Genomic DNA, 72,089 nt, shown 5'->3' with positions numbered 1-72,089 from the left:
GGAACTCATTTCCCTATCAAAATAATCATATATTATTATTTACATGAGTTTTACTGTATTGAGTCAGCTGAGATTCAAACTGCTATTTATAACATCGTAACATTCTGTGGGAAATGTATTTTTAGTTGCCCACAACCAGTTTACAAATAATCTTTTAGAACAAAAGATGCTTGTAAATTGGGTATTGCTTCTGTGAAGCAAAAGTGAAAAGAGCGATTAAAGAAGCGTGGGACAAAAGAAGGGTAACGAACTGAGGCACACTGTCTTGGAAGAAAACTGCAAGGTTGGGTTTTTTAAATTTACAATGAAAATGCAAGGCTTCTGGCCTCCAGCTCTTTCTGACAGTTGCATTTTGTTGTGAGGATTTCTACCTCCTCTTCTACACTTGACTCGTAACATTTTAAGATCTCGTAAAATTTATTTTTTTGGTTAAGTCAGCACCAGGAAGGTTATTCTGTTAAACAGTAACACTTAATAGAAAAATGGGAGCTAGTAACATGGGTACCAGCCTCCCCATAAAACAAGTGATGACCTTGCCTCAGAAGACAGTGGTCTGATCGAACGTGACCCCCTTCTTCTGGTTTCCCGAGCTTCTCTCGTAGGACTATTGGGGTAACACAGAGACTGTTCAGCAACAATTATGAAAGTGTCCTGCCACCACCTGCCAGATCTGCTCTCTATCAGAAATGCTCTTTTGCTCCCGCCTTTTGCTTGGAAGCATGTCTTCTATTGTTGCCTGTAACTGAGCCTAGCCCCTACCATGAACATTCCTTAATTCCTGATGCTTAGCTGAGAGTATGAATCAAACTGGAATGAGTTGGGGCTGTTCTCTGTGCTTGGAATAAATACTGGACTCACATTAGTTGCATGTTTACTAAGGTTTTTATTAAAATATCACATTCTGTCATATATTTAGCTTATACAAGGCCAATTTTTCCCTCAAAACACAGTACGCAGTTGCGTTTCAATGTGAAAGAGGCGTCACTTCCAATTGTTTAAACGGAACAGCTACACTTGCAATTTAATGGACTTGTTTTATGGAGTGAAACCAAGTACTCCTGATTTGAATTAAGAAACACACGGAAGCAGGTCATTTGTGGCCCAGCCTTGAGATCAGGGTGGGCTCCAGCTGCCCTTGGCAAAGCCTGTGGTAGCTCAAAAGTAAACATGAAGGATCAGCACTTTAATGTGAGCCTCTTCTTCATGAGTTAGTACCAGGCCCCTGTTCTTTCTAATAACAGCAAACCACTCCGATGGACTTTGCTAAGCCAGGCTTTCAGCTAAGGTTAATATAGCTCCTCCTCCACCCAGATATATAACTTTGAACAAGGTACTTAACTTTTCTAATCCTTGGTTTCCTCATCTGTGAAATGGCCACAGTGGTGATATTTGCATTGTAAGACTTTTATGAGGATCGAATTAGGTTGTGCCTGTAAGATAGGGTCACTGGTAGGAAGGGAGCGTTGTGTAGTACTGGCTAGTTGTTGAGTGTATTGTTGGCCTTAAACACAGAGAAAATGAGTCATGTACCTTGTTCTATTCGCCAAGTCACACAGCTTTTAATCCCACTCCTCACCCTAAATGCTAACAAAATATGGGGAGAAGCACCATCATTTATTATAGTTTCAGGCTCACTCTTCTATTTCCTTTATGCTTTGAGTGTGCTCACATATACTGCAGAACAAGTCTCAAATAAGTGTGAACAGGACACTGTCCAAATTGATGACTATCTTAGCTAATTGGTTTTCTCTGGCTTTTTCACTAGCTGCCAGAAGAATAAAAACAAGGAGGGAGGACAGAAAGAAGTGGGGGGAGAGCAGGTGCAGAGAGACAGAAGGGCACGAGAGAGAGAAGAATGGATGGCGGAGGAGGAGGAGACCTAAAGGTAGGTCCTTGGACTTCTCAGGGAGGTTCTTAAAACAAACCATCAGAGGGTCTTTCGTCTTACGGCTGGAAAAGTCAGTAGTCGCATTTTCATACATTTGTCTCCAAGCAGCACTACACCTAACCCTAACCCTTCTAAGCCAATGGTTGGTCTGTGCCAGACCTTAAGGATCCCTGGGAAGAGCCTAAGCTAGCAATCCCATTTCCCCTTCTAATTAAAGCTTCACTCTAACCCAGAAGCTCCAAGTCTCCATGCAATGACCTGCCTTTATTTCCAATTTCCATGATACACTGCAAGATATCTGTCATATGGGAAGAAAACAGAGAGAAAACAGGAAAGCTCGTCCCTTTGATTTGACAGAAAATATACAGACCTATGGGCCCTGGACTATGGAAATTTGAAAAAAAAGAGAGGAAGTGACCTAAAGATTGATGTTTCCCACAGGAGGCCCCAGGCAACAGAAAAGCAACTATCAAGGAGGGAAAAGTAGCCCTACCCAACCAGAAAGGAGGTCATGATAGAGCCATGCATTCCCCTTTATTAACTCAAACATTTTCAAACACAAGGAAAAATGAGGACAAATCTGTAACTTTCACTCTTTTATTTTGTCCCTAGCAGGCCGTGAAAATAGCATTGAGATCCTCTGCAGTTTTGGTGAGAGCAGATGTTAAGTCTGTGAGTGGCTCTGTGAGTTGGAAATAGGAAGCTTAACTCCAGGTGAAGAGCAGTCAGTGGTGATGACCAGCTTCCAGAGGCCTTTGCTTCTGACTCTACCCATAGCACAATCCCAACCCTCATTTTGCCAGAATGTGTGTGGTAGATCCTCTACTGATCACAATCCGTCCAAATCAGCCCTCACCAGCTCCAGAAAACATTGGCTTTAGCCCAAAGGTAAACAACTCTCTGACTCATTTCAAATCTGAAAACATCTGTCTGACAAGGTCTCTTTGAAAACATTGCCAGATTCTCCAGATTGCCTTATTTGCCCCCCACAACAGCCCACTGAGCACTCATCCTCAAGATTATACACAATTTGCATGAGATCTCAGAAAGGACAGATCTGTTTCATGCTATTAAAGATTTGTTCTTAAATAAAAAATACAATTCCTGGAAGGCCAACTGGTCTTATCTTCTAAAGTTAAACCATTTTTACACCCTACAGCTCAGCATCCCGTTCCTAGATATATACTCAAAAGAAATACTTACACTATATTCCGGGAAAGAAATAGGAGAATGCTTGTAGCACTGAAAAATGTAATACCAAAAACCTAGAAACAACCAAGTACCTACCAACATTACGGTGAATAAGTAAATGGTAATATAGCAATGTAATGAAGTGTTGTGCAGCAGTAAAAATAAGTGAACTACAACCATGTTCAAAAACACACAAAAATGTTTGTACCATAATGTTGAGTGAAAAAGGCAAGTTCCAAAAGATTTCATATAGTATGATACCCTTTATATAAAGTTTTAAAATGAATAATACTAAATAATACATTGTCATAAACCAAGAAAGAAAAAAAATCAAGTGTGTAATGAATGCCTTGGAGTGAGAGAAGACTGGATAAAGAGGAGCACTTGGGTCCTGGTACAAGTTGCTGACTAGTTTCTAGCTCTGGCATGAGTAATGTTTTCACAGGGGCTCGTGGTATCCCTTAATTTTTAAAAGGGTCATGCATAGACAAATGATGATGTATGAAATAAATAAATAAACAAGCAATTGCTTCACAAGTATTCACTGAGCCATTGTGTTGGATATAAATCTAACAATGACATCTTTGTAGCAGAAGGAGAGAAGGTTAAAAACCTCTGTCGGTAGCTTTCCCATTGTTCCTCTCCCTGGCGTGCTCAGAATTCATTCTTCACAATAAAATCAAGCTACTATTCAGGATCATATTTCATATAGAGAAAAAAAAAGTTCCAATAGCTCACGATCTCTTATTTGGTGTAATTTTGTCAATGACAGTTTTGTCAGCCTCCAACATAGCAGAGTGGAAAATTGGTCACTCTTGGTCATTATCATGTTTATTTTGCTGGTCTTGGGCGATGCTTACGCAAGTGTGACAGAACCTGATCATTGTTTAAGAAATCCCAGCCTTCTTGCTCATTGCAGCAAATAAAATTAGCTTCTGTATCTGTCTTCTGAGCCACCGTGGCTACCTGAGATCCAAGGAGGTCTGTTTGTGGTTGTCCTGGTTGACAAAACCCAGCAGAGGAAGGGCAGGGTGAGCCAACCCAGCATGGTTCAGGCAGTGGATGTGAAGTTCCCCCTCTGAGGAAGGCCTGCCTGGCCTCCAGGACACTCAGCCCTGGTGAGGACATTCTTTATCCTCACCAGGGCCTCCCCTTCTGCTCTTCCACCTCCCAGAAGTGGATAGATGAGCAGCTGAACGGAGAGAACCTGTTAGGAAGAAATAATTCTCTGTTCCATTATGTAGCTTTCAAATCACCCAAGGAAACTGAAATTATCGTTGCTAAAACAATTGCATTATTTAGGACTGTTTAGTCTGTTGTCTGTTGTATGAAAAATGACCAACTGAACTGACTATTTCTTGTACCATGTTAGTGCCAAAAATAGAAATTCTTGCACTCTTTCCCCCGTATGCTGAATATAATTAGTCTCTGCCATTTAGGAGCTGACTCTCTCTTCAGAAACGTTAGATCTTCTCTCAATTAACCCCCACATAAATAACATGAGCACCATAAGCAATCCATGTGACCAGTGGCGATACCTGCTATTTTGGAGCAAATGGGCCTTGTCAGAAAAGTGAGCTTTCAGGAAGTCTGGAGCAAATGGGCCTTGTCAGAAAAGTGAGCTTTCAGGAAGTCTGTAACTAGCAAGAATGGGCACAGATCCAGGCTACCTAGTCCCAAGCACTCTGTCTTCATCTTCATTTCATCTGCAAAATAAGGCCATTCCTGTGTGCTACCTGCTCATCATGATGCTATGAGCATAATGAGCTATTGGGGCTGTGAAGTTCTTGGACAAAAGCAACTATAATGCAGTGACAACTGCCTCCTAGAATTCCATTTGCAAACTCAGATGACACAGTAACCTCAGCATGAACTATATTAGTGCTTGTTTACTACACATAAAACACATTTCAAGCCACTTCTCTGAGGAAGCTTCACTTGGGGCCAAATGCAGCATATCAGACTGTGTTCCCCCCACCCAACCCTGAGACATGAAAAGTTCATACCAGTCATCCTGAGTTCTCTTCTAAGGGATCCATTCACCAGCACAGTGGCCCCAAGGCTCAGGTCCTACTTGGGGTTGCTACCCTGTTATATACACCCAGCTGAGGCTGAGACATTTCCAGATATTTCCTACTGTCCCTCTTCCAGGAAAGGAGGTGAATGCTGGATGGTCCCTAACCATGCAGATGACTCCTCTGGATCTTATGGCGTACTGCAGAAAGAAAAAAGAGCACACACGAGGGATTTCTAACAAGATGATTATTCCCAAACAAGGGAATTTACCAGAACAGAAGCAGCCTCAGAAACTGGCCGAATGCAACACTTCCAGATGAGCCGTCCTCATTCTGCCTGGGCCTTGCATCCGTCTAATGGCGAGGCCCAGCCACGGCAGCAATGCCCTGGGCATGAAGGGTGAGGCCATGGGATGACTGTGCCCGGGTGAGAGGTCTTGGCAGAAGCTCAGGTGCCTTGGGACAAGCCAGACCCTGGTGTGTGACCATGCTGTGGCCCCTTCGCCCTCTCTCAGGGGATGGGATGAGGAGGGCAGCCTGCCCATCAGCCCTGTCCTCTCCATCTTAGCATTCTTTATCCTCATCACAGTTCTCTATATTCTCACCTGGCTCCACAAGACTCCCTTTCTCCCCAAGGGACACCCACTCACCCACCATACAGAAACCTCATCTTTGCTTAGCCACAACCGGTAGCCCTGCTCAAAGGAGAAAAGGCCAGAGCGATATTTGGTTGTCTTGGTAGGGGACATTAGATTTTACACCAGGGGTCATTTTCATTTGTTCTGCCACTGCATAAACCATTATTTTGTGCCAGGAAAAGAATCACTCTAGCTACCCTTTGGACATGAGAGATCACAAAGCTCCAGACCCATAAATGGAGTCCTGTGTTTTGATGCCATATTCCAAAGCAGCTCTTGAGAAACAAGACCCTGGTGAGCTCTACACAGGTTTGCTTTGTCATGCTACCCCCCACACCCTGTTCTGCAAGGATGCCGAAATCAGCTCCCGATGACACCAGTATGAGCTTCCTCAGGCTTATCTCCCCTCAAATCTGGCAGTTAAGAAAATAATCTGAGGGTATGTGCAGCCCTCTGAAAGTAAGAGATAGATGGCTTGGAGTTTTGATCATTTACCACCCACCGAATGTGCTTTCCACAAGCTCACTAAGCAAGCCACAGTAGAATGTGGCTGGAAACGAACGAATGCATCAAGGCTAGCAGGGACCTGCGTGAGTAATGAATGGATCGACAAGTTGCACTGAAAGACAGCAGACTGGTACAATCAATGCAGTAGCCGAAACAGAAACCCACTGCAGTACTGGTTATTTTTTCTGAGACAGGGAGTCTGACAGCTAACTTTTTTTGATCCTTGCTGACTTGCCTCAGGATTACCACAGTTTTTGCTCCATTTAAACATAAATTAGTCCCACTGGGTGCCAGTCACAATTCAGCCTGTGTTCTCCATTTCACAAGTGTGCTGCCTGCCAATGCTGGTGTGTGAATAAAACAACACCGAGACCCGCTCTCTTCACCTATCTGAGTGTGGAGAAAATCAGGATCTCATGCTTTTGCTTGATGTCTCCCTTAAGCAATTCCATATATTCCCTTAAGCCCTAAATGTAGGAAAGCAAATGGAATTGCTTCTGAAATTGCTTCTGAATTTCTCAACTCTCTGTTAAAATCAAGCTTCTGATGATGGGAATGTAACCCCAAATTGGGTCTGTTGGCCTTGAGATTAGCAGATGAGAATCTCTCTTGCTACATTAACTGCCTGGGGTGAGTGGAGTATTTACCCAGTTTTAGAGGGTTGAAAGGCATTTCACCTTAAGTTTTGAACAATGGTATAGTTTTAAAGGGAATGGACAGCCTTTCCTCTGTGCATGTTAAGACAGTAAGAAATACACATTGAAATGGATTATTTTATTTTACAAATGTACAGTCTCCCAGTCTGGCACAACATAGACAAAGGGAAATGTGGTTTATTTATTTCTGCCCCCTGTAAATCCTTTATTTCCTTTCTTGAAAATACCACAGTGGCATACCAGCTGCGACCCAGCATCTGATGTGTGTGTGTATTTCAATTGCTTGTTGATAGTATTAAGAATCGAAGCATCCCTAAATCCATTTCACAGGAAGCCAGGCCATAGCTGCTAATATTAGATTACATTCTAATTATTTATTCTGTGTCCCTTTTCACTCCATTATTCCAAGACCAACAGATCAAGGTTTCCCACTGAATACTAACACGACTATTCATCAGGATTCTAGAGCTGCAATTGTGTGTCTCCCTGGACAGAGAGACCAACCACAGGACAAAACAGAAATCCAGACTCTGCTCAATATCACATTAGCAAGTCTCTTCTTATCGTGGTCACAAAAAGTCATCTCCCAGTTGTCCCACATGAATAGCTCCTTTACCATTTATCAATATGGATGAAGACCAGACTACCTACTTCATGCAAAATTGTAAAAGTGAATTGATCTTTCTTAAAAAACTAAAAGCAGGCAAGCAGACCACTTTTGTCCCTTTTCTTTGTAGAAGTAGCTGCTTCTGTAGATTTACCCTGTCTCCTAGAATTTACTGCCAGCCTACCCACAACAGGACCAGACAAGAGACCTCCCATGGATATAAGAAACTGAACTTTAAGATGCAAGGGAAATGCCTCTACAGAAAGACAACTAAACAGCAAATGACCCAGGAAGGGAGAAACCCTCTACCCTCCCTCTCACTGGAAGAGTGTTGCAGTTCGTCAGATAGGTGAAACTCCTGATGGAAGGGCAGCCCCTCAAGCTGGCATTAGAAGGCAAGCAGGCAACCAAGACAATCTGTGGGAAAGAAGGGTGGCTAAGGCACCACAGTCAATATTTATGTGAGTATTTTTAAAATTACCTGCCATCAAAGATCCAACTTCAGTTTTTGGATGGGCTGGATGATAGGCTATTAAATTATTGGTTTTACTGCCTGTAATGTAAACACGCTGGCAGATCAGTGAAGACACCTGGCAAACATTTTATCTCTAACTGTGAGACCGAGTTCCCAATCACCCATCAGGCTTCATTCAGTTAGGTGCTCAACGAGTATTAATTGAAGGTGACAGCTATTTATTGAGCTCCTATTATCCTAGACCCTCTCCTAAGCTCTTATAACATTATTTCTAATAGTTGTTGAACATCCCCATAAGGTAGGTGGAACCTATTATGAAGAAAACTGGCTCAGAGCAATTACAGAACCTGCCCGGAGTTACAGCATAAATACATGGCAGAGGCAGGATTGGAGCCAGGCCTGTGTGACGCAAAGCCCATCTAAGCTCTTTCCAAGACACCAGCAAGTTCTGTAACAATAAAGAGTGCTGAATTCACTGGAATTACAGACTAATGAAAATGAACCAAGCCAAAAGTGAAAGTTGGGGTAAAATGTAAAGGTTATTCCTTTCAGTAAAATGGAAAGTCAGACTCAGAATCACCAACTGTAAAAACATTTGTCATTAAGCATGGGTACCCTTGCCTCAGCTCTGAAGATCAACAAAACCAACAATCCGGAAGTTAAAGCGCAAGTACCTTTATCTCCAGAATTTAACATAGAAGACAGGAGAATAATCTACCAAATGTTTTAAGCCCAGGAATCAGAAGACCCAGGTTCAACTCCTAGATCTGTGATTAAGAACAGTGTGTTCCTAAACAAGTTTCTCAGCTGCCCTAGCCTCAGTTTCTTGCCTGTAAAAGGAAGGGATTTGGATGTAAAAGATTTGTAAGTTTCCATCTTGATCTAAGACTAAGATTTCTCAGAACTAAATGCTTATTCACTTCATGATATCCTGGAGAGGCATGACCCATTTTGCAAATGAAAAGTACAGATTCAGAAAAGTCAGGTGCCTTACTGAACACTTCATCGCAGAGCCAAAGACTAATGTCTCTTTCTCCTGCAGTACCAGACTCTCCCTCTCACTCATCCTGCCTTGGGATGCTTCACTGACATCAGCTGAGGTAGGACAGAAGGGAACTAGAATGCCTGCCTCCACCCTTCCCAAATGCTGACCATCATCCCTCACTATCTACTGCCATGAGTCTTCCCGGAGAAGCCACCATGGCCCTGACTCACCCCAAATGCTGGCAACCATCCCATGATGAAGAACAGGGGGCTGTGATTTTGTTCCCACCCATTTGTGTGGACGTGATTAACAGTGAACTTGTCCAGTCGTGTGGATCCCAAAAAGGGCCTTTTGTTGAGGGCCAGCACTTCTCCTGCCTGTTTACTGACACCTCAACACAACCCCACAGTCTCCGTTTTGGCCACCTGCCTTCCACTCATTCCAGTCACCTGGGCACAAAACCAAACGCTGTTCTGTACAAAGATGTCCTTGAGTGAAAATTCAAAATACAAGCTTACCATGTTACACGAGGACTATTAAGCTTTTTAAGCCAGGCTACGCTAATCACTTGGGTTTGGCTGTCTCTCTCTACATATCACACATTCATCCTTCCCTGCCAATCTAAAGAAACCTAGTTTTCTCCTCATCCAAATTTTCAGCAGTGTACATTTTAAGAGGCCCTTACCCCTTGTTTATTTCTTCTTTCACCACCTCAAGGTATTTCATTCCTAAGTATCTTGTTTTTCCATTCCATATTTTCTCGCTGTTACTTGACAGTTATGTTCATTCCTTCCTCTGACTTTATTCTTTTCCTTTCCTCTGGCAAAACAAAACAAAACACATACACACACACACACACACACACACATACACACACACACACACACATATACACACTCACATGCACATATCCTCTGTTTTTTAGCATTATAAAGAGTGCTATGTTGTCTTTTCTCTTTATCTGCATTATATGTCATTTTGCCCTGGATACCAAACTCTTCCCTCTTGGGATTTACCAAGTACCTATTAAGCACCTGCTTACACATTTGCATGTACTAGATGCTCTGTGCATGTTTTCTCATTAAATCCTCACAACCACCTTATGAAATAGTTCTTTCCAAAAACAGTGCTTTTCAGACTTAATGTGCATATAAATCACCCAGGGACCTTGTTAACAAACAGATTCTGATTCAAACGGTCTTGGGTGGGACCTGAGAATCTGCATTTCTTGCAAGCTACCAGGTGATGCTGAAGGTGTATGTCCATGAACCATTTGCAAATTTGACCTGTGTTTGGAACAGTGGCAGTACTTTTATGTGACTGAGAGGCCGATGTGAAAATTCCACCTACCACGAGCATTTTGGTCCACAGTTTTGAGCACTGTCCTCTTCCCACCATCCTCTCCTAAAATGAAAACACTCCTTGAAAGGTCAATAAGTTCATTATGGACATCTCAGCATGCAATTGGTGACAGTTGCAGAATGTGCAGTCTGAGAGCAGTAAAAGTACAGAAAGAGAATATCACCAAAAAGGGAAGAGGAACAGGAAGCAACAGCTGTTAAAGTGAAAGCAATTCAGTAAGAGACTAACTCTATAGGTTAAGTCCTCAAGAAAGGTGACTTTAAGGAAGACGTCAGCCACCTTACCACAGGAGTCAATGCAGAGGATGAGTCACAGACTCTGCCATCTTGGAAATTACTGAATTTTCTCTCAAAGAGCATTTATTGAGTACCCACTGACATTAGTGCATGTTCCAGACACACACCCCCTGCCCTGACTCTATCTTCTTGTTGAATGTTCATGACCACCTTTTGAAGTAGCTACTACCCTGTTTTACAGATGAACAGAACTAAGGCTCAGGTAAATTGGCTAACTTTTCCTCAAATAATTACCAATTCAAGTAAATGGGATTCAACCTTCTCTCCCTATGGTGAGCTCAGGTTTCTATTATGATAAAAGCTGAAAAAACACTGGGGAAAAAATGGAGGAGCCCACTAGAGTTCCAGAGATGGAGAGGAACTTCTGCCTTTGAAAAAGCATTTTTTCAAGCATATGGGACTCAGAAGAGAATGACTGTTTTGTTTTGGGGACTTTTTAAATGCTACTCATGGCTCTGATGTGGGAGAAAAAAAAAATTCAGGAATACAGAGTAGAGGAGGGTCTGTGTGGTGTGCAGAGGAAACGCTGGGCGTCAATGTTATTTGGTGCACCTCTGATCTCTTTTACTAGCTTGGAATCCTTGAAAGCAGGAAGTGACTGCCCCTGAGATTAGCCAGTCTCTGAAAGAGAAATAGCTCCGCCTTGTGTTTCATTACATCCTCTCCCACCTCCTCCTGACCTCCTGAGACCTGCATTCCATAAATTACCCCAGGCATGATTATATCCATTTTCCCCCCACCATTGGGTTTATCTTCTCTGTCTTCTAATAAACTCTAGTCATCCCATTAAAAAAAAAAAAAAAAAAAAAAACTTTGGTCAATTCTGTAGTTCTTCTCCTTTCCTTCCATTTTCTTCTCCTTTCTTCTCCTCCTGCTTTCCTTCACAACTAGTTCTTCAGAGAGGGGTCTTTGCTCCCTGCCTTCACAACCGCAGTCCTCACCCACTCTTTGCAATGGTTGTGTTTCAGCTTCAGTTCCCATTGTTTTCCTGAAACTGTTGCCCTCCATGGTCACCGGTAGCCACTTCCTTACTTGCCTTTTCTTTCTGACGGCCTTTTCTCATGATTAATCCTTCTCCATTTTCCTGTGCTATTTATCTCTGTTGTTCGCCTGCTCTGTCTTGAAAGGCTCCATCTGACCTTTGAAGCAGACCAGTGCCTCGTTCTCTTCCCACCTTTCTGGTCTTTGTCTGATTTCCTTGAAGATTCTTTCTCTGCCTCATCTACCCCTAAATGTAGATGGCCCCTAACTTTCATCCTTGCTGCATTTCTACATCCCCTAACACTCACTCCTTGGGTGTTGTACTAGGTCATTTTCTGTTGTTGATAACAGAACACCTAAAATTGGGTAATTTATTAAGAAACAAAACTTATTTCTCCCAGTTTGGGAGGCCAAAAGTCCACAGTCCAGGGGGTGCATCTGGTGAGGGCTTTGCCTTCTTGGTGGGAACACCGTACAGGGTCCTGTGGTGACACAGGCAATCACATGGCAATAAATGGCATGAACTCTCTCATATGCTCCCCTTACAAAGACATCTATCTATGCCAATGATAACCTATTAAGCAATTAACACATTATTCCGTGAATGGATTAACTCATTCACAAGGGCATAGTCCTCACAATCCAATCACCTCTTAAAGGCCTCACCTTTAAAATACCATAATCAGATTTCCCACTCTCTTAACACTGTTAGAATGGGGACCAAGTTTCCAACACATGGATTTCTGGGGGGGACACATTCAACCCATAGCAGATGAGTTCCTCCCCTGCTGTGGCTTCAGTTATCATATTTTGGGCAGATAACTTCTAGGCTCTAATCTCACATTTCCATCTGGCAACTAAACATTTCCACCTACCATATTCTAATAATGCCACCTCACACTAATAAAGTCTTTCTCTGATTTTACAATTTCTCTTAATGGTATCGCTCTTCTCCTATTCATCCAGAGTTATTTGTGTCACCTCACAATCCTTAGCCTTTAAGATTTAAGAGATTGTCAAGTCCTAGGTTTAACCTCCCCAATACTTTTCACCTTCTCCCCCTTCTTTTTATTCCTACCACCACCAAAATAGTTCAAATCCTTGGTGGATCTTTAATCCATTTCCTCTTTTCCATTTCCACTGCCACTGCCTCAATAATCTCCCAGTGTCTTCCTTCCTCCATTTCCCCCCACCTCCCATACATCCATAGTCCTCTTGCCAGATAAATCTTCCAAACACAGAGATCTGGTCATGTGGCTCCCTAAAAGTTTCAGTTCCTAATTGCCCACATAATGAAGTCCAAATTTTTCATCCTATTTAATACTCTCCAAACAATGGCTTTAACTTACTTTCCAAGCCTTAAACCCCACATTGACTTTATTTATACTTTATTATGCAACCACCAAACTAGACTGCTCCTTATTCCATGAAGATCCACCATGCTTATCCTCTTCTGAGTCTCTACTCATGGTTTTTCTGTCTGAAATATCCACCCCAACATCAAACTTAGTTCCCTGTTTTTACACACTAATTTCAAATATCAATAAAGTCATTCCTGACATACACACATCTAGTGCAATCTCTCTTCTCCTGGCTTTGAATCTTTAGAATTCATGCTAAGTATCTTTAATAGTTTGTTCCTCAAGTTACTTATTATAACTTGCATAATAACTTATCAAAATTTGTTTCTCTATCTTAGAAACTAGAAGCAAAGATAATACATGTAACCAAATAGCTATGATGAAAGAAGTTTCATGGTGGTCAAAACAACCCAATATTTTTTCGTTAGTGACCACAGTGTCAGAAACCTATGAATGTGTGTGTGTGGAGAATAGAGTGGAGTCATGTGAGTTTTTAATGAAAACACTAGTAAAATATTACTTGATAACTATTTGAAAACATATAATCTTGTCAGTAACATAAAAACAGCTCCATCAACTTTACCTACCTACATAAAAGCATACAGGGATCTAGGGCTAATCATTAATGATGTTTAATCAAATCAGTGAGAATCCACATTTAAGAGACTAACTGGAGGTTCTAGTATGAATGGTCAAATCAGTCAATTCAGCAGAATCCTCTGGGGCTTTCTGAAGAGATCAGAATCCCAGTCTCTCAGAGACTCTAATTCAGAAAGTCTGGGGCAGAACAGAAAAATTTGGTTTTAATCATCATCCCAGGTGTCTGTTACAGAAGAAAAAAAAAACATATGCCAATGTTTCTCAAACCTCAATGTGCACTGGAATTACTTGGGGATATGGTTAAAATGCAAATTCTGAATCTGTAGGTCTGGGAGAAGGGAGGACTGCCCATGATTCCACATTTCTGACAAACTCTCTGGTTATGCCTATAGGTCTCATGGACCACACTTTGAGTAACAAGGGGTCTTAGACCATGTTTGAAAATTACTCAATATTTTCAGTGTGGGCCCAGCTCAAATTGAATATCAGGTTTCCAATGCTATTGGAACAGTGCAAATTCAAATTCATAACTTCCAGTTTGCATCACAAAGCCAGGTTAATGCAAACATTTCCTAAAGTTTGGCCACACTCACATACTCATCTCCAAAATTCTGGAGATATTTTTCATCATGGTGGACAGAATTGGAATTCAGCTCAAGTGCTTCCCCTTTAAAGTAAGGTATCCTGAAAAGAGATGCTTGATGATTCAGATACACCCTGAGATTTATACTCCAATAGACAGCCACAGAAATTTAAAATAGGATTCACATAGACTAAAATTTGTGAAGTTGGTCTGCAAATGGGGTTTTGTTTCTATTAAAAAGCCATGCAGTTTTTCAAATCTTGTGATTCTGGGGAGCTCAGAGCAATTCAGCAATGGAAAATGACTAAAGTATCCAATTACCTGTGGTGTGTGAGTGTAAATACCTGCACTCCCGTAACCATATCACCAAAGCTTGTGTTTTTTTTCCCCTTCAGTTTCAAGATGAATGTGTTCAGATGTCTCCTCTCATCAGTAAGGAAGTAAAATCTTGTGAGTCCCTGGAACCCAATAAATTGGGTCTCTCAGGGCCCCTTAATCCTAAGAAAGCCCTTGAAATAAGAAAGCAGCTCAATAAATTCCATCTTTCCAACAAGTTTCCATGACCTAGCCATCTGCCTGCAGAGAAATAAACGAAGTTTCCATATCCTGCATCGACCAATTTCTTCCCAACCTCTCATAACCTGGCAAATGTTAAGGGCACAAATGAGAGGAACACTCACAACCCTGATCATTTCCTCCATCACATCGTACAAAGAACCTGTAGAGTTCTCAGCACAGAACTTCCCAACAAATGACGCAACGGAAGGGGCGCCCACTCACCTTCTCACTTAGTTTGAGCAAAATGTTGATGCCTACTTTTTCCTCACATTTCAGGTGCCTTGTCTGTGACCACTGGACTCAGATGTTCCACATTTAGTCTACTTAAGTTTCCTACTGGTGAGAGGTTAGGCTCTTCTGGTTCACTTTGGCTAATTTGAAGAAGGACATTTTGCTCAATGTTTCTGATATGGCTTGAACTAATGTGTTGGAAACTTAATCCCCGATGCAACAGTGTTGGAGGTGGAACCAAATGGGAGGTATTTAAATCATGAGGGCTCTGCCCTCATAAATAGATTAATACCACTACAAAGGTCTTAATGAAGGAGGGGCCTCTCTTTTGGTCTCTCTCCTTGCCCTTCCTCCTTCCACCATGTGAGGACACGGTTATCCTCCCCTCCTTCTCAGCAAGAAGGCCGTTGCCAGATGCCAGTGCCTTGATCTTGGACTTCCCAGCCTCCAGAACTGTGAGAAAATAAATTCCTGTTCTTTATAAATTACTCAGTCTCAGGTATTCTGTTATAGCAGCCCAAAAAGGACTAAGACAATTTCGAATACACTATATCCTGTTAAGACCATATTTCAAAAGACCCACATAATGGTTTTTATTAGGTTACCACCTACATCCTTCTACCCTAGGAAGTTTCTTCCAGAGAAGAAATGTTATTCTCCTCTTCTGAGACAACTTTTCCTAAAAGCTTCACCATGGATCAAAACCATTATCCATCCCAAAGAGCTAGTAGATTCCACACTGTTTTCTCAGTCATTTGACAGAAACAACCATTCTCTCTTGGTCTGGTATTAGTATTGCACTTTTCTTCAGAAGATTACCTCTTTGGAATTTCTAGTTCTTATGGTCCTGGTGGGCTCATGACATGAACCAAGCCAGGCCAATGAAAGTAATAACCCAAAATTTGGAAATGTAGGAAAGTGCAACTTTCTTTCTGCTGGTTTGCTAAGCTGTAAGATGCAAGCTGGAGCAGCTGGTGGCCATCTTGCCACCCACAGGGAGAGTCACCTGAGAGAGCCAACAAAGAAGGAAGAAGTGGAATACCAGGTTTAGATAACATCATATGAGTACCTGGTTACAAATATCCAACATATTCCTTTTTTGTTTAAGTTAACTCGAACTGGGTTTCTGTTAGTTACAACTGAAAGTGTTGTGGCTGATACAGGATTTAGGATATGATAAAGATAGTAACAGCCAACCTTTACCCAGCACTGACTGTATGCCAGGCACTGTTGCAAGTGTTTTCCATATATTAACTCATTTCATCTTCACCATGATCCTATGCAGCAGGTGTTGCTATTATCATTATTATCTCCATTTTACAAATGAGGAAACTGAAGCAAACAGCTTCCTAAAGACCACCCAGCTAACAAGTGCTGCAGGCAGGATTCAAACTCAGGCAGTCTGGATCCAGATTTGGTGGCTCAAATCAAGATTGCTCAGTGAGTGGCCCACAGACTGGCACCGGTCTACAGACTATTAACTGTCTGTGAGGATAAGCTGAAAGTATATGTATGGAAACCTTTATAGCCAGTCAACATTGCCGCAACATTTTTTATTTATAAAATTATTGGTCCATGATTCTTTGAAAATTTTTTTAAAATCTTATCCTTCACCATAGACTTTCAGGAACATTATTTAGCTTATAACAGAAGTACAGTGATTTAGACATAAATCACAGCCTCTGCAAATGCTCTTATGTTTCTATGAGTAATGTCGGTGTCACTTGGAAATCACAAAGTATATTACTTCTTGACTCAATTCCAATGTTTTGAAATAGAGTTATTTGAGGCATTTTTAGTTCTCGCAACTCTGGGTTCGAATGGGATCCTGAGTTCTCTGTGAAGCTTTTGGGATGCTAACATATTATGAGCTAAAGCTGCATAGCACTATGGAGCTTGGTAATGGCTTCTTCCCAGGGAAATTTGCCATAAGTAGAGAGGGCAAAGGCAAAGGGAATCATAATCCCAGTCAAAGTAGAACTTTAGTAAAGAAGTGTTGGGAAAGACTGATACGAGAGTGTTGGAAGAGGAGCCACAATTGGAAGAGAAACTAATAACAAAGCACAGCAGCCAGCTGTGACTCTACAGAGCTGTCCTATGCACCCTGTCTGAGAAGGTACTTCTAGCCTGTACCCTAGCATGACCAAAGAAACAGTGCCTAGAATATAAGATTACTCCAGCAGGTTCTAAAATAAAAATCTCTCTTAAACAGACACCTCATGAAGAAAGGTTAAATGGACAATAAACACATAAAAAAATGGTTGACATTGTTAGTCACCAGAGATATGCAAAATACCACAATAAGATACCGCTACACACCCACTAGAATGGATAGAATTATAAATGTTGACAACAGCAAATGTTGGCAAGGATGTAGAACAAATGGAGCTCTCATACTTTGTTGACAGAAATGGAGAAAGGATTGGCAGTTTCTTATAAAGTTAAAATATTCCTACCTTTTGACCCAGCAATTCTACCTCTACATATTTATTCAAGAAAAATTGAAAACATGTGCTCACATAAAGGCTTGGACAAGAATGCTCATAGCCCCAAATGGAATAATCCAAATACCAGTCAGTAGTTGAAGGGATAAACAAATCGTTGTATATTTCTACAATAGATGACTACTCAGCAATAAAAATCGACAAACTATCAATACATACAACCAGAGGGATGACTCTCACAGATATAATGCTAAGTGAAAGAAGTTGGACACAAAAGAGTACATACTGTATGATTCCATTTACATGAAATTCTAACACAGGCAAAACAAATCTAAGGTAAAGAAATATTGGAATGGTGGTTCCTCTTGGGAGAGGAAGATGGACAGAACAATTGCATGAGAATAGTAGATAAAGAACAGATGAAGTAAGAATGGCAGAATACTGATAATAGTTGGATGATGCATACATTTGTTGCTTTACCTCACATGGGGTGATGGAGATGCAAAAAGGATTACTCAAAGCCCATCTCTTCTGAGCAGTGAGACACCCTGAAGGAGTTAACTTCCCAGAACCCTGAAGTGAGAGGCATTCCTCCACTGGGAAATTAACACTGAACTGGGGTTCTGTCTCAGTATTTATTCTCCAGGCCAGAAAGTTACAGAAAAAGAACACAGGTGGAGTTATGGTTAAGTATAGTTTAACAATAGAGGCTGGTAACATCAGTGAAATAACAAAGTGACATTACATAATGCAGTTTGGGAAAGGTTAAGTCGATCCACCAGCAAAAGCTTGTTCTTAGCAAATACTATGTTTTCTTACAGCAGTTTGCTCAGTATTTTTACATAACAATAAAGCAACTTTTTTAACATATCAATCAGTAGGTTAACCTGCTCCAAGGGCATCTGTCCTTGAGAGCCAGCAACTTTGTTGTGTTACAATTCTATATCCACAACAGAGACTTTAGCCTGGGGAAAGTTTTCTGTCTTTTGCAAGCTTAACATTTCTATATGTAATTTTAAAAAGTTAAGTTAACCTGAACTAAAGGGCTTTGGAAACTAGGCCCTGTGAAATACATTTGCTTTATAAATGTTAATATACTCCACATACATTAAACTATTCTGTTTACTTCATATCTATTTGAAATTTTCCATAATAAATAGCTAAAAATTAGTAAATACAAGTTTCTTGCAACTTAGTCAATGTCATCAACACTTTAGGCAGCACTTTTTACAAAAATATTTTTGCAGAAAAAGTGCATTTAGAAACCAAATGCCACTGTCATAATAAGTACCAGCAAATGGTTATCTCCTTAGTATGAGGTAGAATATGTCATGATTTCTGGTACAGAAGGTGTGCTTTTCTCTTTACATACACTGTGTCATTATTGTGTCTAATAACTCAGAAAGCCCATGACCAGAAAAAAAGTTCTTATTGATTTGCACACAATTGGTAGTTGCTTTATTCAAGACGTAATGCAACTTGACTTCAGTGAAAAGCTCCTGAATATACAGAAAAGCATCATAAAATTAAAAAAAAAAAATTATTGTGGTTTCTCGTTATAGCTTAATAAGTGTCAAATAGTGATTTTTAAACTGAAATGTTCAAGTAAGATTTCTATCAAGTAAAATTAAAATTTTTTCTGCATGTCACTTAGGAAATATAAGAAAAAACTTCAAGTCCAACAACAAGAGAAAGAATGAATACATTGCAGTACAGTACATTCTGTAAATATATAAATGTATAGTTTATAAAGAATGATTTACATTATAGTAAAATGCTTATGCTATGTCAAGTGAAAAAGAGCCCAAATTTATTTATGATCTCAGCTCTGAAATATATTTACATTTGCAGAGGGAAAAAAGACAAGAAAATAATGACTGTTAACATCATATTGGTACACCACCAAATGGTGAGATAATGAGTAATGTGCTTTTTCTTTATACATTTCTGAATTTTCCAGTTTTCTATAAAATTATTTATATAATGGGAAAAACAAAAATAAAATGTCACCCATAAGTGGAGTATATTTCTAGTTAAAAACCAAATTCTTAATCAGCAACAGTAAGAAAAACAAATTTGAAATTTTGTATTAGCTGGGCTTTCTGAGGAAGAGCACTGGTGCCCAGTAAGTCAGTGTTATAAACAGCTTGCCAAGTGAGGCTCCTTTTTCTTCCAACTACTTTTAAAATGAGTTAAACATACCCACTTTGCTTATTTAAGTATTGAGAAAAGCTAGGATAGCAAGCCAACCATCATTTTTCATTTTATTGCAAATACCCTTTATTCCAAATCCTCTCACCATTTCCATCTCTCAAGTGAATCCATCAAGTGCCATTTCTCAGCCAAGGCACTGGGACATACAGATGCTGGTTGACAAACCAAGCCATCTGGATTGAATCTCAGTGCAGGCTGGAAAACAGAATAAATTTGAGTTAGTTCTTCTCCCACTAGTCTATCTCAGTACGAGGGAGGGATCTATGTGGCTGCCTGTATATCTAAAACACTAGCTGGACTTCTTTCCTCGCTTACCAGAACTTCTAACCAAAAATAAATTAGTACATTGCTCTAATTGTGTGGGGTACACCGCACAGAGTTGAGCTGGTGAGAAGTTCACTCACAAAATCTTTACTAAAGCTTCAGTGGACAATTGCCTGTCTCATTAAGGCCCACCTCCGGGCCCCATTATAGTGAATTCAAATTTGGTGAGAATGCAGCCAGCCATTCTTATTAGTTGGTTATTTATTTGGTCGGTGGTTTTTTTTTTTACAGTGCGGGTAGTAGAACAGTTTTTGTGGCCATTGCTGTTCAGTAATAAAGTTTTTTTAAAAACTTTAATTTTTTCATATAGAAGACCCGTTGGCCTCCTAGGTCATGCTCTAGGGTGGCACTATGCAATACAGAAGCCACTTGCCACAGGTGGCCATTGGGTATTTGAAATATGACTAGGCCGAATAGAGATGTACTTTAAGTGTAAAATTTACTCAGAATTCTGAAGACCTAGTACAGAAGAAAAAAGAATGTAAAATATCTCATTAATAATTTTTGTATTAAAATCGGCAAATGACCTGAACAGACATTCCACAAAAGAAAATTTACAAATGACCAAAAGGTAAATTAAAAATATGCTCAACATCACTAATCATCAGGGAAATGCAAATCAAAACCACAATGAGCTATCATCTCACCCCAGTCAGCACGGCAATTATCAAAAAGACAAAAAAATAACAAGTGTGGCAAGGATGCAGAGAAAAGGGAACACTATATATACTGTCGGTAAGAATGCGAATTAGTACAGACATTGTGGAAAACAGTATGGAGCTTCCTCAAAAAACTAAAAATAGTACTACCATATGATCCAGCAATCCCACTGCTGGGTATTTATCCAAAGGAAAGGAAAGGAAATTAGCAAACTGAAGAGAAATCTGCACCATCATGTTAATTGAAGCCCTATTCACAATAGCCTATATGTGGAATCATCCTAGGTGTCCATCCACAGATGCGTGGATAAAGAAAATGTGGTATATTGTACACAATGGAATACTACTCAGCCATGAAAAGGAATGAAATCCTGTCATTTGTGGCTACATGGATGAGCCTGGAAGACATCATGTTAAGTGAAATATGTCAGGCACAGAAAGATAAATACATGTTCTCACTCCTTTGTGGGAGCTAAAAAGAAAGAAAGAAATAGACCCCATAAATATGTACAATCAATACATGTCAATTAAAAAATAAATTTTGAAAAATATAAAAAGATTTTTAAAAATACTTTGTATATTGATTGCATGCTGAGGTGATAATATTTTGGATATATTGGGTTAAATAAAGTATATTATTGAAATTAATTTTACCTGTTCCTTTTTACTCTTTTAGTGTGGCTACAAGAAAATTTAAAATTACATATGTGGTACACATTACATTCTTACTGGACAGCACTGGTTTAAGAAATAATTAGTGCTCATTAATAAGCACCTTCAACTACTCACTTTGGAGCATCCTACATGGAAATGTTCACGTGAGAAACAGCTTTATCCTAAATGAACTATTGTATTTCGTTATGTCTGCCCTTACGTCTTTCAGTTTGGGGTTCTTATGTGACCCCGCTCTTCATTTTCTCTGTACTTGGAGATTTAACGTATAGTTCATGTCTCCCTCTCCAATTGCCCCACACGCTTCCCACTGTTATCCCTGTTCTATTCTTGCAGGAATGGCTGCGTAGCCATTTGGGTTTCCTGAGCATCCCTGTTAGAATAGTCAAACCAGGAAACCAGGGACTGCAAGAATTGTAGGACATCACTGAGTATTCTGGTGAAATAGGCAAGTGCTCTTATTCCTCCCGAGTCAGGTGTGCTTCTCCCAGGTGGTACCCTGGTGACATTTCAAAGATTTTCGAAAGGAGAAAAAATTCTCAGTCAAAAGACACAAACAGCAAATTTGCTGGTTCTGAGACACAAAGGCTGAATGGGCCCCCTGGAGAATAGAGCCCCTGTTCTTAGGCCACTAAGCCATCCCCTCTAGCTAAGTGGCTAATTATTTCTGATAATGGTAGTCTCCACTAAGCCCTCACCTGCCCTACAGCAGAGCAAATCTATCCAGTGAGGAAGGTAGTAATTACTGGTGATACTTGCAAATACTCATTACCTAAGCTCCTGGGTCCTTAAGAGATAGATACGGGATATAAAGGAATCATCTCATGACAATGCCAAAAGGAAACCGAAGCCATTTTAAAAGCAAAATGTGGTGAGTATAAATTCCAAAAAGTAAAACCAAAAGAGTGTTATGCTTAAAAAAAAAAAAAGACTCTTTAATATTTTACAGTTATATATGTTTTCTGACATCTGAGAATTGTTTCTTGCCTCCCTTTCTCTTCCTGTCAGTTGTAACTACGGCTGAGACCTCTGCCTCCAAACATGGTAATAGCTTTTTGCCTCTGAATCTCATTCCCGACTCCAAGTTCCCTGCAGACAGGGGCTGTGTCAGCTGCTTTATTGCCTATAGCTCCTTGCACATTGGCAGGTTCTGAAAATGTACATGACGATACAGATAGATTGATTTCTTTTTTCCTTCAGCTGTATTGGTTTGACGTCTCTTCATAACTGAACACTCAACCATTTTAATAGACCAAAGTTTGATGAGCCAAAGAGATCGTATTATGGCTAATATTTTGAAACTTAAAAGCCCCTTGTGAATACTCTATGAATATTATATTGTTACAGTGAACAGTCACAAAGACTTCTTGTTCTTAAGGAAGATATCTGATGCTATTGAGGTTTCCATATAGAATTTGTTTTAGGCTGAGGAAATACTACAGGAAACAATACAGACAATGTGAATTCAACTGTGAAATCACCTTGTTGACTATTCCAAGATTCTCAGAAACATTCTCCCCTTCCTTCTCGAAGGAAAGTTTATAAAGAGGCAAGATAGAAATGCGAAGCCTTTTCTTTTTAAGACACAATTGGGTTTTCATTTTGGAGAGAGAGAACCATATTTCAAAAGACAGACCCTGCTGGAAAGTCACCAATTGGCCACAGATGAACATGTCTGTGAGGGATGGATTTTTCTCACTCCAGCTGGGAGTTTTGTTGTTTTGTTTTTCTTTTTACATTTCCTGAATGTGCTTCTCCTAAGATAAAATCCCAAATTCTACTCCTGACTCATCTGAAGAAAGACTTCCCTTTGATCTTCATAGATGTTTTGACTTTTAAGAAGAAAAAGAGATGAGAAAATTTCAAAATACTTAAACCCTATACTTATATAGTAAATCCTTTGTTAAACGTTATTCCAAGCTACAGCAGCTAACAAAAAATATCTTACAAGAGAAAATTGATTAGGAGTAAAATTAAAAATACAGCTATATAACAATCATATAGAAAAACTTTTTAATAGGGCATCTTAGGAGAGCTTTGCTCTCAGTATGAGCTTTGCTCTCAATCGCTGGGCACATGACTGATTTCGTGCCATCATTCTTTTTTGCACTTCGTTTGTCAAAGCTTTAAAAATATATTTATCTTTTAAAATGAAAGCCCACACACAAAAGTACAAAGTTCTGAACATGATCAAAGGAACAGTGGCATCTTTATTGCCATGGTCTGGATGTTTAATAACTTACATCAATCTGCATTCTCAGATCCACATGCATTACAAAAACTCCAAGAAACCTTATCATAAAGACTATTACTTCATGGTTCCCTGTATAAAACAGAGCAGCACTTTTTAGTATTATAGGACCTTTTATAGAAGAATAGAAAAACTCTTTTATGATTCCTTTGTTTTCCTCCAGATACCCATGGAAGAAGATCAACGGTATACTCATTTTATTGAAACTCTGGTCCAGGGAAATATAAAACCAGCAGAAGAGAGTGAAACTGTGAGCTCCTTGAGTTTAGGTCCTACATTCTTGAGTTATTAAAACTTTTTTTTTTAAAGCTGATTGATTGAAAATGTAAAGTTTTAACTCCATCTTGACAGTATTATCAGTGAAATATTTCTCATCCCCTTCACCATCATCCCATCTCAGCCAAAAGACACTTCACATCCCACCTGTAATATTCAACCCCACGTTGTCATTGAATGAATAAAACATGGAACTCTGGATGTTCCTCAGGTAGGACTGGGGTAACCCCAAAGCATGAGTGCCTTATGCAACTTGAAAGCCATCAAGCAGCCTGACTGCCCAGAACACAAATAGTTCTCCAAGTGGGAGTAAGGGCAAGGTGTTACTCTAACCAAATACCCTGATAAGTGTTTTTCCTTAATATATGGAAGATTCTTGAAGAGACAAAGAGAGAGAAAGAGGGAGAGACAGACAGAGAGAGAGGGGGGTAAGGGAAAAGAAAGGAGTAGAAGAGAAGAGCAGAGAGAAGGTATGAAAAGAACTCCTCCCTAGATATTAACACGTTTTTAGTTACCATTCAGCAGATAGGACACATTTTGGTCACTGCTAATCCTTAAAAATACCAGGCTCAACTCCACAATGATTTAGAGCAAAGTTTGTATGTCTAGGAACTAATCTTTTTGTACTTTAACTTTAGTTTTTGTGAGCTTGCCAAGCAATTATTCTATAATTTGCCAAGCAAAATAATTCTACAGCCCACCAAAGAGACTAAAAAGGAAATGAAAAAGGAAACAAATAACGTGTGTGTTTGAAGAAATAAATATAAAATATACATCTTCAACTTTTTAATTTTCTAGCTCTGAGGATAAACCATTTTGTTTTTGCAGTATAATTATTCATTAATCCTGGTGGCTATTTTTGGTGATCATATTAATAAAATACACACACACACAAATCCTTGACCTCCATTTGTTTTTCAGAAACAAACCCATACATCTCCAGTTCATTCTCACTGACCTTCTTCCACTTGCTACAAAATGGGTCATGGGAGAGCACCCAGCCCAGTCGCAAGTAGGATGTTTAAAATGGGGGTTGGGGAAGGGAGGTAAAAAAACACAGTATGATCTGAGACCAGGGATTCATCGGGCAGTCACTGCATTAAATGGCCTCTATTTCTTCCTCTAAAAATGACTTAAAACATCACATGATTTCCCTGATTTGAAGCATGGATAAATTAAACTTAGCAAATTGTAGGAGGACAGTTGGAGGATGAAGGACACAGAATGAGGGAGGAAAAAAAACAGCAGCGTGGACCACAAGCTCGCTGTCAGGAAGAAGCTGGTGGTCTGCAGGCCACATTTTAAGAAACATTGCCAACAGTGACTATTTTTTCAGCTTATTCAACCTCTTTGTTTGTTTTTATCATTGCTTCCTTAAAAACCAAGTTTTGTCAATAAAGATGTCCTACACACGAGAAAAGCAAGAAAATTTCTCCCACATCCCTCCTTAAGACTTCGAATAAACATTCCTGATGTTCTCCACCACGTGGTTATTTCACCCTTGTATGCAACAGATATGAGCACCAATGCTGTGCCAGGCAATGTGCTAGGCAGTGGGGATAGGAGTGAAAAAGCCTACCATCTAATGAGAAGGGATAAACCAGTACACAGGCCATTAAAACAAACTGTGATAAATATTATGTATTTAAATGCTCAAGGCTGGATGGTTAGCTTCATTGGTTAGAGCTTTAAACACCAAGATCAAGGGTTTGGATCCTCTACGGGGCAGTTGCCAAAAAAAAAAAAAAAAAATTCAATTTTCATATACTGTTTAGCAAAGCCAAACACAGAGTTGAGCAAGGACTCCATCTGTTTTGAGATGGTAGAAAACCCAGAAGATATTGCTATCCCTACTGAGACCACAACTCCTTTTCCTAGTGAAAGCCAAGAAAAGATAATCCACTCAGGCTCTGATTTCTCAGTTTATGAATTTCAATCCAGAAGCTATGAAACAGGGCAATCACCATATGGTCAAGTGAAAGCATAAAGGAATACCTGAGTGACTCCTGCCCTAGAGCTCAGGCATATAGGGATCCTCTTCTCTGTGCAGTTACTTTTCGTACGTAATGGTCTTTCCCACACTTGCTCTTGAGCCTGATACCTACCAACAATAAGGTATTCTATAAGATAACCAAAGGCTGAGTAGGAGACAGAAACTCTTTAAATATAATTACATGGGAAAGTCTTAGCAGAAAACTAATATTTGCAATCCAATTATTTCAATCCCCTACCCTAAGATTATCTTCAAAAAGAACATTTTCCACCTCGCCTCTGCATTTAAAATCCAAAGATTCCACCTTACTCTGGCTCCCACCTCCAGCAAAGCAGAGAATGACAGACAATGCTCCCCTGAGGCTACACACAAATTAGAAAGGAAGGGGGTGGGAGAAAAGGAGAGTAAAGAAGCAGAGCACAGAGGAGCTGTAAGGCAAAGAAAGAGGCAGAGAAACTGTACGAGAGAGAGTCCAAAAGAAAGTCTTAGTTTTCCATGAAGTGACCACATGACGTATCCCAGGTATTTAAGACTGAAGCCCTGGAGGAATGAGCAGAGCTCAGAGACAAGTTGAATTTTTCGATTTCTACCACCTTGAAGACTGGGAAGGAGACAGAATACATCACTTGGATTAAGCATTCGAAATACTGGATTGAAAGCATTTCTACACTCCATGTGTGTGCTTGACTAACTACCACAGTCTTTATTATTGGCTATAGTACCTCTCCCTTCTGGAATAAGGAACATTAATTGGATATTTTAGCACTGAAATCTAACAGCCTTTGGCATCTTCTTTAATCCAAGAGAATTTTGAAATAGCATACTTCCTCTGAGTGTGCTATTCCAACATCCACCATATGATCTGTTGAGAATACATCCAAACTCCTAATTCCCAAATAAGAAAGGCCTAAGCTTAGTATAAGAAGTATTAAGACTTAATCAAACAGAGCTCCTGGGGGTATCTGGAGCAAATCCAGTTTTGGAAGAGGGCCATCGGGGCCCTGATCATAATGATCACGAAACTGTTCTCAAACTGACCTATTAAATCAACCCCTCCTCATACCCAAGTTGCCACTTTAGGAAACTATATTGCCTTAGTTTCACCTTCATATGCTAACGTCAAGGACTCTCCTTGTGAAAGTTGTAGAAAGCCTGTGCCCATGATAAATTTCCATAGGAACCATGAGTAAGGCAGGTCAAATCTAGATTTGTCTGACTCTTGCCTCCAAGTCCCTTACAAATATGAACAGGAGGCCACCATCCTCGCTGGTCCTCACTATTGTGAGTGGCTTGGGTAAGAATCTCCATTCTCTCTTCCCTTCCCAAGTCAGTCCTTTTCTGATTAGAAGCAAAGACCCAGAGATAATTCCATCTTCCCTCATTAAGTATGGAAATCACCTCTCTCCTTGCCCCATGTCATTCCACTTTTGCCTTCCCCATTTTTATCCTTTCTTTCACAAAAATACAAACTCTATGCCAGATAGATAATATGTTCAATCATTAGCATCTGGGGAAGACCCTGGTAGTTGACTTCCATGACTTTCTTAGACAGGAAAGCCCTAGATTCTCCACCTTGCCTGAACACCAGGTATTAGTCAACAGCAGGGAAAGGACAAAATATAACGATATTAAAGGTGCTATGGAGCAGTGGGATATAAACAAGGCAGAGTTGGGATTCTTTGGGTTGCAAGTGACAGAAAATCCAACCCCAGCTAGCTTAATTAAATAAGGTGAAAAGGGACATTTATGGGCTCATGAACTGAAAAGTCCATGTTGGGTCTTGCCTGTTGGAGGAGTTTAATTCAATCACAATGTTTCTGGGCTCCTTCTTCCAGCAGTTCTTCCTCTGGATAAGCTCCAATTTATGACTCCACAGGGAGATTCCTAGCAAATTCAGGCTTGAATATTCACAACCCCTAGTCCAACAAAAAAGAAAATCTGCTTCCCCAATAGCTCAAATAGCAGTGCCAGAATTGACTTTCTTTTGGCTTTCATTGGCTCACTTTTGATCACATGTGTATGGCAGGACGATGGCTGTGGCCAAGGGAATGGATTGCACAGACTGGCTCAACCTAACCTAGTTACATGTGCCACTCCCTCAGACCAGGGATGAAGTCAGCCTCACAGAAGGCACATGGACAGAGAATGGGAAAGGGCTGCCATCAAAGCAAAATTGTATGCCCGAGAAGATCATGCAAGTGCCGAACAACAAGGCTAATAAACATTCATTATACTTCCCCAAATCTGCAGGGATTATCAAGAAATGCTTCATAAAGGAATAGAGAATATTTTGGAGCCATGTTGTGAAGAATGAGCAGGAATTTGACAGGCCAAGAAGGCTTTGATGAGAGTAGACAGGCTGTCCGAAGCTGGGAGGATGCCTTGCAAAAAGGCAGTGGATGGACAAAAAGCCATGATCTTTTGCCAGAAATGCAAGTAAGCTCTGAGTAAATGTACATGTGGGAAGTTGTGGTACTTGAGGCTATGTGGGCTTTATATGCTATACACAGGCATGTAGAATTTTATCCTTCATGGAGAGATGGGTAACACTGAGACAGACACATGAAGCAAGAATTTGATCTCTTGAGCAGTAGGGAAGGAGTGGATGAGTGAGACACGGCTGTGAGAATGGAGTCGAATCTCATCAAAATTTCTTACATCACCTGAAACTAGGACATTGGCCATAGGGATTAAGAGGTGGGGCTGGACACAAGAAATATCTAGGAGATAGAATTAATGAGCCTGATGACTGACTGGATGTGGCGGATGCAAGAGAAAGAGGTTTTTTGCTCAGGTTTCTGACTTAGAGGACTGTATAAAATGGAATGTAGATTCAATAAAACACCAAGTCCATAAAGATTGGCCATTACATTACTATTGAGTCTTAGATCTAACTTTCTAACTTGGGTTTTCAATAAAAATTTGTGTCAGTTACAGAAAAAGAAAGACTCCTTGTCCTCACTCATAAGTGGGAGCTAAAAAACAAAGGAAGGAAGGAAGGAAAAGAAAGAAAGAGAGAAAGAAGGAAAGAAAGAAAGAGAACAATAACAAGAATACATTGAACTTTCAGCAGGAGAGAACAGAACTGTGGTTATTAGAGGTGGGAATGGGGGAGGGGCTATGGATAATGGACACAAAGAATGATTGTGTTTTGCAATGACAAATATGCTAATTATCCTGATTTGACCATCACACATTGTACACAGATACAGGTAAACTCTGTACCTCACAAATACGTATAATCAATTGTGTCTCAATAAAAAAAAAAATGTATGCCAGTAATTTTAGTTATCTTTCAATATTTATAGAGGGTCTTATGTGACTAACCATTCCATTCACAAACTCATCCTGCAGTCCCCCACACACACCCACATTGCATCTGTTCTACGTGGCTTATTTATGATGCAGCTGTTTTAGCAGTTGGGATCCTCATGCTGCTCTATCACAACACAAAACAAACAATTCCTCCCCGTCCCCGGCCCCCCCATCTTGGCTCCTCCTGATTTCCAGCTCAATAAAGTGGTATATTGAGGAAAAGGCCTTATTATTCATTCGAGTCCATAAATAACACAGCTAAGGTCATCTTTGAAGCAATGAAATTCTCATGGTAACATTTTATCTCTAAAAAGTGAATTTTTAGTGGTGACAGAGTCCATCTGAAGCCACCCTAGTATTTATTTATGTGTTTTTGTGTTTGTGAGTGATATCCCTGCAGGATATCCTCTTTAAGCTTTGCAGCTGTTGATAATGGGTCCCTGCCCAAGAGTAGATTTATTTTACAAACACATTTATCATCTATCAAACATATTGGCTGGCCAAGGTTTTGTATATTCCACGGTTTGTAACATTCTTGCTCCTAACTATTCTGAAACCACTGAAACATACTCATATTGTTCTTGCTCTCCCTTCAAGAAAGAACTAAAAGGCTGACTTTGTCTAGGAGGTGATAGGATTAAATTGCATTTATGCCAAATCCACAATGTGTAGGGAGCATGAAGCTGTTTTCTAGATGAATCAGCTGATTCTTTGTGTTTTACAAGCTAATAGAGGCATTAGTTAATAAAGATGCAAGAAAATCACTCATCTAACCAACACTTGATGGCAAAGAAAGGAAAACAAAAGAGAAAACTGAGTTACACAACAGATATAACATCTTCTAGAGCTAGAACTCAGCTCACTCACTCCAGAATCTAAATTAAGAGCTGCTTCCAGGGAGACAGGCAGATGCATGCCCAGAGTTCTAAGTCAAGGAGGAAATTTGCAGGGTCCTCCATGAATCCCTGTCTTCAAGTCATTCCCACCAGGAGGGGACAGAGAATGAGACTTGGGATATTAAACTGTTCCCAGCAGCAGCTTTCCAAATCAAGTGACCCAGGTGAAACTGGATCCAGTCCCAAACTGGGCATAACTTACTTTGGCTCCGAACCTCGTGCCCGGAGCCCATCAGAACCAACCTGGACTGCAAGCTAGTGGGAAATGCTACGAGGCTAATATTGCTGGCATGCACCCATAGCTAAAAACTCATTCCAGCTGGACAGGAAATCACGGGTTGAAACCTTGCTTTTACTTTTGACTTTTTTCTCTTCTGAAAGCATAAACAGCTCTCCATTTCTTCCAAAATAGATGAAGAGACTCGAGCTCCCTGTTTAAATTTCTTTTTGGTTTCATGGATCTCTTCTTTCTATCCCCTTTCCTGCTTCCTTGTGCTTGCCTATCGTTCCTTCTCTCATTTTCCCACCTCCTTTGTTGTGTTCCTTCTCTATTCTTTTTGTCTTTTCCAATTTCTATATTTTCACTCTTCCCTACCCATTGATTCCTTTCAGGAACTTCTTTCATTTGAGGTATTTATGTTTTTGCTCCCCAAAATTTATGACAACCTGAAAAATTACAACATTCAAATAGAGAAAATACCCACCTACTAGGTAAGCAAGACAGAGACAGTCGTCAGATATAATTTCTTAAATTCTGACCCAGATATTGTCAAGAAATTGTATTGAAATAAACTACACAGTTTAGCGAAACAACAATTGGAGTCATTCTTTCAGGTTTCTATATTTCTTCGACACTTTAGGCAGCAGAATGTTGAAGGCTCTCTTGTTCCAAGAGCAAAAGTTAGAGGGACCTTAGAGGCCCTTAAGCTGCCTCTGTGTGATGTGAGGCATATTACCAGTCCTCTTAATAACCCTCTACCAAACCTGACAAGCTTCACCTCAGGGTTGATAATTGATAAAACAGCAAAGCAGAGAAGTTTCCTCAGAGTTTAGTGGCAACTCACCTATGTTTCTTCTAAACCATAAGTAACTGGCTATTTAATCAAATTAGACAGCTGATGTTTGGCCACAAAAAAGATGAGTTGCAAGACAGCTGTCATTCAAATGCTGCAGGAAGGGGTTTGGAGAGAGGGTATTGACAGAGTTCTTTGGGTTGCAAGTGACATAAATCCAATTTTGAACTAGCAAAACTGAAGGGATAATTTATTAGTTCACAAAATCCAGTAAACGGTTGAAAGACCAACCTGAGAGAGAGGCAAGGATCCAGCTTTGCTTAGAAGCACTTGGAGCCAGAAACAAAAATCATGGCTCCGTATCTCATTTCTGCTTCTCTCTACATAGCAGCACTAACTTTCACTGTAAATCAGCTTTTTCCACGTAGCAGGAAACAGAGATTCCAAGAGCTCTTCTGATCTGTACAATCACTGGCATTTCCAGAGAGGGACTGACTCTCTTCTTCATTCTAGTTTGAAAAATTCCCAAGGAAGGGCCCTGACTGGCCTAGACGTAGTCAATACCAACTCTGGGCTAGTCAGCTGTGGCCATGGGTGCAACAGAACCTGTACATAAAAGACCATGACAACTTTCAATGGAACTGAACGGTGAGATTAAGGGGAAGAGGAGTTCTCAAAAAATGTAATAGGAAAGGCGGGTGCTATTCTCAGACAAAAATAATATATTGAACAAACCGAAGGTTGAGTGCCCACTACACAGAGAACTTGAATGAAAGGAACAGACAGTGACCAGAGAGACCAAGCCAGGGAGGGCCTTGAGGGACTGATAATCTATACCAGAGGTGGGGATGGAGAGGGAGCAAGCTGTGACTTTACTGCAGTTCTATATAGCACTATTTCTATCTTTGGCTTCCGTTTTAGTCCATTTTGTGTTGCTATAATAGAATTACCTGAGACTGGGTAATTTATAAAGAAGACAGGTTTATTTGGCTTACAGTTCTGGGACAGCTGGATCTGGCATGGGCCTCAGGCTGCTTCTACTCATGGCAGAAAGTGGCAGGCAGATCACATGGCGAGAGGAAGCAAGAGAGAGAGAGAAAGTGCCAGGGTCTTTTTAAGCAACGAGCTCTTGAGCTCTCGCAGGAACTAATCGAGCAAGAACTCACTCATTAATCTCCCCTCCCCCAGGGACAGTATTAATCCATTCATGAGGGATCCGCCCCCATGACACAATCAGTTTCCAACACTGCCACATTGGGGATCAAATTTCTACATGAGTTTTGGAGGGGACAGCACATCCAAACTCCATCAGCTTCCCAGCTCCAGAAGTAGACATACAGAGCCCTGGATCTGGCAAGCTACAAAGTTTAAATATTTAAGTAAAATAATTTCTTCTAGGTATCTTAGACATTCTCCACCAAGCAAGATTACAAAATATTTTACCAGAGTAGACTCAAATTCATGTGGTGGCCCCTTGAGGAACAATACTTCTGTCTCTAAGCTGACACCAAAATTCGGGGGCTATTTGATAAATGTCTATCTTAAAAGGAGAGGTCAACCACAGACATGCCAGAAACTTTCAAAACTCTTCTCACCTAACAACCGCCCTGCTTTTAGCAATATTAAAACTGAAGTTGTTTTCATTATTCTAGAGAATGTTTTTAGTAGCATAATATCTTAAAAGACTGGGCACTGTTGAAAGGACAAAATAGAGAATGTATGTAAAAGACCTTTGCACTTATATGAGAATTTTATTATTACTATCTTAGTAAGCATTTGGGTCCACCCTCCTAGACTATTGTCTTTTGGAGTACTGTCTGCCTGGGCCTTGCAGGAGTTAATGCTGAAGCTGATATTAAGTCCCCTCTGCGGCAGAGTGGGTAAGACATTTGTCAGGTTTATTTCCATGAGGAATTATGCTCGAGGTTATCATGCAGTCAAACAAACTTTTTTCTTATGGAATACATGGAAAGGAGTCCAGAGAACTGGAGGGGCCCTGTTTTTCATTGAACAAAGTGATTTTGTTCTGAGGTTAAGTCTGTATGACCCAAAGTACAGGCTGGTATGCAAAGAGTCATGCATTGACTTAAACAATAATAAATTGTGGTCCAGAATGTAGGGGAAAATCTGTTCCCTCACGGACATCGAAGACCATACAATTTCACTGCTGTGATTTCAAAATAAACCTTGTGCTTGTTAAGTTTTGGATTTGCAGCAAATACTAGGAACTTTTAAAAATGGATACTTAATCCAGAACAGTAAGTTATGATGCTTATAAAACAACTCTTATAACTCCAAATGGTTAGGTAAATAAGTAGAACATAAATCATTATAAATAGCCAATAAAACTCAGAACTTAACAGTCAAATAATAAGTTTTTAGATCATAAAATCTGGCTAACACAATATGGTGACTTGAGTCTGTGCTATTCAGGACTTGGGGGCTTTTAGCAAGATAATTTAGGAAAGGGCTCATCCTTGCAAAACCAATGGGACTTATGGAGGCAGGTGTGGTTTGTAAGAGGTAAGGAACTCTTAAACAACTGTGCCTGACACATGGAAGCTGTTCAGTAATTATTTGTGGGATTAATTAGTTAATCTCTTACAGAGTGGTTAAGTTGATAGAATTGGTAAGAATATCACTAACTTCTACCAGTAAGAAGGGGAAACTCAGAAGCAGTCGTTCCTATGTGGCAGGTTACCAACACAGGCTCCAGGGATGGCAAGCTAAGGATGCTTTCCAGGAGCTGCCGTAACAGACAGCAGAGCACGCTCAGTTATTACTGTTTTCCTCTACACCAAGTGAAGGAGATTTGTAAGTTCTGACCAATCTGGCTGCCCGAGTGGGCTCCTCTCACTAAGCCCCACTAAGCGCCACGTGCCCCGAGATATCTCCCTCAAGGCCTTCACGATGTCTGATAGTTCCGTCAGTGGAGCTGCCCTCAGATGAGGACCTAGATATCCAGGGATGACACCCTCAGAGAAGGTTATCTGTGACTATCAGTCTGTTCATCCTAGAAGATCCCTTTAAGCTCTCTGACTAAATGATAATAACCACCACTCACTTGCAATAAAAATGTAATTTCTCACATTTCTCTGAAGCTTTACATTCGAACAGTGTTAGAGCAATGGACTGAGAGAGAAGCTAAAAATCAAAACATTTTCTTGTCTCCAAATCCAGTACAATAAACTTCTATATCTAATTCACAATATAAGCCTTACGTGGTTTTTTGTGGAGTTTTTTGCTTGTTTGTTTTTCTGGTGTGGCTCATTGGTCACAATCTGACGGCTCAATATTCCCAGGAACATTTTGACACCCCCAGGCCTTTGCCCCTCCAAGGCCTCTCCCTCCTCAGTCACAACCTACACATCCTTCATGATCCCATCAGATGCCCCCTTCTCTCTGAGGCCTTCCATGCCTGCCACAGGCTTGCCCGTGGGCTCCCCGCTCTGTCCACACCTCTCGTGGCCCTTATGCGTTCTGTGAGGTTACCATTAGCTGGACTCTGTCTCCTCCGTTAGATTCTGAGACCCAGAGGGAAGAAGGTTTTGGCTTAGTCATCTTTGTATCAGCCCAGCACAGTAGACACTCAGATGGCTGCTCAGTGAAACTAATTCCAAAATAAGCAACTTTAAATCCAATTTTCCCCCCGTTCAATTTGTGTGTTGAGACATGGCTCTAAGTAAAATGGAAAGTGAATCTTTGTAAATATTAAAAAAGAAAATTTAGCAGCTCTTATCATCCAAGAGAGGAACCAGGGGTGGCGCAGGTGCAGATTCAGTCAACTTGTTTTCTGTTTTCCACTCCACCCCTCACCTTTGCCCTCAGAGATGAATGCGATTCTAATGTGGTAGCCTTTCTGGGGTCTTGCAGCACACATGCGGGTGCTTCTTGCTGGCTCTCCCCCTGCTCACGTCCAATTCAGTGTTCTACGCGCTGCTAAGTCAGTCCCTGATCATCCGTCCACTTCTGTCTTCCAAATGTTGTGAACACCTCTTATCTGGTAATGGTGCCTTACCTGTAATCCTGTTCTTTGGGTTGATCTCTTTTTTAGTTCCTAATATCTCTCTCTTTTTAGTGAAATTTCCAAAGAAATGGGATATAAGTACATGTATAAATTTTACATGTTTATTCAGACTTCTCTGAGCTAATTATTTTATAAAGTTATAATCTAATAAGTGCACAATTATTATGTAAAGTTTTAAGTTGGCATTAATGAGACAAATATCATTAACGCAAATGACTTAAGGAAAATATTCTAATAAAATGTTTAATAATTTTCTATAACTTACCCTTGATATCAGAGAAGTATTAGGCAAAAACAAAATAAAACCCTCTTTTATATTCTTAGAGAAAGAATAGTGAAAAACTGTGAGAAAAAGAAAATCTTATCCTGAAATTTGGTCCTAAATTCACTGTCACTCCATCTTTATGAATACAGTGCAGTGTGAAAAGTCCATTTCTGGAAAGGTAGGTGACTGGACACATACGGTTTCACTACGGCTTTTTCTTATAAAACAAGAGATAGGCTACCCTGAACAGAATTGCATCCTCCAATCATATTGAGAAGAAATGTAAACAAAACAATCACTGTGATAAACAGAATGTTACAAGTACAAATGGGGGCTTGTGAACTACATATCAAAGAAAAATGAGTTATGAGAAGAGAAATGGACAAGAAACCTGGAGACTCCACAGCTAGTCCTTTCTGCCACCAACTAGCTGTGCTAACATTAGCAATATCTCTTAATATTCTCTGTGCAGCATCTTCCTCTTCTAAAAAATGAAGGGATTGGGCTTTATAGACTGCCTGGATTTTCAAGCAGCCTGACTCTCCCATACCCCAGGCACCTGCTGACTGTGAGGCACAAATATCCCTACTCCTTGGTGCGATGGTCCAGGGCTCTCCTTGATTTCTTCCAACGCCTGCCAGGTTCCCCCGCTCTTGGCTCCGTCTCCAACCCTCCACCAACCCCCAATGATTAGGTAGTTGACTTGGCTGTGTTGCCTCTTGACTCTCCTAAAAGCATAATAAGCTTGGCTTCCCTTCAGATACCACTAGTTTGAGTTCTGGTCTGCTAGACTAACATTCCTGTTGTGCCCACTCACTCGCTTTCAAGCTGGGGAAGGAAGAGGATTCAGACAATCATTTCTGTGTTCTCTTTCCGTTCCAGAATCCTAAGATTCCATCAGCAGAGCAAAGCCTGAATAAATAAAGTTTTCTTTGGCCAAAATAAATCTCAGCTGTGTTTGACCAGCCTGAAGAATGGCAGGTTCATCTTCAGCAAGGAGGCAAGAATTTTCAGGCCTTAAGTGCAAAAGGAAGCCTGTCTTATTTTAGAGGGAAATCTCTTCCTTTGTTACTATTTTCCTTGGTTAGAGTGAGGCAATGTTGTTATCTGTAAAATTCCTCACAGGCGCTTGGTTTCAATTACTTCTGTGCTGGAGGGAAACTGATGCAGAATGGAAAAATAACCTGGAATATCTTCACGCCAGATGCAAGGCTGCCATTGCCACACATTTCTTGGAATGGGGCCATACTTACCAAGCTTCACTTCTTATAAATGTTTATTGACAAGGAGCCTTTGACAGGAGTCAATCTAGCTGATAGCTTTTTCCTGTTAAATCCCAAATTGCTTTTGTTGCTGAGAGCTCTTAATGACAAAAATGAGGAAGTTGCGTGTGCAGCAAAAGACAGACTCCCTCAGGCTGGATTTCACCTTGTCCCACTTGGCCCTCTCTTAATAAAGAAGGGAGGCCATACCAATGTCTATTTGATGAGGAATGAGTCACAAATTCAGAAAAAAATCAGGACATTTAAGAGTTTTATTATAAGGCTCCAAAAGAGAAGGAAACTAGTATTTATTGAGCCTCTACTAAGTGCCTGACATTATTTCAGTCATGCTATGAAATTATCTCTTTTGATTCTCATGAGAATCTCATGAGATAGTTAATACTATCCCCATTTCATGGATAAAAAACCCCAGCTCCGAGAGGTGTATAGTAGTTCAAGCTCATATAGCAAATAAGTGATGAGGGGCTGGGAGCTGGGATATTATCCCAGCTTTATAAACCAGATTTTATTTACTTGCGGTGTGTGCTGCAGACCTTCAACTTCACTTCAACAAAGGATAATATGCATATGAAAAAAGAAATTGTAAAATCATATAATTTTAGACCTTGAAGAAACATTAGAGGTCACAATGCAATTTCTCTTATATTATAGATAAGGACTCACAGAGGTTAAATGATTTGCCCAAATTACATGGCTCTAGCTGTGCAAATTGTGAAAATCTTTCTTGATTGAAGTATTAGGGATTAAGATGTAAGCCTTTTATGGTTAATTGGAGAATAGATGTCCTAAATCAGTATGAACTACTTCATTTCTTGCAAATAATTACGGCTATAAAATTTCCAGGTGGGAATTTCTCAGATAACCCAAGGATGCAAAGTACTATGGGCTTTCAGAAAGTTTTACTATCAAATCAAAGTCCCTCAAAACTGAACTGTTTTTATCTCAGAATCAAAAAGTCACTGAGCAAGTCCCTCTGCAACTAGAAGCAGCAGTGTGGTCTGTTTTTTCAAAGCTAGGAATTCCCTCAACATCAGGTCAATAGGTTAGCAGAAATGGTGGGCAACAAGACAGAAAGGAGAAAAGGGGGAGGAGAAATAGAAAAGATGCATCCACCTGAAGACTAGAAAACAAACAAAATCAACACCACATACTCCTCCATTGGAATAGGAACGATTTTCCATACAAGCTCACATATATTTGCATTTCTTGACCCTGGATCAGAGATTCAAACAGACTTAACTCTGCCCAGAGAGAATTCAGTATTAATCATCATGCAGCTAGCCAATCTCAGTTATACTTTACAGGCAAAAGCAGACACTTAATAGACTTCTCGTCTCAAAATGCAAATGCTCTAGTGTAGCCAAAGACCATCTACAATTTTAAAAAGCTAAAGAAGAACATTTATATGTTGGTTTTTGTGTGCTTAAACTCCAAGGTCCAGAGAGTTATGTAAATAACAATACTTAGGAAAAGAAATTTATCTATTTAATTTGGACTCATGCAAAGCTTTGGATACAAATAGAGCCTGAAAGAGGAATAATATGATTCATAAGGGTTTTCTCATGTGGTTAATCCCTCCGGGCAGTGAAGGACTGAATTCTTCACAGATGTTTTCACCAACTTTTTCACTTGGAGCATCCAAGTAGGAGTAACTATTAGTAAGCATCTGATTGAATTGTCTGCCCACTAACCTTGGAGCACCATGGACAAAAAGCTGGAGTGAATAGATGATGAAGCAACTTGAAAACTGTCAAGGAACATCATTTGATTCACTGGACTCACATGCAATCAACTCACTGGAATACAGCTTTCACTGTAATTGCCTGAAGCTTGAGAGATGAAGCCATCCGTGCTTGTTTGGAATGCTTCAAATAGTAATGTTATTATCTCCCTTGGGTTTAAGTTAATCTACTTAACAGATCTTCACTTGGACATCAACTAAACAGGCCAGCAAATGGAAAGAAAAAATTACACAATATAGACTAACAGCATTGGTTCATGACGTTACACAGGTTTGCTCAAAAATGCCTGGCTTCATTGTGCAACAGCCTTACCCCTTTCATCAGTATATGCTGAGGCATTCATAATTATTAGTGACTGCCTGGCTCAAAACTCTTTATTACATTTGTATTGAATGGGAAGCAAATCACCCCCTTTTGGTGGTCAGGAGATGGTCTGGGACTTGTCAGAAGATCTTGACAGGCTTGTCTCAGCCATCCGCCTCCCAGGAACTGTCAGGAAGACCAATGCAGAGATTCGCGGCAACATCAAACGTTCTCCATTTAATACCTGTGCAAAGTCAAGCAAGACAACACTGTGAACATAATAACTTAATTTCTGAAAAACTTTACCTGCTATTGTCTTATTTAGAAGTAGGATCTTCCTTATTCAGACAAAATCATACTAATAATTCCATTCATAGCAAGCAGCCTACTTGATTCTTGCTTCTTTCACTCTCATGAAAGCATTGGAAGGATATTAGGAAAAGAGCTTTTGGGTTTTTTTTTTTTAACTTAAGAGTGTTTTTAATTTTTACCCATAAAAGTTATTAATTTATGCCAAAGTTTCTCACCCTCTAACCCTATCTATATCTAGGGTTAGATAATTCTTTGTTGTGGGGGGTTGTTTTGTGCATTGAAGGATGTTTCTGGCCTCTATCTTCTGGATACCAGTAACACCTCCTTCCACCCACTCCCACCTCCCAAATGATGACAACCAAAAATGTCTCCATACATTGCCAAATGTCTCCTCATTGAGAACCACTAAATACAAAACTTGGCTCAAGGAATCCTGGGTCACGTAAGTATGTTCTGCAGCAAAGCAATATAGCTTCTGTCAAAACAGGAAACGGTGGCAGGAAGGGGCCAGCAGCAACCATTGCCTGTGGCCAGGCACTGATGGAACAGCTGTGCTTACGGTTCCCATGGTGAGGAGGCCAGAGCTTATACCACCACTGCAATGGTCCCTTTGGGGACCTGCATGTTTATTAACCAAAGGCTGGCCAAGAAGATCAAACTTTAGATCTGAAAAACACAAGCTCCTTAGCCACATTCAGTCCTTTCTAAGCTCCTACAGCTAGAGAAGAAGGATGATTCTGTGGTTTTCAGCTACATCGGTCCATTATTTTCCAGTTTAAAGAAAACAAATAAGAAAAATTATGGTGTTTTGAAAGAAATTGTTAAAAAAAGATGTTTTTAAGAATAATGCTAGGAATTGACATTTGCAAACCTTGTGGGTCACAGGCAAGAAACTTGCCATTTTTTTGGTCAAAAGCAAATTTGTTTAAAGAACAAAATAAGGTCAACAGGTCACAGAAGCTCCTTTACCTTGGGTCGACCCATTTAAGTTGTAAATAGTAATCATCAAGGATTGCTCCTCATTCAATGTTTTCAGGTAGCTCTCACCAGCCAGTCTCAGTCTATCACAGCCCAGGTCCCAAAGATGAGTCATAGTAACAGAATAGTGGGGTATGTTGGGTACACTTGCCTTGGCAGTTTTCTGGTTGCCTACCCAATATCCATCCATCCACCCTCCCTTTACTCCAATTTTGTTGAGTGTGACAATTTACCTAACACTTAAAAAAAAAAAAAAGTACTAAGTACTTTCCCAAGCCTCCCTTTCAGGTGGGGTGGCTACTTGACCCAGTTCAGGCCAGAGAGTTAATAGGAAATTACTGGGCTTCCAGAAAAGCTCCTTAAAATAGCGCATGTCTTTCCCTTTGCTCTTTCCTCTTCTTCCTGCCTGGAAGGCAAATACCATACAGAAGATGGAACAGCCATCCGTGACCATGAGGCAACAAGCCCATGCTGAGAATGGCTGAAGAGAAAGACGGAGGAAACGTGGTCCCTGGTGGAACTCTATATCAACGCTGGTGTATTAGTTCCCTGAGGCTGCTGTAACAAATTATGATAAACTTAAAAAAACAGAAATGTATTCTCTCACAGCTCTGGAGGCTAGAAGTCTGAAATCAGGCAGGACTACACTCCCTCTGGGTGCTCTAGCATGAATCCATTCTTTGCCTCTTCCAGCTCCTTATGGCTGCCCCTGGGCTTATGGCCACATCACTCCAATCTCTGCTTCTGCAGTCACATTGCCACCTCCTCTTCTGTTTGTCTAATCTCTGTCTGCTCACTCTTATAAGAACACTTGTCATTGGATTTAGGGCCCACTCAGGTAATACAGGATAATCTCAAAATACTTAATTATATTTACAAAGAACCTTTCCCAAATAAGATAACATTCATAGTTTCCAGGGATTTGGACATATTGGGGGGGGGGGTATACCATTCAACCCACTATGTCTGGAGTGCCTCCCTCAAGATTTCTCATTTATCTCATTTAAAAGTCCTTATTAGTTTAAGCCACTACTTTTCAGTTTTCTGTAACTCACAGACAAACACGTCCCCTAACTAATAGATTGCTTAACTCAGGGAGAATGTTGGGAAGATTTCAGGAATTGATCCTGATTTATGGTTTAAACTACCTGGGTTCTGTATCTCTATTTTGGCACTTTTGCATAGGAGAGCAAGATCCACTTTAGAACCCTAGTCCACTTCTCAATGTGTGGAGCCCGGAGTATCAGAATTACCTGGAGTGCTTATTTAATACTCTGGTTCCTCGCCCTCAAAATGAATTTGCTGAATCAGAATCTCTGGAAACTGACATCTTTAGCAAGTCCCCATGGTGTCTCCTATATTTATTGAAGTTTGAGAAACACTGCAGTCCTTTATGCCTTTTTTACTCCTCTACACATTAACTTCAGTTTGAATAACCAGTCTTTATCGCTTAGGGTGGATTGTCTACCTCAAATTCTGTGGATGTTGTAGTCAAACCTGTTTAGCTACACTGATTAAGCAAAATCTGTTTCCTTAACAATAAAAAATTTTATCTTTCTTATATTTTTACAGATTTTAAAAGCTACCTAATAAAAAAAAGCTACCTAAATAAAAAATAAAACAACTACTACAAAAGCTACCTAGCATAGACTTTTATTTTGGATGCTATATAAAAATATGTTCTTCTCTTTAACTACAAATTGCACAACCAAAATGAGTTATGCCAGAGCAGAGAAAAAAAGACAGTACTCAATATATGATAGGATTTCTGTTTCAACAGAAGGGCACCATGCGTCATCGAGCAGACAAAAAAACAGAACTTGCCACAGTCAGACTCCATTGGGATTAATCAAATCCCTGGTTTGTGAGGGAGTTTATTGTACATTCCTTTGTCTCTAATTTGTTTGATTCTTGCTTTTCAACTTCCCTCCGGAGATCACGATGTGCGCCATTAGGGATCAAGTGACAATTCCAAAGTGTGGCTCCTGACCATCCAATCACTAGTTGTAAGTCCCTCCTTAAGCCCCTGCAATTTTGCCATCTGCCAAGCGTTAAAGGAGGCCTATTCCCCTCCATCACTTACAGATAAGAGAGGAGAGCAATTATCTGAGGAGTCAGGATTTGAGCTGGATTTTGAACTTCCCGAGTGAGTGTCAGTCAATACAAGAGTCAGAGGCTGAGCTCCGAATCCCCACCTTCCCTCTCAGAATTCAGGCTGCTGGTGAGAAAGAAGCATAAAGCTGAAGTCGCGAGAGGCTACATGCACAGCCTCCAAGGAAACTTCTGCACAGAAAAGGCTTCATGCCAAGGAGACGCTGATCTGAATCACATTAAAGGTCAAAGAAAAGGATCGTTCTATTTCCTAGAAACTGAAACACCAGAACCACACCCACCTCAAATCCCTTCCAAATCCCCTAAACCCAGTTTGAAGCCAGCCCCAGATGGGGGGAAGGGGTGGTGAGAGTCTTCTGACTTGAAAAGTATGCTGTGATACATTAACTGCTTCCCTGCTGAGAACCTTTGCAGTCTCCGGAGCCGAAACTGACGTGTGCTGTTCCAGGCCCCCAGATGAAGATTTGAACATTTGTTTCCCCATGTGTGCTGGGTTTGTTCCTCTGCCAGCCATCCTCACTCATCAGGGGACCTGCGAACCTACAGCAGAGAAGCCACCACACCTACAGCTGCTTCAGATACTGGCACCAGTTGAGAGGACGCGAGGCAGCCTTCCACAGGGCTATGTCTGGTTTCTGTTTAGAGGGCACCGAGGGGGTTAACCCTCTTTGGTCTCCCCATGCCGCCTAAGCATGCTTCAAAAAGGCTGCCAGACAAACAAAGTCCGTTCCTTTCCAATTGTGTGTTGAGACTGTTTTTAGCTCTGAAATTGGACAAATTTATGTATCGAAACCCTATTCAGAAGCCGACAAATGCCACCCTCATCTGAGTAGTTTCTTCCTGCTCTGAAGCCCTGTAACATTTCACAACTGTATCATTTCTATGGCCTATAGTGTAGGCTGCCTGGTATCTAGGTATATATGTCTTATCTCTCCTCTCTCATATAAGCTTCTGAAAAGCATGTGGTGTAATCATAAATACACCAAATGAGCAATAATTGTCAACTGAATTACTGAAATCTTAAAGCAACACGTGTTTTGTATTTGGATGCTATCAGAAGAAGTTGTTATTGCATGGGAAATGAATGGGTCAGTTTTACACTTTAGCCCAAAGCAGACTTGACCAAAAACATCCCTGATTGAGTCAGTCAAAGACACAAGGGTTGCCCCTGCTCCCAACTCATATTCAGAAACAAACCTTGAGAGCTAGATCTCTCGTGAGAAGATGGGCTGTCACTGTAACCAACACACCAAACTTGGAAATGTTATGAATTAGGCAAGGATAAGCAATGGAATTGAAGTAACTTTACGACATGTAACAACACCATGTGTGATAGTAGATTTGGCATCAATGCAGCTGTCTCCCTACTCAGAGGCAGAGAATGAGGATAAACAGGAAAACATTGGTTAGATAACTAAGGATAATAGAATCTTGGAATAAAATATCCAGTTGTCAGTAGGATATTTTTACACCCTCAAGTGAATTTCTTTGAGGTTACTTGTTCTTCTGAGATTAGACTGTAACTATGCCAAGGTCTCATTTTTCATGGCTCACTCCCCTGGCTCTCCCCACCAGCAAAGGAAATTAAAGGTCAAATAGCTTTTTCGGAAAACAATTTATCTCCAGTTTCCAGGTTATTCATTGAATCAGAATTTATCGGAGTTGAATATGTACCCAAAGATGTCCTTCCAACCATGCCACCCAGTATTTACATCCCACTAAAGCCACCTTCTCTTTAATCTAGGCTTTCACTTTTGAGCCCTGTGACTCCCGTTTGACCAACAGAATGTGGCTGAAATGATGCTGCATGATTTCTAAGACTAGGTCATAAGCCTACAGCTTCTACCTTGATTTCTCTGGAATGCTTGCTCTGGGAGAAGCCAGCCACCAGGTAAGAAGTTCAAATGGCCTGAGACTGCCATGCTTTGAGGAAGCTTCAGCTAGCCATGCGAAGAGATCATGGGAGTGGGGACTGGGGGAGAGGCAGAGAAAGAGACAGAGACAGAGAGAGAGACAGAGACAGAGAGAACCAGACAGCCCTTAGCTGTCCAGCTATTTCATGTGAGGAGCCAGATGTGTGACACCAGAAGCCATCTTGGACATCCAGCCCAGTGGCACCTTCAGATGGCTCTGGTCTCCTCCACCATCTGACTATAACTGTGCGAGAGACCTCAAGCAAGAGCAGCCCAGAGAACTCAAAAAAAACATGAGAGATAATAATAAATTGTTGTTGTAAGCCTCTAAGTTTTAGGATGGTTTGTTACACAGCAATAGATAATTGAACCAGCTCCAAATAATTATTTTGTCTTTATTAAAAGGCAAAGGCCTTGCCCTTGGAGAACTTAGATTACAGGTGAGAAAGCAACAAGAATACCCTCCAGCATCACTCATCCATAAATACACAACTTGTCAACTAAGGAGCTGATTTAGGAGGCTTGCAACTGGGTTTGTCAAGGAAGAGAGTAGGACCAGCCTTGCCAAGGAAAGTAGCCAACTAATCCTGGCAGTCAGTGAGGCAGCAGCTGTCACATGTACAAAAAGAGTAAAGACAGAGCCTAGAAACACTGAAGAAATGTAGAGCAGAAAAGTGAGCAAAGAAAAATGGCAAAGCACATTCCAAAAAATATTCCAATATTCACATTAAAAATATAGCCAAATGAAATACAAATTAAAGCAAGACACCATTTTTCACCTATCACATTAGTAAATTTTTTTTTATGATAATATTCAGGTTGCAGGGTTCAGTGTAACCCATGTGCCCTTCTGGCAGGAGTATACTGTAAATGAACTCAATCTTTCTGGTGGGCAATATGTATCAAATCCTTTAAAATTATCATATCATTGACCTGTTTTTGCATTTCTAGAAATTTAACCAGAGGAATAACTGCCATTTACAACAACAAAACAATTATTATGTAAGGGTTGGTTTTGTTTTCTGTTTGTTTATTTTGTTTTGGCTTTTTGTAGATTTACTTGTAATAGTGTGAATTAAATACAACCTAAATGTCCAACGATAGGAAGAAGGTTAACTCTGTGATGGTATAATCACAGGTGATATTCACAATATTTAACAAATGCTATGGAACAGGCACTAACCAATGTATAATTATAAACAACATACCAACCAACAGATCAACCAATCATAACAAATGCACCAATCAATTACACTGACGGTGTAAATAATCCTACTTACAGCCACCATACTGCATAACATCTGGATATCAGCCTAGGGTCCCTCCATGTCATACACATGGTTAAAAATCCTGTTTCTAAATAATTTTTAATGACATTAAAATGAAAAGTTAAGTAAAATAAGAGAGAAGGCCTTATATAATACATAATCACATATGCATACAAACATATGCATTAAAAAAAAGAAAATATTTACCAAAAGATTAACAGTGCTTGTCTTGAGTGTGGGATTATTGGTGATTTATTCATTTTCTTTCTTTGTACTTTTCTGTGTTTTTCAAATATTCTATGGTATACATGCCTTATTTTCATAAGTTATCAGAAAAAGTCACCTAAAAGGAAGAAAATAAAAGTAATCAGAGAGCTTTGGTTGGTTAAAGAGTATAAAGTTTGAGTTGGACTGATTTGCAGAAATGAAGGGAAGTTCTATTTGGGGAGAAAGTATGGAAAATAATACGAACTTGGAGATGAGAATGGACAAAGCATGAACAGAAGGAATTCTAAGTGCTTGAATAAGGAAACCATGAGAGAAAACCAATGTGGATGAAGGTAATTCTAACTGCTAGGAGGGAGTCTAGTAGAGAGAGGAGAGAAGGGGAGACTAACCAGAGGGCTTCTACAATATTCCTGGCAACTAAATCAACATGTGCATGCATACACATCCATGACTATGTTTCTTTCATCCGGTCAGGATTTTGACTTTAGCTAAATATGTCTGCTCTTCCAGTGCATGCAGATTAACTCAACATCTATCTCATCAACAAATGAGCTTTGATATTTTCTCGCAGTTAACTGTCTGTAGAAAGGAGGAAAACAAGAAGGAAGCAGCATGCTGTACCAGTCCATTTTCTGTTGCTTACAACAGAATACCTGAAACTGGGTAATGTGTAAAGAAACAGAATTTATTTCTTACAGTTTTGAAGGCTGGGAAGTTCAAGGTCGAGGTTTGCATCGGTGAGGGACTTCTCCTTGTTGGGAACTCTCTACAGAGTTCCATGACAACACAGAGAATCACATAGCAAGGGCTGAGCACGAGCAGCTGAGCGAGAGTTTCCTCACACAAATACTAGACATCAGAATGGCAAAAGAGTTTTGAGTCAAACAAGCTTTGGGTCAGACCTTTAAAGTCATTTCCCCTCTTTTTTTCCTTTTTTATTTGGAAATGACTTCAAAATTAACACTTTACTTGTTTATTTTATCATTTGTTCTCTTTCTCTCTCTTTCTCTCATAGATAGATAGATAATTATATACATACAATTTTTGAGTCAGTTAAGTGCAAGTTATATACATCATGTATATTTCCTAAAATTGGGATGTTCTTTTGCATACCACATTACAGTTGTCAACTTCAGCAATTTTAACATTGATGCAAAGTGTTGTCTAATCTATTGTCCATATTCCAATTTTGTCAAATGACCTAATCATGTCCTTTAGAGCATTTTTCTTCTCCACTACAGGATCCAGCCTAGGATCAGATATTGCATTTAATTGTCATGTCTCTTTAGCCTCCTTTAATCTGGAACATTTACACACACACACACACACACACACACACACACAGCACCCCTTTTAATTATGACATCAGTTTTATTTACATTATGCACTTTCCAAATTGATGTTCGAGGAATCCCTGCCCCCAGATTTGCCCTCGATGCACTCATCCTGCCTGATCCCTCTTGCACTGGAACTCCAGGTAACACAAAGTCTATTTGGATGGTAAGTATAGTTATGTCCTCTCAAAGCACTTTTTTTTCCCCCTTATCCTTGTAAGGACCCAGAGCTGCATATTTTGTTCCAAATGAATATGAACTGATGGCCATTTACTTTAAGAGACTATTCTTCAATGCATGACTGGAAAATGGAATACAGATTCTTCTGTGGTGGTCAATAATAAAATCACTCCATTGCATTAAAATATTTTCTCAATCCCCTCCTCCTCCTGTCTCCTTCTGAAGTACCATGATCTTTTGACAGCCAGTTCTCTCTCTGATGGGGAGAACCCAACCCTCTTCAATTACTCTGACAAAATAAGAGCAGAGATGGCTGTTGTTGACAGGCACAAAGGCTCTAGATGAGAACTTTTGATGGCTATAGTTTCCATCTGAACCTCTAGATAGTTACTAATCAATATGAGTGCTGTAGTCAAACCACATGGGTGGGGGAAACTTGACTACGAAACTGAAATCACAGACACACTGGCAGACTGAAAAACTACAGCTCTCCTGATGCCATGGTTTATTTTTATGCAATCCCAGCCAAGTCAATATCACCGTGTTAATCAAGAGGGAATTACAGGCTTCAGCAGAGAGGTATCACTGTAATTAATTACATCAGAGCCATTTTCAGACAAATTGCATGCTGACTTGCAATGTTTAAACAGATATGAGAAGAATGGGAAAAAAACTTGGAGAGAGCTTGAGGGCTGTTTGTGTCCAGAGTGGTGATTCGAGCAGTCATTGTGTTCACCTTCAAACCTTAGTATGGACATGCCCAGAGCAGGAGTCTAAGGGTAAGGAAAAAGTGGTGGCATTTTGGATGTGCGTGACATGAGTGGAAGATTTTGTAATCTTAAGGGAAAATATCTAGGCTTTTCATCCCTTTTAATCAAAATACATCATCTCTGTGCATCTTTTAGGGAGAAAAATCTGTCTACAGTTGCCATGGAAGACATAGTGGATTTGCAGCTTACCAGAGATCCAGTTTGGGAAGAGGGCCACCCTGGCTAGCTGGGAACATGTTCATGGAGACCCATGAATCTCATCATCCTCAGTCCTTTCAGAAGCAAATAGAAATTGAGGGAAACTTCCAGTCAAAATGGCAGAATAGACAGTACCCAGCATCACTCTCTCCCACAAATCAACCAATTTATAACTATAAAAAAGTAATGACAACCAAGCTGGGGCTGCTAGAGCTCAGAGAAAGAGGAGGAGAGACCTACGGGATGCATGAAGATGGGCGAAGCCACAATGAGAAAAAGAAAGAACTGCTCTGACCATTTTGAATCCCAGCTGCTTCAAGGCTGGAGCTGCTGAGCGCACAGAGCAGGAGCTGGCAAAAGCCACAGCTGTGCCCTTTGGATGAAGTTGCTTGGAGGCAGCAGGGGAGAAGAGGGCCTTGGTGGCCCCCAGGCCAGCAAGACCACTAATAGGGTTCCTGTGGACCAACACAGGAGCAAGGAGCCACAACAACTGAAAAAAGGAGCCACTCAGAGGCCGGTGAGTCATCACAAGGGACTGGTGCATGGCCTATCCCATGGGAAGTGTTTGTAGCACAGGTGGTGGGGAAGATGGGCCCACCAGGAGAACTCTGGGGCACAGCAAGGACAGCTGATCTGCCCCCCAATCAGTGAAGGACCACTCAGAGGAGACCAGTCAGGAACATGGAATTGCATGGGATACAGTTTGATGAAAAGACGCAGGCCCAGACCAGAGTTTCTACACAACCCAGGTGCACCGGATTTCACTAGACCCAGAAGTACCTATAAAGTCAACCCTTAGAACCTGAGCTGCACAAAAAGCCTTCCCTAAGGAATCAGCAGCAAAGCAGCAAGTTAGCTCAACCACAGGGCTCAAGTACTGGTCTCCACAGAAAGTTCCCCCATTTTAGAAGTAAGCAAAGGACAAAAAATTAGTTCCAGCTCAGAGTTTAAGTGGGGGGAACAGCAATAATTTAACACTGAACTGAAAGAAAAAACAAAGTACCCACAACCAGAGACAAAGTTTGATATTAACTAGTAAAGGTTTCATTTCACCAAAGAACCTATAACACCTGAAAGGACCAGAAGTCCCAAGGACCAAGCCAGAAAGAGGGGAGGGCCAAGGGCCTCAGCAATGCCGCCGACACCCACAACCAGACCCAAGGGTGGGGACAAGGGCCTTGGCCATATACCCTGATGCACAACCACCCCAATGACAACACCAAGCCACTGCAGGAAGCACCCCGGGCTCTCCCAAGCTGGGATGGTCGGGGGCCTTGGGCCTCAGCCATGCCACCCTGACACCTGCAGCCAGCCCAGAGGTGACAACCAAGCCACCACAGGAAGCACTCTGGGCTCTCCCCAGCCACGGTGGTGGAGGGCCAAGAGCCTCAGCCACAACTCTCTGATACACAAAACCAGCCCTGCGATGACCACCAAGCTGCCGCAGGAGGGTCCCTGGGTTCCCAAGCTGGGGTAGTGGGGGGTGAGGGCTTTTGCCAAACCCCCCTGACATCTGCATCCAGTCCAACAATGACCAAGCCACCATTGGAAGGCCCCCAGTCTCCCCTGTGGGAATGAGGGAGGTGCCACAGGCCCTAATCCCACCCTCCTCCTTTCTCCTTCTTCCATCCCATTTCCTTCCCCTTTCCCCTCTCCCCCTTTCTCCCAAGTACTCTGCAACAACATCCTAAAATGTAAAAAAAATACTAATAAAATTACATTTTCTTTAAAAAAATAAAAAGAAAAAAAAGAAATTGAGCGAGGTGGGGATGGTGGGGCAAACAGGCCAACCAACATCATTTATATTAAGGTTTTGTCAATTCTTTTCATCCATTTTTTTCTTCCTCACTAACTTGTATTTCAGTATTTGAGGTAGAAAAACTGCATAAATTAGGAAAGTCTGAAATGGTGTCTGTGAATAAGAAAATGTGATTTTCTTAATTTCAAGTGCTGACAGCATCAAAACAGGAGAGATGCAATGGCAGAAACACTGCTGTAGTTAAAGAAGAAATATGACTTATAATTAGCTCTAAAAGGCCCCTTGAACCATGCTGGCCTCAGCCCACAGGGCTTTGTTTATATGCAAATGTCTCCTGAAGCACTAGAAAACACTTCCTTTCCTTGAAGAGGTAAACACCCCCTTGAAATCTTATCTATTCTACTCATTTGGTTATTTTTTTTTTCCTTTTTCCCCCCTGGTATTTCTAGAGTAAATGTCAACTTTAGCTCCTGTGGGGAATGATCACATATTCCAGATTAATCCATTTTCCCCAGTCACATGCTGTCCCACACATATGGTCTTACCATCACAGCTGTTTTGCAGTGGTGCCTTGACAGGCTCCCCTGAGAACAAAGTCAGCCAGGACACCTAGAGGATGGGGACATTGGGGATTCTCAGAGCTGGCATGCTGGCAGCAGTGATGAAGGACAGCAGGCACCGTCTCTGTCCCGATCTTGGAAATGTCTGTGGGGTCAGAGTCCAGACCAGCTGGACACTGAGCTATTCCCATGGTATGGGGTTCTCAGGGTCTCCTTTGCAAAGAGCTATCCGAAAAAACAGAAAATGCCTTTTGCCAATCACCCCACCCAAACAGAGCCTTAACCCACCTTGCCTAGAAGGAAGAGGGTGAAATAAGGGGCTCTAATTTGGGGGGCACACCATTGTATCACTTTATTCCATTATAAATTTCCATCAAGGAAGGATGCTATTGGAATGTTGCCAACCAAATTCCCACTCCATAGGACTTCATTATTCTCCATCTGGTATTCATTGGCTTTTCCCTGTGAGGAATCCCTCAGTCCAAATATCTAATCATGAGATACTGCTAATTTCACATCTTAAGTCCTTCTCGACTTTGTCCACTTCTTCCATTCCCCAAATGCCTGTTCATCACCTGCCCATTCATCTGACTACTGGAAGAACTGCTGAGCCGACTCCCTGCCTCTGGCCACTAGCCTTCAGCACAACCATCACACTCCACCAGAGAGAGGGATGGATGGGCGTGTGTCTAGAGTGAGAGCGAGAGAGAGAGAGAGAGAGAGAGAGAGAGAGAGAGTGTCAGGTCACACTAGGACCTACAAGTCTTCAGTGGTGTGTATTAGTCTGCTTGGGCTGCCACAACAAAATACTATAAATTGGGTGGTACAAACAACAGAAATTTATCTTCCCATAGTTCTAGAGGCTGGAAGTCCAAGATCAAGGTGTCAGCAGATGTACATTCTTCCGAGGCCTGTCTCCTTTGCTTGCAGATGGTCGCCTTCTTGCTGTGTCCTCACGTGGTCACTTCTCCATCTGTGTGCAAGTGTCTGGTGACTTTCTCCATGTCCCAGTCTCCTCTTATAAAGACACCAGGCCCACCATAACAACATCATTTTAACTTATCTCTTTAAAGGCCTTGCCTCCAAATACTCTCACATTCTTAGGTTCTGAGGGTTAGGACTGCAACACATGAATTACGAGGCAACACAATTCAGCCCATAGCAGTGCTTGACCAGTGGAAGTGATGCTGCGTCAGCTTCCAGGCCCAAGCTTCAAGAAACTAAGAGCTTCACTTGCTGTCTCTGACACACCTGCTCTCAGAACCCAGCAGTCAGGCTGTGAGGAAGCCTGGCCACATGGGGAGGCCACGTATAGTTCCGGCTGGCAGCCCTGCTACAGTCCCATCAACCACCAGATATGTGGGTGAGAAGCTTTCAAGAGGACCCAATCCCAGCCATCCTCTGACTGCAACCACATGACAGACCCCGAGTGAGAAACTTCTAGCTGAGCCCAGTCAATTCCCAGAACTGTGAGAGATAATAAAATAAGGGTTAAATTTTAAACCACTAAGTTTTGGGATGGTTTCTTACACAGTAACTGATGAATGGAACAGGTTTTTGTGTGAAATCTGCTAGTAGAATTGACAACTAGTATAAATTTAAGCATAAAACACAACGCTGTTCCAGTCAAATACCACACTTCTGCAGGCGACCAGTTTGTAACTTTTGTTTGCTCTAGAAATTTCCAAACACTTGGAATATCCTACCAACACCCTGCTTTTTCATACCCTCATGCTTTTGCAAATATTGCTCCCTCAACCCAAGCGTCCCAACTGCTTACTTTTCCTCAGAACAAAAGCTTATTAACTACTGTTGAATAAATGAACAGGTGACCAGACAATCAAGGACTAACTATACTGAGATCACTTCCTGTCTTGAATCCTTATCACAAACCTCCTCTAGCTAAGGTAAGCAGACCTGGCTCTGCCTGGGCAACTTGCAGCACAATGGCCTTGACATGTTCTGTATCTTCCATTCTCCAGCTTCCCTCACTAGGGAGATGTTTAGTGACCTTCTTCCTGTTTCTCCAGATTCCCTTCTTATTCTCTCCCTTCATCTTTCCTCTGTTCTTTATCCACTTTCTTCTCTAATGGCTTTCAATTATTCAAGGAAGACTGATAAAAATCAAAATTCATCAGGCATTACACTCCACCTGCAGTGAGGGTACTGAGATGCATACAGCATACACTATCACCCTCAAGTATATAAGAACACCTCTCATTTAATACTAAAACCCACTTGCAATCCAGAGATGATCCGTGGATATGCAGATTTACTACGGTCCAGATCAAATCACTCTTTATTTTTCACAAGTCATAAATCAAAGAAAAACTTCTTTCCACATGATAAATTCTTGGCTGCCTGGATTTTGCTTCATCCTAGCAAGAGGCATTTAACATGTTCCTCTGCTCTTAGATTAAAAAAGAAAAATCTTGCAACTAAACTTGTGGCTCAGTGTTTCCAAACTATTTCCCCACCTCTAATATCTTCACTAATCCAGTTCTTCCTACACGACACTGACAGATTAATCTTTTTAAAATTCCACCTAAAAACTATCACCAGAGGCTGTCCATATACCAAAAAGCTCCAAATGCCATCAACTAGAATTCAAGGGTGTCTGAGCTCTGACCCTGACCTATTTCTTCAGCCTCCTCTCCTATAATACCATACACGCACCCTTACCTCCAGGCAAACACATCCTCTCATTGTCCTCAAAACACTGGAATGCTTCTCCCAACTCCCCACACTTGCTTGAGAGGCCCCTCAAGCCTTTCCTTTCATGGTGTCTTCTGAGGCATGAAAGGCCCAGGATCTTAGAAAGAGAGACTTCTCTGAACCCAGTTAAAACAGACTTCTATAAATTTAGATACTCTCACTTGGATTGTCATCCCTCTACGTGTAGGTTCCACATCTCCAGAGAGACTATAAGCCTTTAAAGGGCAGAAGTTATGTTTTGCATAACTTTATATCACTGGGACCTAGCATGACGCCCGATGGTAAATGCTTGATAAATGTCTGACAATCATATTTGATTGTATGTTTATAAACTCTTTGCTTTGGTTATTGATTAGACACAACTGACAGCTAAACACCTCACTTTGGTCAGTGACCATGACTTTCCTTCTGGCCCTGTAATAATGTGTAAAACTCAGCAGGATTTACTGGCCACTCAGTAATTGAATAATTGGCCAGTGGTTATACACTGTAAGCACATCCTAAAGAGATTCAAAGTCCTGTTTTTAAAACACATCATGTTTACCTCTAAAGCATGACACTTGATACCCCTGGAAAAGTACCATACCAGCTTCTGAGGAACGGGCTAAAGCTATCAAAAAAGGGGACAGAATTATTTTGTTTTCTTTATCCCATGGAGCCCTGAAATTAGCATCCATGATGAAACAAGAGAGTGGCAGGTCTATGTGTCTGACTTCAGATAGGTGAAAAAGCTAAACTGAAAAACAGGCTAATGAGTATAATTGGGAAAGCAGTCAGCTCATGGTGGCAGGACTCAGTTCTCCAGTGTAGAGTGACAGTAAGCAACAGGATTCTACAGACACTCCGCTGAGTGGCATCAGAGGAAAAGTGGTGTAACCTACAAGCACACAGAGCCAAATCTATACCCAATTAATGTCAGGATTAAGAGGTAATAAGTGCCCTGGATTCTGGTTAGAGTTTAAGTGGTACTTAACAAGACTATTAAAATGGAAAAACCTGACTAATAATTGGCAAGTTGTAGCAAAGCTTTCCAGATCATTAAAAAAAGCTGAATAGAGTATTTTACCATTGTTTGTGACCCAACATATACAAACAACACATTACAACTTTTACTTAAATGTCATTGTCCAGATACATTTAAGAATTTCCACTGAAGACAATCCACTTTGTAGATGGTTAGGAGAGAGGTCAGAAAACGTTAGGTGAGTGACTCTCAGTCACACAGGCATCCTAACTAGAGGTCAGCTGTTTTCTACTGCAGCCATGGCCCTAATTCGAAAAGGATAGGATCTCAGGAGAAGAAGGTCCAAAGATAGTTTCTGCATTAAATTACTCATAAATGGGTAATACTAGAAGTATTTAGCATACATTTGTGGTTATAAAAATAATTGGACTTCTTAGATTTAAGTTGACTTCTTAGACCAAGGATAGCAAAATAGATTCTTCCCATGAGCTAATCAGATCAATTGTCTGAAGTCCCATGTTGAGAAAGATTCCAAGACTACCTGTAACTTTGGTAGGAAAAAGTGGTGCAATAGACTCGTGATATCTGTCATGGGCAAGAAGAGTCCTGTGTTGGTAGCATGCAAACCACATACTGACAATTCCTGATTTAGACCTTAGATGTGGAATATATATATCGCAGGTTTTCCCCGACCCTGACTGGTACCTGGATTCAGTCCTCCAAAGGCAAAAATAGCTGCTTGTGAGGGTCAACCAACTCACAGAAGGAACGGTAAGGGAGCTGTGAGCCCCTTGCTTCAGGTAAACCATCCCACTGAAAGGCTGAATTAGTATGTCTGAATTATTTGCTTTATAAATATATCTCAGAGAAGAATGCACAGAATATGAAGATTCCAGATTCCCTGGAAGAAAATTATATTATTCATCTCGTTGGTAGCCAGCACTCCACAGTGAAAAGTGTGAGCATGTTTGTTTATAATCTGCTGTACCTGAGATAGTATAACATTTTAAATTATTAACTAATTTCATTCTCCCATTATTTACTCCTTTCCCTTTCTCTAACTCTCTCCCTCACTCCCACTTCAAAATGAGAATCTATTATGGAATCATTTTTCAGTGGAAGGATTTGACGAGACAATAAAACTGAAATTGCCTGCCAGACACTTGCACTTCAGTTTCCAAAAGCCTAAATGGAGTTTGAAAGGAGGCAGTCTTCAGGCCATTTATAGCCCACAGCCATGTTTTGTGGGCTTGCACAACAGCATAGTAACAATTTCTGAATTATTTATCAACATTCAAAAATCAAGAGAGTTCTCATGAACTTCCATATTTCCAGCTTCCCTTTTTTAAAAAAATCAAAAGAGCTGTCAACACTGATCCTGTCTTTCCTCAGGGCAGTGCTCAGCTGGAGCTGAGTAACGACATCCCCCTTTAGAAACCATTACACTAAATAAAGCCAAATCATATCAAACAAAACCAAAAACAAAACAGAGAGTAGCATCCCCTCTCCTTTTTACCTCCATCCCCATCCACCTGTTTCACTGCTTACTTACCTCTCTGGCCTCTGTGGAGTTTGCAACTGAAGGCCTAGACCCTGGAAGGAGATCATGGCAACTGCCTTGTAGGCAAAACTGTCATGACAGAGTATCTGTGAGTAGAAAATCAAGTTCAAGAGAAGATTAGAGATTAGAATAAAAATGCCCCATATGGGGCAAGGAAAATGCCGGAGGAGAATCATAAACAGTTATGTAATAAATACCCTCTCCCACACAGCAAGTCAGGAAGAAGAGGGCTGGACCTGCAGGGGCCCCATGACGGGAAATAAGGACCCCTAGGCTATGCTTATGAAACAGCTGTAGTCCAGGAAGCACCGTGGGACTGGCTCAGTGTCCTTCCCTTTGTCTTCCAGGAACAGCTGGTTTTTAGCAGCTGCCAGCACCTCATATTATGAACACCCAGACAGGAGGCTATGTGTGGTCTCTGAACCATTTAACACAAACAGAGAGCCTCTACCTCACAAAATCCACAAATACCAAATGCCCAAAATAGAAAGTATTGAATGATGGATATTTATAGATTACAATGGAGAGCAGGGAAGGAAAGTTTTATACCTCTGCATGCCATAAACCAATCCAGTCTGTGAGTACTTAGGCTAGGACAGTGGCTCGCTTCACCCAGTTTCTTCCTTATTATCAACTTCGTGCCATTTATTTTTGGTATTAAACACATCACATACTGCCTGATAGCATTCATTCATTTATTCAGTCCTCTGGCAATTATTGTAGCTCTATTAAGTGGCAAGCACTGTTCATGGCTTTGAGGATACAAAGAGGTATAATGAATTGACACTGTATCAAGCAGCTTAGAGTTATCTGGAGAGGCAGCTATAAAAATATATTACAATGACATTCACAGATAAGAATGATTTAGCAGAAAGAAGCATTTGGAAAAGTCTTAACACTGTTTCATAATAAAAACACTCAGAAAACTAAGAATAGAAGGGAACTTTTTCAACCTGATAAAGGGCATCTATGAAAACTCACACCTAATATCATGTTTAATGATAAGAAACTGAATGCTTTCCCCGAAGATGTCTAACAACACGAGGATGTCCATTCCTGCCACTTCTATTCAGCATTGTACTGGAGGTTCTAGCCAGTGCAATTAGGCAAGAAAAAGAAATAAAAGGCATCCAGATTGGAAAGGAAGAAGTAAAATTGTCTCTATTCACAAATGACATGATGTTATATAGAGAATATCCTAAAGAATACACACTCCAAAAAAATTAGAGCTAATGAACAAGTTTAGCAAAGTTCCAGAATACAAGATCAATATATAAACATCAGTTGTATTTCTATACTCTTGCAATAAATAATCTGAAGATGAAATTAACAAAACAATTCCATTTAAATAGCATCAGAAGAAATAAAATACTTAGGAAAAAAAGTCAACAAAAGAAATGAAAAGCTTATACCTTGAAAACTACAAAACATTTGTTAAAAGAAATTAAGATCTACTTAAATGGAAAGACATTCCATGTTTATGAATCAGAAGATTTAATACTGTTAAGATGGCAATACTCTCTAAATTGATCTACAGATTTTACACAATTCCTATCAAGAATCCAGATGCCTTTTTTTTCAGAAATGGACAAACTCATCCTAAAATTCATACAGAAATGTAAGCAACCCAGAAGAGCCAAAACAATCTTTAAAAAGAAGAACAAAGTTAGAGGACTCACACTCCACATTTTTCAAAACTTATACAAAGCTGAAGTAATCAATACAATGTGGTATGAGCATAAGGCTAGAAATACTAATCAATTAAATAGAACTGAGAGTCCAGAAATACTCCCTTATATTTAGGGCAATTGATTTTGACAAGAGTATCAACTACTATTTTTCAGAGTATAACTAAACAATCTTAGTACTCTTGTCAAAATAATATGTTTTTCCAACAAACGGTGTTAGAATCGGAAGTCCACAAGCAAAAGAAAGAATTTGAACCCCTACCTCACACCATAAACAAAAATTAACTCAAAATTGATCATATATTTAAATTTAAGAGCAAAAACTCTTAAAAGAATGCATAGGAGTAAATCTTTATAACCTTGGAGTAGACAATGGTTTCCTAGTTATAATAACAAAAGCAAAAACAAAAGAAAAAAAGATACATTCATTAAAATTAAATACTTCTGTATCTCAAAGAACACATCAAGAAAGTGGAAAGGCAATGCATGGAATGGGGAAAATATCTGCAAATCCTATATCTGATAAGAAACTTGTATCCATAATGTATGAGGTACTTCAAAAATTCATGGAAAAATAGAATTGAAAGATAATACAAATCTTTCCATGAACATTTTGAAGTACTCTTGTATGAAGAAATCTTACAATTTAACAATAAAAAATATAGCTAATTTTAAAATGGGCAAAAAATGTAAGCAGACATTTCTCCAAATAAGATATAAAAGTGGCCAGTGTCTTAGTCCATTTGTGCTGCTATAGCAAAATAGCTGAGAATAGACCATTTATAAAGTACAGAAATTTATTTCTCACAGTCTGGAGCTTGGAAGTCCAAGACCAAGGTGCTGGCAGTTTCAGTGTCCAATGAGGGCCCAGTCTCTCCTTCCAAGATGGATCCTCATTGCTGTAACCTCCAGAGGGGACAAACACTGTGTCCTCACATGGTGGAAGACAGAAGGGCAAAAGGGCCCAGGTGCTTCTCTCCAGCCCTTTTGTAAGGCTGCTAATCCCATGACTGAGGGTTCTGCCCTCATGACTTTATCACTCCCTAAAGGCCCCCACCTCTTAATACTAACACCTTGGGGTTTAAATTCCAACAGATGAATTTTTTTTTTTTTTTTTTTTTTTTTTTTTTTTTTTTTTTTTCCAACAGATGAATTTTGGAGAGACACATACATTCAAACCATAGCAGTCAGAAAGCACATGAAAATGCTCAACATCATCAGCCATCAGGAAAATGCAAATTGAAACCACAGTGACACTCCATATCCACTAGGATGGGTAAAATAAAAAATATAAGACAATAACAAGTTTTGATGAGGATGTGGAGAAATTGGAAGCCCTACACATTGCTGGTGGGAATGTAAACTGGTGCCCCCTGCTTTGGAAAACACCTTGGCAGTTCCTCAAAATGTTAAACATCAAATTACCATATGACCCAGCCGTTCTACTTGTAGGTACACACCCAAGAAAAATGAAAACACCTGTTTACACAAAATCTGTTTGTGGATGTTCATAGCAGCATTATTCATAATAGACAAAAAGTAGAAACAAATCAAATGTCTATCAACTGACAAAGGGATAAACAAAATGTGGTTAATATTCCTAAATGTGGAATATTCAGAATGAAGCACTGATTACATGATACAACATGGATGAACCTTCAAAACCGCAAAAACCACACACTATATAATTCATATGAAATGTGCAGAATACACAAATCCATAGAGACAACAGATTAGTGGTTGCTAGTACTTAAGGGGAGAGGGGACGGGGGAATAACTGTAACGGGTATGGGATTTCTTTGGGGGTAAAAATATTCTAAAATTAGATAGTGGTGATGGTTGCACAGCTCTGTAAGTATACTAAAAACCACCAAGTTGACAATTTAAAAGGATGAATTTTATGATATGTTAATTATATCTCAATAAAACTATTATTAAAGAATACTTTTGACTACAAGTAACAGAATAACTAAGAGTGGCTTAAACCTTAAATATATTTACAGTTTGTATAACACGTCTGGACATAATCAGCCTCAGGATTCACTCAATGGCTCAGCAAAATTGTCAAGGACTCAGGCACTTCCTCTGTTTCCATTCTCTTATTCTCACTAATTGGCTTTTTATTCTCCTGTCTGTCATGTCATGGTTGACCATGCAGCTGCTGCAGCTCCAGGCATCACATCCACATCCAAGACAGGACGAAACAAGGATGATGAAGCAACTCCTCTTTCGCCTCTGTTGCTTTCATCAGGAAAGCCAAAGACCCACCAATATCTTCCCCTTTATTTCTTTGGTCAGAGTGAAGTCATGTGGTCACCTCAATCTGTAAGGGAGACTGGCTGGAAAAGAGAGTTTCTGGTTTATTCTACCATGGGATTTGAGAAAGGGAAAAGGGAGTTGGAAATGACTACTGGGTTATCCAACCAAGTGTGTTTCCAACGGAGATGTTCCTGCTGAATGCCTCCATTTGTGTTAAAAGTACTGTAAAATCATCATATCCAACTCTCAAATTATCATCACTTCCCTTTCCCCCACCCCCTCCACCAAACCTGGTTCTTCCCCACCACAGCCCTGGCTTCCTCTATTCTTTTCTTTCCCTCATCCCTGGACCTAATCAATCTCCAAGGCCTACTTTTCCTACAAAGCACCTCTTGAATCTGTCCACTTCCCTCCATCTCCTCCACAGAGCTTAAGAAACCTTCACCTCCTCCCTGCACAGACACAGCTGCCATCATCCCCTCCTCCCTCCAACCCATTCTCCACATGGCACCTAGACCATAGCCTCAAATTGCAATTTAGCTCATGTTACCATGATGCTTAATATCCTTCAGAGGCTTCTCATTGTAAAAGCAATGATAAGGACTAAAACCCATCAAGTCCTTTCATGACCTTCCCTGCCCCAGGCCTTTCTGTGCATGCTCTTGTTGGCTTAAATGTTCCCTTCTATTCCTGTCCCTAATTAATTTCTACTCACCCTTCAAAGTTCAGCTCAAACATCCTTCACTCTAAAAACCTCCCCTGATTCTCCAAACCAGGGCAAGTACTCTGTTGTATTCTCCTACATATTTTGCCTTCATCCATTTAACACCAATACAATGAACTCACTGTGTAGTTATGTGTTTAGATCTGTCACTCCTGCATGAGAGTAAGCTCATGGGCCAGGGAAGCACCGTCTCGCTCTCCGCTCCTTCTCCTGCCTAGCACAATCCCTCACACATAGGAGGCACCCAGATACTTGTTGAAGATATGAAAGAATAAATGGAATAATGACTACATGGAAAGTATTCAGAGCCAATTACTAACACAAAGAAAGCCACTGACGCAACTCTGCACCTGGGGAGAAAAGGAAGGAAGGGAAGATTGAAGAGATTTGACTTTCTCCATGAAGTACAGGATTGCTTTCTTTGTGGACACAATCTTCAGGCATCAGCAGCCTTTGGGTACCTGATTACAAGAACATTCAATGATATTTGCTTAGGTATTATTTCCTAATCCCTTCTTGTCTCAAGTCCAAGTTGCTTGAAGTCCAGGATAATTTCTGATAAAGTACCTGACGAGCACTAGTGTGGAGTGAGGCACAGGGCAGACTTCCAATAAACACTTTGAGCTTAATTGAATCCTGATATCACCGAAGTGTAGCACCAGTGTTCTGGCCTCCAAAAAAGTTGTAAGGAGCAAAAAAAGAGTTATAAGTGCCTTGAGGGCAGGGACAGTAGTTATAATCTGCATTTTGCTGGACACAGGGAGGACCAACACAGGCCCACAGATTCGGGATCCAGAAGGGGTCGGGCACTCCATGGGTGCTGGTAATGAACAGCTGGTCTCACCAGCCTTGCTCTTGATTTCTCATTTTCTCTCCTACAATCTCCCATGAGATCTTCACTGTACAGAAGAGAAAGTACCCAACACACATTTCTGGGGTGAGTGACCTGCTTTAGAAAAGCTCTTGTTTAAAGGTCTAGAGATAGAGCCTCTAGGTCACCTCAAAAGAGATCACAACTTACCCTCCTAATTTAAGGAAACAGAAGAGGGAGCTGTGAGGCTCACCCCACTCTCTTCTAAGTGATGAGGAAACTATTTTCTCTTCCTTGTTCAAAGCATACCTGGTGACTCTTTTTCCTCAGTGCAGTGAGGAATTGCATAATTCAGCCCTCAATCCTAGTACTCCAGTTTTCTCCTTGGTCTAACAGTCTCATGGAAAAGAGCATTAGTGCTAACATGTAAAGCCTCTCCCTGAGTCCTATTCTGATCCTGCTTTGCTCCTCAGCCCCAAATCATAAGGCAGAGCACTATTTCAATCCAGGGATCCCTGTCACACCCACTTAACATGGAGCACTTAAGCCACTCAGTCAAGTAGGAATGTGTTCATTGTGATGTTTATTTCAGGAATCTGCACCAGGTAACACCCAACCAGCTCCCCACAAATTCTGGCTGAAGAATTTCAAGGCCAACAAAAATCTTTCCAAGAGAAGCTGGGCAGTGTTTGAATCAAATTTCAAATAAGTATCTGCAAACACAGGAGTATTATGGAACATTTCATTTCTTCACCACTGTCCTACAGGTTTTTAGCTTTAAAAATATTAAAAATTAATCAATCCTGTACTTCACACCCAGGTATTCACATTACTTAGCATAAGATAAAATGTCTGACTATACTTTACATTTTTCACAAACAATTTTACAAATAAAGAACATTTTATGAGAGTGAGGGTTAAATGCTCTATAAACAAGGAACAATCTACATTGTTTGAGGTGCAAATAATACACACCAGTAACTCCTAGGGAGAGGCTGAAACACCCATGCGATGGTAATAGCAGGACTTCTGATCTATCCAAGACCCCTGTACCCTTTCTGCTCTGTGTCCTAGAATTGCTCGGGCCCTTCGCGTGTCTAAAGAACAAGCCCAATCACAAGGCAAAGCTGAAGATGAGGGGTGCTGGCAGGGTATTCTTGATGAATCATTTCCCAAGTACAGAAAAGCTGGGCAATGTTTCTAGTTCCCATAGAAACCACAGGGGCTAAAGTGGTAGCAATTCTTCAGGGCTGGGTTGTCCACTTCCCATATTTCAGTTCAATAAAGAGGCATCCTGTCAACCCAGCCAGTAAACTTTGAATTCGGACTTTTTCATTTCCTTACTCGGGTACATCCACCAGGAGCCAAGCCCTTGCAGATGAGTCAGGTGGGGAGGCTTCATATGTCAGTTCTAACAGGTGTGAGGAAAGGGAAATTCAACTAAGAAGACATAGATAGGCTAAAGGGAGGGAAGTGTTACCTGCACCAGAAAAACTAGCCAAAAAGTTGTGTCAAAAGCAAGTTGATAGAACTGAAGTCTCAGTTGTAACTCTTACCATGAATGTTCAAGATAACTCCATCCCAAGCAGCTCTTCAAGGCATGGTGTTCCCTCCTTCCCCCACTAGACTTCCTCCTCAAAAGGCCTTTTGGTTCTCATGAACGGCCATTTCCAAATGAGCGAGCCAACCCCCGGAAGGCCAGGTGAAGACTATCTCTCTCCCCAGACCACGACACCTACTCGTTCATGCATGCAATTATGGGAGGCCAGGCGTGCAATTCTTTTACAGAACAAGGAAAATGTGCTTCCAAATTATTTTCTGTCCTTGTCTGCATGAGAAGCAGCTGGCAACTTCCTCTCTCTAAAGGAAAAGGAAAGGGTGGGAACACAGAAATGTAATCTTTGGCTGGAAACCCCCTGGCAAAGCAGCCCACCATGGAGCCACTGTTCATGGTGCCTCCATGGAGCCTCTGTTCCCTGACTGGGCCGTATTGGCATGGCTCCACCCACTGAACACACCAGTTCTCAAGAGCACCATCATTGTTCAGGCAGTTTCGCTGACTGATGCTATTCAGGCTCCTGAGCAATCCTTAAAATGGCTTTGTGGTCCATATTGCTGAAGCTGTTCTCCACACTCTGGCAATTTAACATAGCCCATATCTCAAAAAGGAGAATGAATCACAGTTCCATGCTGTGCTTTGCATTTCTGAATTGAGAAGAAAGATCTTCAAGAACAGCACCTTGCTATTCTTTTCTCAGGTAGTGAGTTCCTTTATTTAAATAGTACCATCTTTCTTCTAAGTCTCATGGGTTTTTTCCCCTCTGGAGCTTCTGGGCAACTGATTCATGCACAACTTGAAGAAGTTGGAGAATGTTGTAACTGCCTTTCTTATACAACTCTTTGCTTTTGAAACTTCAGAATAAATTGCAACTTATGTAGTTTTATTTGAATCAAAATTCTTATTCCTGTTGGCAATTTTTCAAGTCCCCAAGTTTAAAAAAGAAAATCTAAGGCACACGTATCTTTCTAAAGCAGTACTCTGTGCTCTCCTCCTAAGGCTTTATTTTCTTTCTTCTCTCCACAAGATCATGCATTTTTGGGGGGCCACCTCCTTGATGAAGGCTCAGATATGAAATCTGCCTTCAGGCCACTTTCCCAGGATGGAACTCACCCTCGGGTTCTCCCCTCAATCACTCTTCATACAGAACCAAAAATTCCTTATGCCAGTTTTCCTTCTCTGGAACAACCGCATGGCGCTCCAGGATTTTTCCACTTGTAAAAGAGAAATCAAGTTGAAAACAATAATAATATCAAAACATTTTATACAAGTGATGGGTGACTCTTGAAGTAAGTGATTATTGCTTATAAAATTCAAGTATGTTTTCAGTTCAATTTTTATCTCCCCCAAAATTGGAAATTAAAAGAGAGCAATTTAACCTTAAGCACCTTTCAACTATAGCTCAGCTATAATCCAATTATTTCAGAATAATTAACAAGAGAATACAACTATAAGAAAGCATAAATAATTGGGAAAAAGTCAGTAGATTTTCCCTTTATCTAAAAAGTGAAGACAGTTGCATATAGGATTAATGATAGAAAGAAAGATAAGTTTGACAGCTTCTGATCTTTCCTAGGTTAAGCTAGGTACATATAGATAAGTCAATAATAAAGTCAGTATGGTTGTGCTGGTTCATTTGCCATCGGGACATACACTAACAGCATGTGAACCTGTCTAGTCATTTATTGAACAAGTCACCTCATGCCAGTCACTGTGTATGGTAGTGCCTCCTCAATGTACAAGACACCGTATAGCACCGTGGCTAGAAATATGAACTTTGAAGTTAGACTGCCTGGGTTCAAATCCTGGCTCTCATTACTTATTATCTGGTGTGTGCCAGATGGACTCTGCTCTCTGCCCTGTTGCTAGACTGTATGAACAACATCAATAGGTTTGGGGACACTTGAAGTTCTGCCATAGTCTGTCCTGTCAAAAGTGCAGAGGAAGGGTCGGGCCACTTATTCCCTTGGTTTGCATGGGCTGACAATGATCAGCCCTGTCCAGAGATCATTGCTCCGTACAAGGTGTGAGTGGTTTCACACGCTCTCTCTCCCTCTGAGTTCTGTTCACTGCTCCCTCCCTCATCCATTCAGGCCTAGGGGTGGTAACTGCTTGCCTGCTCAAGTTCCGTCAATGCCTGCTCTACACCCACATTTGCTGTCAGCCCACTTTGTAAATAAACCTCCCAACTATTTTTATGTGTCATGTCTGTTCTGTTGGACCCTGACTAATAAACAGTGTGACTGGATGAAAGACAGCCTTGCTATGCCTGCCTGTGTAAAGTGGAGGTAATAATAATATCTTACCTCCTAGACTTGTGAGGATTAAAGGAATCAGTCATATGTGTGAAATACTTAGAACAGTGCCTGGCATGTAATAAGCATAATTGTTTTATTTTTATTTTTATCACCATCACCACCACCACCATATACCATCATCACCATTAGGCAGCAGCTTGTGAACAGTGCAGACTATGACACAGCCACTGTCCTCTGGGAGCTACCCATCTGGTTTCTTGCATGCCAAGTTGTTGTTATGGAAAGCTGTTTTTTAAAGTAAGAGAAATCTGACAATTATTACAGAAAGTAGCTTAAGAGAAATCCAGGAGTGATTTAACAAAACTGGGCGGTTAAAGTAGACGGTCATTACTAGCAGTCCCAAAGGATTTTTATATTCAGTGGCTTGCTCTGCTTTTTCTCAAAACCCTTTTGATGTATCTTATCCTAGTTTCATAGATGTTTGAGAGCTGAAAAAGACTCTAACTAAAAACATAACCCCTCATTTAGCACTTTATTTAGAAAAAAAAAAAAAAATGAAGTTAACCAAAATAAACTTTTAGGCCATTTAGATGCAGATTCAGCATAAGAAAAATAAGTGGGGGAAAAAATATGGAGGCTTTTTAGTCTTGCTCAAGGGACACTCATCTAACCATTTGGAGAGATTTATTTCTAACTGAAGTTTCCGATGTCTGAGAAATAACATTATTGTGTTCTTTCCCTAGAGAAGGGAAATGGATCTTAATAAAAATAAATAAATAAAGAGAAGAAAAAAAAGAGAGAGAAGAAAGAAAACAGAGAAAACGGAAGTCCCCCATCCATTCTGCAGACTGATTTATCATAGCCATTAGGTTCAGGGGGAATATTAGTTGCTATGTGTCCAAAGCATTTGACCAGGATTTATATACAACTTCAACAGTGTTAGCAAACGGGCGGGGGGAGGTGGGGGGCAGGGGGAGAAGAGGTGCACCTCCAAAGAAGAGGGAAACCTCTAGGAGACTATGTGTGCCCAAGTCAAATTGCGAAAGTCCCATTGCCTTGGGGTAATGAAGGGCTAAATCCATCCTTTTAAAAACTGGAATCTTTGGGGAAGCAAGGTCTCAAACCTAAATATTTTATTTCATCTCTCTGAGCCTCTATTTCCTGTGAAATGAGAGGGTTGAACCAGATGGTCCCTGTGGTTCCTTCTAGTTCTTTATTTCTAGAATTCAGTGAATTTTAAATTGGATATTACAGATATCAAAAGAGCCCCCTTCCCAGATTCAGATTCTATTACAAAGAAACAGATGAAGGCTACACCTCTCTTGAGAAAGGATCAAAGTTGCTTTTTGGTCTCTTTCTTTTTTTTTTTTTAAATGTCTGAGTGGATTTCTGATCCTTGAGTACAAAAATTCATTTTCAACATGTTTAGTTGTTTCAAACTCCTTGTGAACAAATTTAGTTAAAAGAAATTGACTTATGAGTAGCATGCCAAAGGCCACTTTATTAATCTGTCAGATTAGGAAACCCACTTGGAAGACTGAATTGAAATTAGAAGGACACTTATAAATTGAAATTGAAAAGACATTTCAAGCAATGTTAGAAGACAAGCCATTGACTGAAAAACGATACTTGCATCACAGATAACAAGCAAAGTTCCAGTAGCTGAAACATACAAAAAACCTGCAAGTCAACAAGAAAATGACAATCCAACAGAAAAATGGGCAAAAGATTATGAATAGCATATGAAAGAGAAATGGCCAATAACAATTAAAAAGATGCTCAGTCTTACTAATACTCAAGGAAATGCACATACAAACAATTACCATTTCACTCTTATCACTTTGGCAAAAAATTCAAATGATGTACAATACCAAGGGTTGGTGAAGACATGCAGACATAGGGACTCTCACACATCACTGGTAGATCTATAAATAAAAACAAACATTTTGGAGGCAAAATCTAATAAAGTTGAAGACATGTATACCCTAAGGTCTAGTAATTTTACTTCTCAGTATATAACCCAGTGAAACTAACATAATGGTTCAAGGAGATAGCTTACAAGTATATGTTTATAATAGCAAAAACTGGGCACAATCAAATGGTTATCAAGTGATGAAAGAATAAATAAATTTGATATAATCCTACAATGGCATATTATACAACAGTTAAAATGAATGAGCTTTTGAGCCACATGTATCAACATAAATTTGTAAAAGTCTAGTTATACGTATTTATCTAGTATTATAAAATGTGCAAAAAAACACTGTATTATTCATGGAAACATAGACATGTAGTGAACACATAAAGTCACAGATGGATGTACACAGGGTTGATATATCCCAAATCGGGAGAGTAGAAGCATCTGATGAGGGGAAAAAAGGAAACTCGAGCAAGAAAATGTTCACAGGGCACAGTGGATGTCTGTGATGTTTTGTTTACTTAAAAAAAATATATGTATTTAGGGAAACGGTTGGGAAAGTACAATGAGTTTCTGTGCTACCAGGGAATAAGGAAGGGTTCACAAAAGGATGGGGCATGTAGAAAGCACACAGAAGTCACCTTGAAGGAGCTACCAATGGTCAAATCTGAGGCATCTTGAAAAACAAAATAATGATAATAACGAATCATAGCTTATAGAATAAAGAAAATTCCATATTGATACAGATAAATAATTGAATAAATAAATAAATGGGAGAGATGGCATGACAGAAACCAAAAAAATCACCCTTTGGCAAACACCAAAGTAATAATTGTTGCCAGCAAGAATCAACAGTGGGTGCCAAAACTAGCAGGTAAAGATATGATGAAAAACAGGATATTTGCATATCCTCAAAGTATTTCTGCACAAGAACTTATTAATGCTTACTCATTAGGAAGGAGTAAAGAGTAACTTCACAGCTTGGAAAACATCTGCTTCACCATGGGATCAAAGCAAACATCACCAGTCATGGAGCATATTATTGACGTTGAGTAGATCTTGATATGATGCACTGAAAAGGAAGAAAAATAAGATGCACAAAATCACTGCTGTGCATTCTTGCTAAAAATTCTTAGCTGGAATTTAAACATAGGAAAACATCAGACAAATCTAAATTGAGAGACATTCCGCAAAATAACTGCCCAGTACTTTTCAAAAGTATCCTATCATAAAAGACAAAGGAAGACTGAGGAACTGTCCCAGGTGCAATGTAGGATCTTGACCCAAAAAAAAGGACACGGTCAACAATTGGTGACATTTGAATAAGGTCTGTAAGTTAGTTAAGAGTATGGTACAACGTCAATTTCCTGGTTTTGGTCATTGAACTATGGTTATGTAAGGTATTAACATTTGAGGAAGCAAGGCATGGGGTATATGCACACTCTATTATTTTTCCAACTTTCTTATGTCTAAAATTATTTCAAGATAAAATGTTTTACAAATAGCTGAAGCAAACATGACAAAATGGCAAAATATTTAATGATAATGAACTATCCATTATCTCATGGATACTTCGCTGTATATTTAAAATATTTCATAGTAAGAGGAAAAAAATGAAGGATGTGTAAATTTAAAAACTGAGAATAAGGAATTAGATAGCCTGAAAAGATATCATTATCAGCAGTTTTTAAACAATGAGTTACTGTGGTGAGGGTCCAGCCTTTCTGTCTGCTGGTCAGGAACTTTGACAGAAGACCAGAAATACAAACATTGGCATATTAAATAGTCCTGGTCTTTAAACTCTGTTCTAAGCAAAATGCTTGATGTTGACTTCCTGTTCTCTACCCTGGCTTTCTCTTATGGTTCATGTTAATTTTGTCCAGGTTGCTATTATTTTAATACTTTTCCTGGTTTGCTTTCCACCTAATTCCTTGCCAGCCAAGAGTCCTGAGCTTCAGTTTATTTTGCAGCTTTAGAAGTAATTGTCAGTTTATAGGAAAAATTGTCTGACCAGAAACAGGAAAATAAAGTGTACAGACTAGCTTTGAAGAGAAGCTGTGAGCTCGACTTTGAAATGTTGAGTTTGAATGGTTTCATCATGACCTGCATGTGGCGATGCCCTGCTGGCTGCTGGGAAGGCAGGTCTGGAATTTGGGACTACAATTTGGATATGACCTGGATATTTGGTGATTATCCACAAAAGATGTGAAACTTGATGAGACCATCAAAGTTTGGGGATGGAACCTTGAAGAACACTGAAATTTAAGGAGCAAGAAAAAGAGAAACCAGTCTTTGTTGGGAAGGTGGGAATGAAAACAGAAATTATGCTTTATTAGTAATAGTGTTAAATGTTGTAAAGAATTTAAGGAAGATGAGAGCTGAGTAAACACCACAGTTTTGGTTATTGGAATGTGCTTTCAAGGCATTGGATTCGGCAGGGTAGTATGGGGTGGGGGAAGGTGGGACTGCAAAAAGCTAAGGGCAAAGTAAGGAGGGAGTGAAAGGAGATGTTTGGCAGTGAGAAGGAGAAAGAAAGGATAAGAGGTAAGCTTGAAGGAATAGCTGCACTAAGGGAAGGAGTTTAGAAAAAGAAACGTGAGCACACTTACAGGAGTGAAGAAGCCAACAGAGGAGAAAAATCATACCCTAGAAAGACAGGTCAAAGTCAGGGAGGAGATGAGAAAGAAAGGAGGGTATAGGTGGAAGAGTACACTAGGTCAAAGAAGTGAACCTACTATCTTCAGTGCAGGAGTGAAAGAAAGACTAAAAGTGAAGATGTTTTGGAGGCAGAGAAAAAAGACATTGAGGAAGCCTTGGACTAGAGCCTCTAAGAAATCAGAGTCAAAATCAGATGCTGAATAAGAAGAATTAAGGCAGAGGTTCAAGGAAAGCAGAAAGGCTTGGGGAGAAATTGTGGTATTAAATAGCATACATGGAAAACCACTGCTATTGTCTCAACTGATCATTGAGCAGCCCTGGAGTAAAAAAAAAAAAAATCCATTCATATCATATTTAATAAGATACTTTTGCATTTGTTTTGGAATTTTATTCCAATAAACCTGTGACATAACTGGAATGGATATTACTAACCCAGTTTTGTAGATGAGGAAATCAAGGCTTCGTGGTTAGATGCCTACCAAGATCGTACATCAGCAAAATTAAGATTAGAACTCAGTTCTTTTCACTACACTTTAACTGTAAATACTTAAGAAGAAAGTGGTACTTTACATAGTAGAAACTATCTGCTGATAAGCAATTTTTTAAAAAGTACTCAAGAAAAACTGCCAATGCGTGCACTGTCAACAGTCATGCCTAATAATCTTATTAATTGAACAAGATTCTTTATTAAACTTGTTATTTGCTAGATAGGAGTCAGTAGCAGATAGGTATTGAAAGCAGCTCCTCACAGTTAAAAGTTGTTGGCAAGAGCATTTAGAAAGCACGATGTATTCAATTTGGGGAAGGTTATTGAGTCTAATAAGGTGACCCAAGGGTCAAGATCAGGCTTAGTCCTATTTAACATCTTTTATGATTCCTGCAGCATACATAGCAAAATCCTAATGCAATCTGAAGATAACCATAACTGACAGGTGATAAAAATACTAAGGAGGAGGGAGAAAGATCCTAAAAGGAACTTAACATGGCTTAAAGTGAAAAGAGGGTAGAGAATTGCATAAGGTTAAAAGTGGGAAGAGATTTTTCGCTAGAAGGAAATGCAACTACACATATACTGTCATAGGGAGGAAGCCCTACACTCTTAGAATGGGACCAAGAAGAATCTAGAAGATGATCGGGAGAAAAGTAACAAGTGATAATGCAGATAGGACAACAAACTGGCGGCCAAAAGATTTGACTATGTCTCAGACATAAAATTGGAACTGATACGCTGGCATTTGCTTAACAAAAAAAAGGGTGGAGGAAAAACGGATTTATGTGTGTACACTTATAAAACACATACATACACACACACATAGAACATCTCTGAAAAAATACAGAAGAAATAATAACCTTGGTTACCGTCTGTGAAATCAACTGGTGGACCACAAGTAAAATCCAGCCTACATTGTTATGGCCACATATTTTTGAAACTCCGAGTTATCTTTAGGCTAAGTATAAACTCTCCAGTTTAGCATAATCCTCATCACTCTCTAATTTACCTTGTATACAGCTGATTTCATACAGCTCTATTATCTGCCTGGCTTTTAGAGGGAATTTAGCTGGCAGCATCACACACTCCCACACACACAGACACAGCCAAATATAGAAACAGACAAACATAGAAAAGGGGCCTATACAGATATACACGGATATATTTTGAAAGGTCAACAACAACGATCTCTGAGTAGTCAGATTATGGGTGATTTTTCTTTTGTTTATCAGCATTTCTAAGTATCCTACTCTAAATAGATAATATATTTATAAGATAAATAATAAAAGATGGTTTATCTTAAATTCATGTTTGAATTAACAATCATTATCAGTCTCTAGCTAAGTATAATCATAGACCTTCTGGGGGGATGTGGTGACAATTACCCCGATGGATTTTATTTTCTATATTCCTTTGCTACTTCTGTGCCTACATCTTCGTATCTGTCTTCAACACAAGACAGGGAGGGTGAATGTGTACTATGGGTCGATCGCACACATTAACCGAAAAAGCAAACAGCCAGCATGGTGTCCTTTTTTCAATTTAAAAGAAATGTTTTTAATATTAATAGGTAATATTTTAATGGGTAGTTTCAAAATTATTAAATAGTTCACTGCCACAATCATTCAGTTTCCCTCCACAGAGGCAGCCAAAGTTACCAGTTCCTTGTGTATTATTTCAGAGGTGGTCTATATATGTAAGTAATTACAAATATATAATCTTTGGGAAAATTTTGCCCAGAACAAATCCATTGTTTTTATCTGTGTATTATAAAGATGAATTAAAACTATATTTTTTGTAGTGATGTGAGCAGAGAATTGCTTTCAATTTATTATGCAATATCACGGTGCTTGCTACGACAGGAATGCATACATTTCATTATAATGGTGGCCAGAGGAACAAGCCGTTTTCTCATCCTTCCTGCTACAATTGCAGGAAGTGACAAGACAAGCAGCCTTACCCAGTATTTCAACCCAGCAAACCGACTGCCTTCGTGATTTTAATGGTATTCTTCTAATCTAATACTTATTATCCCATTCCTTTCCTGTTGCTGACAAAAAGCCTATAGAAATAGCTAGTTTTAAAAGTGAAATGGGCTTGACTGTGAAAATATGCAACCTTTTGATTTTAGTGACAATTTATCTTAGTCAGAGCTAAGCGAATTCAAATCCAATCCATCATATTTCTACCTCCAAATCTCCTAAACAATCCTGAAAAGACACGGTGTGTCTGCTTTTTCTAAGTCATTTATCATTTTAAAAA

Source organism: Cynocephalus volans, chromosome 3 (genome assembly GCF_027409185.1).
Source record: "Cynocephalus volans isolate mCynVol1 chromosome 3, mCynVol1.pri, whole genome shotgun sequence".
Lineage (NCBI taxonomy): Eukaryota > Metazoa > Chordata > Mammalia > Dermoptera > Cynocephalidae > Cynocephalus > Cynocephalus volans.
This window is presented reverse-complemented; position numbering follows the sequence as displayed.